This window comes from Mobula birostris, chromosome 10 (genome assembly GCF_030028105.1).
Source record: "Mobula birostris isolate sMobBir1 chromosome 10, sMobBir1.hap1, whole genome shotgun sequence".
Taxonomy (NCBI): Eukaryota; Metazoa; Chordata; class Chondrichthyes; order Myliobatiformes; family Myliobatidae; genus Mobula; species Mobula birostris.
Genome location: NC_092379.1, coordinates 46,388,685 through 46,460,773, shown reverse-complemented (window position 1 = coordinate 46,460,773; position 72,089 = coordinate 46,388,685).

Here is a 72,089-nt window from a genome sequence, read left to right as displayed (position 1 = left end):
AGGTGATAGGTTGAAGAGATAATGTGATGAAGAAGGAGGAATCTAATAGGAGAGGGCAGTGGATTCTGGAAGAAAGGAAAGGGGTGGCGGGACCCTGCAGGAGGTGATTGGCAGTTCAGAGAAGAGAAGGGTTCAGAGAGTGATTCAGAATATGGAATGGAAAACGAGAGAAGGGGAGTGTGAATCAGTTACCAGAAGTTAAAGAATCTCATGGTCATGCCATCATGTTGAAGGCTATCAAGATGGAAAATCAGGTTTTTCTCCTCAAACCTTGGTTTGCCCTCATTGTGGCAGTAGAGGAAGACATGGATAGAAGTGGTAAGATTGCCTCATCCTTCCCTCCCTCTCATTTCCCTTACCACTGCAAGGCTTCACCACTTTATATGCATCTTCTCTTTGATAGAGAGCTGAGAACTATTGTCCGAACATCTTCCCATAAGTTGCCTTCCTCTCCTGCAATCTGATTTCCCACTAGCTTCTCCAACCTCACCCCAAGTTGTTGCTGAATACCTCATCTATCTCTTCGCTCCCTTGCTATTACACTCAGGCCTGGCCTCATGTCTTTACCCTTTGTGAACTTCAGTTCACTCCAAACCCTTTTGCTGCATCTGAACTTGCATCAAGTCACACTCACCAAATTGTTTACTCCTGTGAAAATACCATTTCACTCCTTTATAAATACAGTCACTCACTACTGCACACCTTAACAGACCTTCACCTGATCCCTCAACACCAGCTCCATAGCCAAGAAAGCCCAGCAGTATCTTTACTTTCTGCGAAGGCTGAGAAAAGTCCATCTCCCACCCCGCCATCCTCACCACATTCTGCAGAGGAGATATCGAGAGCATCCTGAGCAGCTGCAGCACTGCCTGGTTTGGGAATTGCATGGGCTCGGATCGCAAGACCCTGCAGCGGATAGTGAGGTCAGCTGAGAAGATCATCGGAGTCTCTCTTCCCGCTACTACAGACATTTACACCACATGCTGCGCCCGCAAAGCTAACAGTATTGTGAAGGACCCCACACACCCCTCACACAAACTCTTCTCCCTCCTGCCATCTGGAAAAAGGTACCGAAGTATTCGGGCTCTCACGACCAGACTGAGCAACAGTTTCTTCCCCCAAGCTATCAGACTCCTCAATACTCCGAGTCTAGACTGACATCTACATAATTTGTTATTATATTGTAATTTGTCCTCTACTGTGCCTATTGTCTTGTTTATTAATTATTGTACTGCCCTGCACTGTTTTGTGCTCTTTATGTAGTCTTGTGCAGTTTTTATGTTTGTTTTACATAGTCTCGTGTAGCCTTATGCTGTCTCACATAGTCTAGAGTAGTTTTGTGTTGTTTCATGTAGCACCGGGGTCCTGGAGGAACTTTGTTTCGTTTTTACTGTGTACTGTACCAGCAGTTTATGGTCGAAATGACAATAAACTTGACTTGCCTTTCAAGCTGGAGTCACAGAAATGAGGCCTGGAAGTTTCACTCAGAAAAACAGACACTAGTTTATTTAAGAAGCACAATAAGGAAAAAAAAATAGCAATTAAGCTATGTGGGTAGAGGCAGATGTGGGTTAATAAATGGGATGCACCTTACTCTGTATGGCCTGGGTCTTCTTTGGGTTCACTGGATTCTCACATTGGTTCATCGCCGCAAAAGTCCACCCTGTAATCACAGAGGGTTTCATGCCTATGCAGCTGCATTGAATGATCTGAGTTCATACATTGAGCACTCAGACTGGCAAGTCACATTCATGTTGATGGAAAAGTAGTTGGGGAAATCAGAAGCTCTTGTAGTGAACAAGTGCAGAAAGATCCTATACAACCCTGGAATAGAAAGGCAATTTTACATAAGGGCAGAGCCTTTATGGGACTTCACCAAATCCTTATGCTAATATAGATAACTAAATGTTGAAATGATTACAAGAAGACATGCACTTCCTCACCCTAAATACAATGGTCCAGCAGTCTGGAGGAGTTGGATGGCCCTTATCTGTAATACTCCTCTGACACACTTGTGAAAGCTCACTGGACCCTCGAACGTGTTCCATTGAAAGCCAAAGTCAGGAGTAAACAGGGTTCCCTGATTCCATGTAGCTGTTCCTCAATGTCTAGTGCCATTAGCGCACCCAGTGCATGGAGATAACATTTCAGACAAGCAAGGAGTTGCCAATGGCTTGATGCTACGCAGAGATTTGTGTCCTTAGTTTGCTCACAGAGAGTTGGACATTAGATTCCCTCCTTTGAGGAGTGACCTATGTCATATAAGTGTGCTCCTATCTGAAAGAGCTTCTGATTTGCCCCATTCTATTCCCTAGTCCCAGAGGTTCTGCATATTCATTTTCTTCAGTCAGAGTGCCAATTCCTTCCTGTATGTTACAATAGAATCAGCATCCTCCACTTTTTCATGCCTGGTATCCCAGATCACAACTGGCCTAATCATTGACTTTTTCCACAGCTACTTGATACGATGCCTTGAACTCAGATTACAGAACACAAAAGGTATAATATTTTCTGCTCAAATTTTGCTGAATAATACTGATATTTCAGTGTATGTTTTGATGCATATGTGAAAAATAAATGAATTTGAATCTGAACAAAATCTGTGGTTTTCAATCTGGGTCCCACAATCCTTATGTATTAATACATGGTGACCCCATGCATCTTTAACAACAGAAGAATTATGCATATCTGTCTAGGACGCAGTCAGCATGAAACAAATACAAAACCTTCCTGTAAGGAGAAACATTGCCATTTAGAGATACATTTATATTCTTAACAGCTACAGTTTGTGCAACCAAGTCGTAGGAGGCCATCAACATAGGTCTTGTTTAAGTTAAATATTCCTCAACATTTTCTCATTTGACCTCTCCAGACCCCATTTCACTCCCTCCAGTCATGCCCCAAATAGACCATGGCTGCAACATGACCCCCAATCCCCCGGCCCCCATCGCATCCAGAGCGATCCATGACGTGTGGATCACACTCTTACAGGCTCTTTGAACTCACGCCTCACCCTGGCGTATCTGTGTGTAACCAGGTGACCGTTGAACATCAGGTTTTATTTTTAAACTGCACCTATGTATTCACCTTGGTAATGCTAAAATAGCTGCCTGTGCCTTTAAGAGAAAATGGTGATGTCATTATTCACGTGACTTCAGCAATTATCATGGCAGCAGAAGGATCTTTTCCTAGGAGTAAAAATAGGATGAATAGAAAACTGGTACCATGGTGGACAGAGGAATGTTGCCAGGCTGTAAAAAACAGAAATAGAACATTCAGGCTAGTTAAAAGAACCCATAATATGCAGCATTTGGTTCAATATAAGAAAGCACAGGCAGTGGTGAGAAGAACTATACGTCAAGCTAAAAGGGCAAGTTGGAGGAGTTTTTGCGACAAGGTAGGAAGAACAACACCTGTGGGAGAAATATGGGGAATGATTAAGAGGATGGGAGGAGATAGAAGGGAATGGGAATATCCAGTAATGATATCTGAGGAGGAAACTGCAGTCTCCAGTAAGGATAAGGCTGAGGTCATGGCCAAGTCATTTGTACTGATACACAGTTCAGAAAATTTGTCTGAAGAAGGGAGAAGAAGAAGGGAAAGAATAATGAGCCAACACCCAGGTGTGTTAAGCAGGAGGGAAGGAACAGATGATATAATTGATGATCCATTTACATTAGCAGAAATGGTGAGAGCAATAAAGAGATCGAGACCAATCTCCCCAGGGAAAGATCTGATATGCTCTGTGATGCTAAAAAATCTAGGAGAAGGAGCGCTCTTGAAGTTGCTGCATTTTTATAACAGAGTGTGGGAGGAGGGAAGATTACCAAGTGCATGGAAAGAAGCAGTAGTAATTCCAATAAGGAAGCCTGGCAAGGATCTGTCGAAACCCACGAGCTACAGACCAATTGCATTAACATCAAGTATATGTAAGATAATGGAAAGGATGATAACAGAAAGGTTATCATATGAGCTTGAGAAAAGGGGAATGCTGACAAGTTATCAGAGTGGTTTTAGAAAGGGAAGGAATTCCATGGACTCAGTGATTATGTTAGAGGCTGAAATACGTTAGAGGCTGAAATAAGGAGGCCCAGGCAAATAGAGAGTCAGTAGTGGCAGACTTCTTTGACATTGAAAAAGCCTATAATATGATGTGGAAGGAAGGATTATTAATTAAACTGCACAAGATCGGGGTTGGTGGGAGAGTTTTTAATTGGATTAAAGATTTTTTGTTTGGTAGAAAAATTCAAGTTTGGATTGGATCAGAATTATCAAAACAGTACATAGTGGAAAATGGCACACCTCAAGGTAGTGTGATTAGCCCGTTACTTTTCATCATTATGATCAATGATGTCTTCACAAAGGTACCAGTGGATATAGGTAGGTCACTGTTTGCGGATGATGGGGCCTTGTGGAAAAGAGGCAGGAACATGGACCATATAATCAGGAAACTACAAGAAGCAATTGATGAAGTGGTGGAGTGGGGTTATGATTGGGGATGTAGATTTTCAGTAGACAAAACTCAAACTGTATTTTTTTACCAGGAAAAGGGTTGAGGTAGGGAAGAAGTTAAGGATGTATGGGGTTGAATTAGAAAGGGTTGCATCATTTAAATTTCTGGGAGTTATATTTGATTCATGATTAACATGGGCAGATCATATCAGGAAAGCTGAGGAGAAATGTAAAAAAGTTGAGGAGAAATGTAAAAAATGTGATGAGATGTTTGACTGGTAGGGAATGGGGAGCAAGTTGTTCAGCTTTGAAGAGACTGTATGTGGCTTTAGTAAGATCTGTATTGGGTTATGGAAATATAGTATATGGATCAGCAGCTAGGTCTCTTATAAGGAAACTGGATGTGATTCAGGTTCAGGCCTTGAGAGTGTGCAGTGGGGCTTTTAAAACGTCACCAATGTCAGCCCTACAGGTAGAAATGGGAATAATGCCTTTGGAACTAAGAAGGATGCAACTGATGGCAAACTACTGGGCTAACTTGCAGGGGCACAATGATTCTCACCCTAATAAAGGAGTGTTGCAGGAGTGCTGGGAAAATGGGAGGTTTCAGAGGGGTACCTCTAGTCGGGTAGGGAATGATATCGCGAAAGAATGTGGAGTATTTGATCTGAGGATAAGTCCTTCAGTAGTTTATCCGGTTGTAGCTCCATGGAAGCTTGTATGGCCTGACATAGACTGGCATTTGTTAGAGGTAAAAAGGAAAGAAAGATATAAAACAGATTTGATAAATGCATTTAACTGTCATGTGATGGAAAAGTATAGTGATTATACTCACATTTATACGGATGGTGCGAAGGAACCTGAAGCAGGAGTGACAGGGTTTGGGGTGGTAATACCAGAAAAAGAAATTGGAATCAGCAGAAGAACATCTAATAAGTTAGGGGTGTTTACAGTGGAGATGCTGGCAGTGTTGGTTGCGTTGCAATGGATGCAGAAAGCCAGACAAGCCAAAGCATTGATATGTTCAGATTCATCCTCAGTTCTAGCAAGTTTAAGGTCTTTTCACACAAACAGTCAGCAAGATGTACTTTATGAAGTCCTTCAGTTAGTTACAAGAATTGCAAATCAGGGAGGTCAGGTAAAATTTCTATGGGTTCCAGCCCATGTTAGGGTGAAGGGGAATGAGAGGGTGGATGAGTTGGCAAAGAGGGCGTTAAAGAAAGAAAATGTGGAAATGCACATTAGTATCAGTAAAGCAGAGGTTAAGTGTGTAATCTGGGAAAAAGTCAACCGAATGTGGCAAGAAAGATGGGACAGGGAGGGGAAAGGGAGGCATTTATATCAAATACAAAAGAGTGTTGCAGTTACTAGGGTAGGTAATGGAAACAGAAGAGAGGAAATTGTGTGGACCAGGTTAAGGCTGGGGCATTGTGCATTAAACAAAACATTGAAAATGATAGGGAAACACCAGACAGGATTGTGTGAGGAATGTCAGGAAGAGGAGTCAGTAGAACATGTAGTTTTGTGTTGCAGGAAGTATGGGATACAGAGAGAGATGATGAGAAATAAATTAAGGGAGTTGGGGATGCAGGAATTCACATTAAAAGGGTTGCTGGGCATGGGTGAGAGAGGTCAAGTCCGGGTATTTTTAGCGTTTTTAAGGGGTACAGGGGTTTTTTATAGAATATGACGAATAAACAGGAATAGGATACTAGTATGGTCAAAGATGGGAGGGTGAAGTGTAGGTTTGTATGTGCGTGTGTGTGTGTGATTGGGTGAAGGGATTTAGAATGTATGTCTAGTGCACATTCTGGAGCAGAGGGTGGTGGTAATGCACCATTAAGCTGGATGTCAACCGCCGTAAAACAAGATACAGACAGACAGACAGATTATTCACGTGTGGAGCAGAAAGAAGAGCTGTAAGGTTCTGGAAAGGACGTTGAATGCCGGTCGTATGGTGAATAATGTTTGATAATATCTATATAAATTTGTTTATACTTGTTTGTAAATCTAGAATATTGGTAATTTAATATGTTTTACATGTGGATACTTTAGATTATTGCGAGTAAGGTATCGGCCCTCGAGGTTGTGAAGAGTTCCTTATCGACGTAGTAGTTTAGTGTTTTTAGTAATTTAAACTCCAAGGCAATATATTGTAAAAGTTTATTTTGTATTTCTTTATTGTTTCATAAACAAATGTGAATGTAACAGAGTAATATGAATGTGTTAATCTCTATTCACGCTGCGTGAGCGAGGTGAACTCGTTTCAGGGTCTAGCCTATATGTGTCTGCAAGTTAAGCATATGTGTGTCAGAAGATGGGATGCATTTATTCATATTTCTGATGTTGTGTATAAGCTATCGGGTTAGTGGGGTGCTAATGTTGCTTGTATTGTTTTTTTTCTCAGAATTGACGCTACCGAATTGGTTTTGTATATATGTTTTTCTATTTATTCATATGTGACAATGCTGTGGACCAACTAAGCTCAGATTGTACCAGCAGGAACTGTTTATTTTATAACACATTTTGTCATTTTTATTTTGATACCCACTTTATGCATGAAAACATCTAAACAGATAAAGGAATTATAGACCCCAAAAAAGTGTTTGTTGTCCAGCGTGTGTGTTTTTCCCTAAGTAATTCCAAGCTAGTATGGAGGGTTTTTGATTTTTTTTTAATGCAGTACAATATACAATACATAATATGGTAGTGGTGAAGGACAGGTCAGCTGGTCCCATGGGATGGAAAGAGAGCATGTTATCGGGCAGAGATAGTGTTAGAGCCTTTAAGTCAGGCTGGGACATCCAGGAATGATGTTGTAGAGACTTTAAAGACTTGAAAGTTCATGATGTTACATCCAGGGGATAGGCAAGCTGAACCTGATTTGAATGCACAAATTAGAGAGTTGCATAGCAGGCATGAGGAAGCAATGGCAACTATAGATAAATTAAGCAAAAGGTCTTATGTATATGTTCCAAGGGAAAAACACTTTGCTCTATTTATGAGGAATGTTGAGAAAGATGAGGGATTCGTTGATGAATTTATTGAAGCCAAACGGGAGCTTCATGCGAGAAATCAGTCTGACCAGGTTCAGTATGCTTTTGCTATGTCACTGCTCAGGGGTGCAGCTCTAGAAAAAGGACGTATGCGCAGCGATGCCGAGGAAGACCAGGCTGATGACTTGTTCACCTATCTCAGGGAAGCTTTTAGTGACAACCATAGTACACCCCGGCTGTTGCATAGCTTTTATAGTCACAAACAGCATGAGGGTGAAGACATACGAGAATTCTCACATGCCCTAGCCCAAGCTCTTAACTTGCTACTGAAGTGTTCCTCTGATGCTGTGGCCAATAAGAGGGTAGCGCTCAGATAAATTTATAGAGGACATCAGAGACCCTTTCTTTCAAAAGGAGCTCCACCAATTCGTGCTTAACAACCCTGAGTCCTCGATGATAGAAGTACGAGAGGAGGCTCATCTGTGGTTTTTAGGAGAGTCCTCAGGAAATGCAAAGACTGTAAAGCCAAAGTGTAGCAGTAGCCAGGCACAGTGCTCAACTCTTGAAACTCACGAATCTAATTCTGTCACTCTAGATGATGTCCTTAAAGTAATTGCAGACCAGGGCAAAGCCATTATTGAGATGACTGAAGCAGTGAAAGATCTTGCAGAAGACCCAAGTTACAGCCTAGGTTCAGAAAGAATGGGCAACCAATATGTTTCAAATGTCAGGTAAGAGGGCACATGGCCAAGAATTTCCCACAGAAGTGAAGTGCAAGAGCTGTAGAGCCTTAATCCTCCAGTCCTCAGGTTGTTGTTAGTCGAATTTGGAGGAATCTCATACACTCAGATAATGTACAGCCATACCATGATCTGGTTGCTGCAATGTGCCATGGGAACATGTCCTGTCGTTGAGCTGAAGGTATCAGGTGTCACTGTCCGTTGTCTATTAGACACAGGTAGTCAAGTGAGCACCATGACTGAGCAGTTTTTTTGAGAACACCTGAATGGAGAGGATGAGGATATGTTCTCCACTGCTGGCTGGCTTAGGTTAACAGCTGCTAACAGCCTTGATTTTCCTTATCTTGGGTATCTAGAGCTAGAGGTTCAAGTGATTGGCATGAAGATACCAAATTGTGGCTTTCTAGTGTTCAGAGATCTTGTTGGCACTGAACAACCTGTCCCATGCATTGTAGGCATGAATATTATAAGCCAATGTAGACAACTTGTTTATGCCGAATTTGACACGACCTTAGAAAGAAAGTTGGATTCTGATTGGAGAGATGCTTTCCAGAAAGTATAGGTGCACTCTACCAAAAAGGAAGCTGTAGTCTGAGTATTGGGAAAAGATACTGAGCACAGACCTGCTGAATCTGTAGTTACCGTTGTGACTAGGGAGGCCAGTAGAGATGCTGAAACTGGCCATAAGATGTTACTTGAGCCACTTAACCCCTCTACCAGATGGTCTTGTAGTTATTCCCATGGTCGTTAACTCTCGTAGTGCCAGTACAGGTTTTAAACCACTCTCGAGACGATGTATGGCTTTCACTTATGATGCATTTTGGTATACTGTCAAAGGTAGAATGCGTAGATCGTGATCACCAATGTGCTGTAAGATTTCAGTGACTCTCAGCTGGCACTGAACAAGTGACAGTTGGTGTAAAGGAGGAGAGTAGTAACTCCGTCAAAGTTAATTCTAGACAGACTCAACATTGGGAGTAGTGAAGAATAACAAGCTCAGCTCAGAGCTTTACTGGTTAAGAACCTACATTTCTTTGTAGTCAAAGATGTAGAGCTTGGGTATACTGACAAGACCAATCATGAAATTCAATCAATGGATGACGAGCCTCTTTCACAGCCATACCATTGCATTCTGCCCGATCAGTACGGTGAAGTGAAAGAGCACATCTCAAAGTTGTTGGAGGGTGTGATTCAGGAGAGCAATAGTGCGTATGCCTCACTTGTAGTGTTGGTATGGGAGGCTGATGGTAGCATACAACTGTGTGTAGATTATCGGAGACTGAACAAGAGTTTTGATGCTCTGTGGGGAGTGCAGTCTTTCTCAGTGATAGACCTCGTGAGTGATTACCACCAAGCAGCAGTAGAGGAGCGTGATAGGGATAAGACTGCTTTTTCGACCCCATTTGGTCTTTATGAATAACTTTGCATGCTGTTTGGGGTCTGCAACGGGCCGACGATTTTTCAAAGACTCATGCAGGCACCCATGAGTGAGTTAGTGTTCCAAATTATTTAGTGTATCTCGATGATATTCTGGTGTATTTGCAGACTTTACAAGAACACTTGGAGAGGCTTGACACTGTGCTTCAGCATCTCAAGGAGACTGGTCTGAAGGTGAAATGGGAAAAATGTCATTTTCTGCAGTCAGGGTTTAAGTTCTTAGGACAGCAGATATCAGCCAAGGCGAAAGGTACAGATCCCGAGAAGGTCTTCCCTGTTGAGCAATGGCCAGCCAATCTGCGGTCAAAGATTTAAGATCATTGCTTGGCTTTTGTAGTTGTTATACATGGTTCATTCAGGGATTTTTAAAGATTGCAGGTCCACTGCATGATGTAGTGAATTTGTGTCTTCGTGCAGGGAGTCCTAGTAAAACAAATCAGCTTTAAAACAGTCTTAGATGGAAGATTGTCAAACAGCCTTTGACTTGCTAAAAGAGAAACTGACCAGTTCGCCTATCTTTGGCTTTGCCAATTTCACACAGCCTTTCGTAGTGGAGACTGATGCAAGCAGTACTGACTAGGAGCTGTTTATACCAACAACAGGAGAGACAAAGAGGGTTATTGCATATGCAAGCCGACGATTACAAAATGCTGAAAAAAATGAAAGGAATTGGAGCAGCATGGAATTACAGCTGCTTGCACTTAAGTGGGCTACAGTAGAGAAGTTTTGTGGTGACTTACTGAGTTCAAAATTCATAATTATTACTGACAATAATCCATTATCCCAGTTGAAAACTGCCAAGTTGGGAGCAATTGAGCAGAGATGGATCTCACAGCTGTCTGTGTTTGACTTTGATGTTCAGTGTTGTCCAGATCGGAGCAATACCCTGGCTGACGCTCTCTGTGGGCAGCTATTTGCCGGGGAGCCTGAACCTATCTCAGAGGATGTTGAGTTTGACAGGTCTGCGGCAATCTGTAGTCCTATCAACCATGACACTGCTCTTGACCCGCCACTGGTTACAGCTGGTCTTAAAAGGTGTGAGGTTAAGTAAATTTGAGCTCTTGAGGCCGACACTAGTGATGTTGGTGGGCTGATGCATGGAAACACCCCAAACTTCCCTGGTTACTCCAATGGGGACTTGCAAACTTGATGTTCCTGTGTTAAGTGTCTTTAGAAACTATGGGACAGGGAAAAAAAAAGAAGCTGAATGGCAAGGAAGGTAGAGTTCTGCCTAAACCAGTTTTATCTCTGTTGAAGCATTGGGGAGTATTGTGTAGTTGAGGATGAGACACATGGGGAGCATTATCAGCTTCTGCTACCTACCAGCTTGAGGAGTAAAGTATGTACATGACTCTTTGGGCCATCAATGCATATCGTGTACTTTGCACTTATTGAGAAGTATATGCTTCTAGGTGGGCATGCAAAAGGATGTGGCACGGTGGATCAAAAATTGTCCGCGTTGTGAGCTAACTAAAATGCCGCACCCTGCGATCTGCCCCCCATGAAATCATTTCTTGCTTCTAGGCCGCTCCAAGTTGTCGCTGTAGGTTTCACTGTGCCTGAGCCGGCACACTGACGGGCATGAGAATGTCTTAGTAGTCACAGATATCTTTACAAAATTCACCCAAGCTTTCCCAACTCAGGTCAAAAGGTGGTACCACAGCAAAGGTGCTCTTGAGGGAATGGTTTATGAAGCATGGTGTCCCTGAGAGTTTGCAGTGTGACCAGGGCCATAACTTCAAAAGTGAGGTCATAGCTGAGCTTTACGAACTGCACAGGGTAAAGAAAAGTCATACTACACCCCATCATCCTACTGGCAAAGCTCAATGTGAGCGTTTCAACAGGATGATGCACGATTTCTCGTGTACATTGTCTCTGCAAAAGAAACACACGTGACCAAAGCATCTATCCGAGTCGGTGTATGCGTATAATGTGACGCCGCACATAACCACCAGATATCTCCCTTGCTACCTACTGTTCAGTGTTGATCCCCACTTGCCAGTGGATGCTCTGCTGGGTCAAGAACAGTCTATAAACAGGAAATATGACTGGTTAGCCAAACACCAGAACCAACTGAGTGATGCTTATGCCACTGCAAAAGAATAAAGGCTGCAGAATGCATTGCCTTACAGGCGGATAAGATTCATTGCCCTAAGATTGATGTGAACGCACTGGAACAGACTATTAGGCTGTAGTAAGATCCCGGATTCTTGGAAATCAACTGTTGACATGCTGGTAGAGGTACTAGACAACACGTGTACGATGGTACTTTTGGAGGGAGGGCCTATCAAGATGGTGAATGGGATATAGATCAGGCCCTGTGAGAATGTTCCCACCCCAGTTCCTCAAAGGAAACTGCAAGCTCCTGTAATTCAGGCTAGCCCTACCCAGGACATGAATCACACTCTGAGGATACAGAGAATGGAATGGTTTCGGGAGAAGATGTGTCAGAACAGAGTGTACATAATCACGACCCTAGCCTTGACCGCAAAACTTCTGGAATGAGACCATATCGCTTGTGACAGCTGATACAGGGTCAGATGTTGGTAGTCTCTCTGTTGTAGCACCCCGCAGGAGTAAAAGAGTAAAAGCTGGACAGGACTCTAAAAGGGCCACTTTTCAACATAAATGCGTAAGGAATAAGAATGTTGTAAAAACAGGCCTGAAGGCTTTGTGTGTCAATTCAAGGAGCATTCGTAACAAGGTGGATGAATTGAATGTGCAGATAGTTATTAATGAATATGATATAGTTGGTATCACAGGGACATGGCTCCAGGGTGACCAAGGATGGGAGCTCAACATTCAGGGATATTCAATGTTCAGGAGGGATAGGCATGAAAGAAAAGGAGGTGGGGTAACGTTGCTGTTTAGACAGGAAATTAACGCAATAGAAAGGAAGGACATTAGCCTGGAGGATGTGGAATCGATATGGGTAGAGCTGCATAACACTAAGGGGCAGAAAACGCTGGTGGGAGTTCTGTACAAGCCACCTAACAGTAGTAGTGAGGTTGGGGATGGCATTAAACAGGAAATTAGAAATGCGTGCAATAAAGGAACAGCAGTTATAAGGGGTGACTTCAATCTACATATAGATTGGGTGAACCAAATTGGTAAGGGTGCTGAGGAAGAGGATTTCTTGGAATGTATGCGGGATGGTTTTCTGAACCAACATGTCGAGGAAGCAACTAGAGAGCAGGCCATTCTAGTCTGGGTATTGAGCAATGAGGAAGAGTTAGTTAGCAATCTTGTCGTGCGAGGCCCCTTGGGTAAGAGTGACCATAATATGATGGAATTCTTCATTAAGATGGAGAGTGACATATTTAATTCAGACACAGAGATTCTGAATTTAAAGAAGGGTAACTTTTAAGGTATGAGATGTGAATTAGCTAAGATAGACTGGCAAATGATACTCAAAGGGTTGACAGTGGATGTTCAATGGCAAGCATTTAAAGATCGCATGTATGAACTACAACAATTGTTCATCACAGTTTGGCAAGAGAATAAACCGCGGAAGGTAGTGCACCCGTGGCTGACAAGGGAAATTAGGGATAGTATCAATTCCAAAGAAGAAACATACAAATTAGACAGAAAAAACTTCACACCTGAGGACTGGGAGAAATTCTGAGTCCAGCAGAGGAGGACAAAGGACTTAATTAGGAAAGGGAAAAAAGATTATGAGAGAATGCTGGTAGGGAACATAAAAACTGACTGTAAAAGCTTTTATAGATATGTGAAAACGATAAAAGGTTGGTTAAGACAATTGTAGGTCCCTTGCAGTCAGAAACAGGTGAATTGATCACGGGGAACAAGGACATGGCAACCAATTGAATAACTATTTTGGTTATGTCTTCACTAAGGAGGACATAAATAATCTTCCGGAAATAGTATGGGACTGAGGGTCTAGTGAGATGGAGGAACTGAGGGAAATACATGTTAGTAGGGAAGAGGTGTTAGTTAAATTGAAGGGATTAAAGGCAGATAAATCCCTAGGGCCAGATGGTCTGCATCCCAAAGTGCTTAAGGAAGTAGCCCAAGAAATAGTGGATGCACCAGTGATAATATTTCAAAACTCTTTAGATTCTGGATTAACTCCTGAGAATTGGAGGGTAGCTAATGTAACCCCGCTTTTTAAAAAAGGAGTGACACAGAAACCAGGGAATTATAGACTGGTTAGCCTGACATCAGTGGTGGGAAAAATGCTAGAGTCAGTTATCAAAGATGTGATAACAGCACGTTTTGAAAGCGGTGAAATCACCGGACAAATTTAGCATGGATTTGTGAAAGGAAAATCATGTTCGACGAATCTCATAGAGTTTTTTGAGGATGCAACTAGTAGAATGGATAGGGGAGAACCAGTAGATGTGGTATATTTGGATTTTCAAAAGGCTTTTGATAAGGTCCCACACAGGAGATTAGTGTGCAAACTTGAAGCACACGGTTTTGGGGGTATGGTATTGATGTGGATAGAGAATTGATTGGCAGACAGGAAGCAAAGAGTGGGAATAAACTGGACATTTTCAGAATGGCAGGCAGTGAGCAGTGGGGTACCGCAAGATTCAGTGCTGGGATCCCCGTTGTTTCCAATATATATTAATGACTGAGACGAGGGAATTAAAAGCAGCACCTCCAAGTTTGCGGATGACACGAAGCTGGGTGGCAGTGTTAGCTGTGAGGAGGATGCAGGGTGAATTGGATAGGTTAAGTGAGTGGGCAAATTCATGGAAGATGCAATTTAATGCGGATAAATATGAGGTTATCCACTTTGGTGGGAAGAACAGGAAAACAGATTATTATCTGAATGGTGACCGATTAGGATAAGGGGAGGTGCAAAGAGACCTGGATGTCATTGTACACCAGTTATTGAAAGTGAGCATGCAGGTACAGCAGGCGGTGAAAAAGGCGAATGGTATGCTGGCATTTATAGCAAGAGGATTCGAGTACCGGAGCAGGGAGGTACTTCTGCAGTTGTACAAAGCCTTGGTGAGACCACACCTGGAATATTGTGTGCAGTTTTGGTCTCCTAATCTGAGGAAAGACATTCTTGCCGTAGAGGGAGTACAAAGAAGGTTCACCAGATTGATTCCTGGGATGGCAGGACTCTCATATGATGAAACATTGGATCGACTAGGCTTATACTCATTGGAATTTAGAAGATTGAGGGGGGGATCTTATTGAAATGTATAAAATTCTAAAGGGATTGGACAGGCTAGATGCAGGAAGATTGTTCCCGATGTTGAGGAAATCCAGAACGAGCGGTCACAGTTTAAGGATAAAGGGGAAGCCTTTTAGGACCGAGTCGAGGAAATACTTCTTCACACAGAGAGTGGTGAATCTTTAGAATTCTCCGCCATAGGAAACAGTTGAGGCCAGTTCATTGGCTATATTTAAGAGGGAGTTAGAAATGGCCCTTGTGGCTAAAGGGATCGGGGGTATGGAGAGAAGGCAGGAACAGGGTGCTGGAGTTGGATGATCAGCCATGATCATACTGAATGGCAGTGCAGGCTCGAAGAGTGGAATGACATTTGCAAGTTTGCAGTCCTCTTGGAAAAATGCACATTCCATTGATTATTGAAGTGCCTTCATGATCTCTTCACGACCTCTTTCAGAACCCTGTTGCTTGTGACCATCTAGTTCATGTGACTTATCTATCTTCAGACCTTTCATTTTTCCAAGCAGTTTCTCCCTAGTAATAGCAACTTTACTCACCTCTGTCCCTGATACTTTTGAACTTTCAGCACACTGTTAGTAACTTACACAGTGAAAACTGTTGCAAAGTACTTAGCCAATTCTTCCGCCATTTCCTTGCCCCATTTCTATCTCTCCAGTGTCATTTTTCAGCAGTCCCATATCTATTCTTGCCTCTCTTTTACACTTTATATATCTGAAGAAATGTTTGGTATCCTTTTTAATATTATTGGATAGTTTAACTTCATATTCCATCCTTTCCTCCTTTATGAAATGTTTAGTTGCCTTCTGTTGGTTTTCAAAAGCATCCCAATCCTCTAACTTTCCACTAATTTTTGTTCTATTATCCGCCCTCTCTTTGGCTTTTATGTTGGCTTTGACCTCTTGTCAGCCATAGTTGTGCCATCCTGCCTTTCGAATAAAGTATAAAGTATAGAATACCTCCTCTCCCTTGGATGTATCTATCCTGCATCTTCCAAATTGCTCCCAGAAACTCCAGCCATTGCTGCTGTGCCACCGTCCCTGCTACTGTTTCCTTCCAATTAATTTTGCCCAGCCCATCTCTCATGATTCTGTAATTCCCTTTACTGCACTGTAATAATGATACTAGTTTTCCTTCTCATTTGCAGGGTGAATTCTATCATATTATGATCACTGGCCCCTAAGGTTCCTTTACCTTAAGCACTCTAATCAATTCCAGTTCATTACACAACACCCAAGCCAGAATAGCTAATCCCCTAGTGTGCTCTACCATGAGCTGTTCTAAAAAGCCATCTCATAGGCATTCTGTAAATTCCCCTCTTGGGATCCAGCACCAACCTAATTTTCCCAATCTTCCTGTATATTGAAATCCCCATGACTATTAAAATGCTGTCCATTTAACATGAATTTTGTCTCTCCTGTTGTAATTTGTAGACTGCATCCTGGCTGCTGTTTGAGGCCTGTATGTAACTCCCATTAGGATCTTTTTACCCTTGCAGTTTGTTACCTCTACCCACAACAATTCAACACCTTCTAATCCTATATCAGCTTTTTCTAATGATTTGATTTCATTTTTTTCCCCAAAACAGCCACCCATCCCCTCTGCTTTCCTCCCTGTTCTTTTGATACAATATGTATCCTTGGACATTATGCTCCCAATTATAATCTTCGTTCAGCCACGTTTCGTGATGCCAATATGTAACTGTGCTGCAAGTTCATCTACTTATTTCATATACTACGTGCTTTAAAATATAACATTCAGTCCTGTATTCATCATTTTTTGTCCTGCTTTTATATTACAACTCCATTTACCCTATCATCAGCCTCTCCTTGCTACACACTGCCTCTGTTTGTAAGCCAACTACCCCAACCCTATCCCCATCCCTCCAATTCCTAACCCCCTGCCAAATTAGTTTAAACCCTCCTGAACAATTCTAGCAAGCCTGGCTGCCAGGATGTTGGTCCCCTTGGGTTCAGGTGTAAGCCATCCCCTTTTTATTAGTTGCACCTCAGCCAGTAGAGATCCTAGTGGTCTAGGATTTTGAACCCCTGCCCCTTAATCCAGCTAAGCATTAATTTGCCAAATCATCCAATTCCTACCCGCACTAGCAGCAAGGCAGCAGTCCAAAACTGACAACACAGGAGGCCCTGCTATTCAGCTTTCTACCGAGATACATAAAATCTCTCTTCAGGACCTCCTCTTCTTTCCTTACCCATGTCATTGTGGCCAATGTATAGCAATACTTCTGGCTGCTCACAGTTCTACTTTAGAATGCTGTGGATCTGATCCGAGACATCCCTGGACCTGGACTTGGGAGGCAATGTTCCATTCCGTGTGTTGCCATTGCGTCCACAGAAACTCATCTCGATTCCTCTAACTATGGAATCTCCAATCACTACGGCAGTCCTCTTCAGCTCGCTTTTCTCTTCTGAGCCACAGCATCAGACTCAGTCTTAGTGACTGGTGGGTCATTCCCCTCAACTATATTCAAAGGGGTGTACTTATTGAGGGGAATGGCCACAGGAGTACTCTGCACTGGCTGCCCATTTCCCTTCCTTCTCCTGACAGTCACCCACCTACCTGCCTCCTGCACACTGTGGTTCCCATATCAGCTGAAGGTCAAAAAGAAGCAGCTCAGGTTCCTTAACACATTCTCTGAGGGACTGTAGCTCGGTGCACCTGCTGCAGATGTGGTCATTTGAGAGGTTGTACGTCTCCCAGAATTCCCACATATCATACACAGAACAAAATATGGCTGCTGGAACCATTTTCACTGCACTAACTGTGCCCTAACAGGAAAGACCATAAGACCATCGAGTCCCTCTGGCAATCCATCATGGCTGATCCCAGATCCCATTCAACACCGTACTCCTGCCTACTTGCCGTATCCTTTGCCCTGACCAATCAGGAAACGATCAACTTCTGCCTTAAAAATATGCATGGACTTGGCCTCCACCACAGTCTGTGGCAGAGCATTCCACAGATATACTATTCTCTGGATGAAAAGTAATCCCTCCTTAAACCTCTGAAGCGTCGCCCCTCGATTTTGAAGCTGTGCCCTCTGATGCTGGATAGCCCTACCGTCGGAAACATCCTCTCAACATCCATCCTATCTAGATCTTTCAACATTCGGTAGGTTTCAATGAAATCCCCACATATTCTTCTAAATTCCACTATGTACAGTCCTAAAGCTCCCAAATGCTCTTGATATGTTAACCACTTCATTACCTGGAATCGTTTTCGTGAACCTCATATGGACTTTCTCCAATGTATGCAGCCTGTTACAGCCGTTCCGACTAGTTTTCTTACCTTTTTCTTCTTACTTTTTTAACTTGCGTTATTTGTTGTTTTTTTTTCACGGTAACACATTGAAGCTGCTCCCTCTCTAACATGCTGGTGGAGAGAGTTTTATTTGGGTTTTTAGCGCTGGAAATGGTTACATTCGGACACGTCTCATTGGCGGGGCAGCAGTATCGTCGCATTGTTTATTCCAGGGACCAGCTGATTGCGCTTATGCCAGCCGGTTTAGCAAACAGAGTGGCGGACACCCCTGCTGAAATCTGGAGGAAAACGCACAGAGGGTGCATAGGGGGATCACAAAGGTGAGGAAAGAGGACCGGGTCGCGACAACAGAGACTTATGGAGGAGAGGAGTTCGGTGGGTAATAAAATGGACAAGAAGTCGGCGCTAGCCAGGTGTCAGAGAACATTTCGGGTGTGCAGCGTTATGTGTTTTACTGAAACAAAGACATACCCGACCAAAACTTTTCCATGGCTGGCTTCCACTGTTTGGGTTGACCGGACTTGTACTGACAGCGGTAAGCATGAAGGAGTTGGGGGCTTGCTGTTCTGGTTAACATCGCATGGTGCAATCCTGGTCATATTACGATCGAGGAATGCGTTTGTAGACCGGATATTGAACTTTTTGCTGTTGGACTCCGGCCATATTCCACTGAGATACAACACTGGGCGTCATGGGAGGTTGTTCCTGCCTGTGGCTATCGAACGTTGCAGCTCCTCCCGTGGAGGGTCAGACTCCCTGAGCCAATAGGCTGGTCCTGGACTTATTTCCATCTGGCATAGTTTGAATATTGTTTGATTGTTTGTAGTTTTTGTATTGCTATATTTATGCTCTATTCTTGGTTGGTGCAGCTGTAACGAAACCCAGTTTCCCTCGGGATCAATAAAGTATATCTATCTATCTATCTATCTATCTATCCATCTACAACACATCCTTTCTGAGGTATGGGGCTCAAAACAGTTGACCATACTCTAACTGCTGCCTGACTAGTGTCTTATAAAGTCTCAAACTTATCTCCTTGCTTTTATATTCTATTCCCCTTGAAATAAATGCCAACATTGCATTTGCAACCTTTACCAAAAACTCAACCTGTGAAGAAGCTCGGAGACTTGCACAAGGACTCCTCAGTCCCTCTGCACCTCTGGTGTTTGAACCATTTAGATAGTAGTCCGCACTATTGTCCTTTGTCCAAAATACATCTTCATATATATATCCCAAACAAGAGAAAATCTGCAGATGCTGGAAATCCGAGCAACGCAAACAAGATGCTGGATGAACTCAGCAGACCAGGCAGCATCTAGGAAAAAAGTACAGTAGACGTACAAGACTGCAGAAAAGAAAACTGAGGAGTAGATTCAAAATATGGGGGAAGGGAGAGAGAAACACATGGTGATAGGTAAAACCTGAAGGGAGAGGAATAAAGTAAACTGCTGGGAAGTAAATTGATTAAAAAAAAGACAGAAGGCTATGGAAGAAAGAAAAGTGTGGGGGGCAGGGAGGACCACCAGAAGGAGGTGCTGGACAGGCAAGGAGATGAGGTGAGAGAGGGAAAGGGGGATGGAAATTGATGGAGAGGGCATTACTGTAAGTTCACAATGTTCATGCCATCAGTATGGAGGCTACCCAAATGGAATAAAAGGTGTTGTTCCTCCAATCTACGTCTGGCCTCATCACGACACTGAAGGAGGCCATGGATAGACATACCTGAATGGCAGTGCAAAGTGTAATAAAAATGGGTGGCTACTGGGAGATCTCATTTTTTTCTGGCGGATGGAGCACAAGTGCTCAGCAAAGTGGCCTTCCAATCTACATCGGGTCTCACCAATATACAGAGAGCCACACCGAGAGCACTGGACACAACAGACTCACAGCTGAAGTGTTGCCTCACCTGCCCCTACACCGCCTTCCTCACTACCATCCAGGGACCTAAACAGTCCTTCCAGGTGAGGTGACACTTCACCTGTGAGTCTGTTGGGGTCAAGTACTATGTCAGGAGCACCTGGTGTGGCCTCTTGTATATTACCGAGACCTGACATAGATTTGGAGACCGCTTTGCGGAGCACCTATGCTCCATCTACCAGAAAAAAGATGGGATCTCCTAGTCGCCACCCATATCAATTCCACTTCCCATTACCATTCCAATATGTCTATGGCCCCCTACACTGTCGTGACGAGGCCACACTCAGAATGGAGGAACAACAGCTTGTATTTTATTTGGGTAGCCTCCAGCCTGATGGCATGAACATCGTTTTCTCGAACATCTGGTCATGCCTCCCTTTCCTTCACCATTTCCCATCCTTTTTGCTTCTCTCACCTTATCTCCTTGCTCGCCCATCGCCTCCCTCTAGGGCTCCTCCTTTCTTTCTTCCATAGCCTTCTGTCGCTTTCACCAATTTACTTCCAAGCTCTTTACTTCTTCTCCCCTTCAGCTTTCACCTATCACCTTGTGTTTCCCTCTCCCTGCACTCCATTTTTTAAATCTACTTCATCTTTTCTCTTCAGTCCTGCCGAAGGATTTCAGCCCGAAATGTCGACTGTACTCTTTTCCTAGATGCTACCTGGCCTGCTGAGTTCCTCCAGCATTTTGTGTGTGTTGATAATTAACACTGTATTCCATCTGCCACTTTTTGCCCATTCTTCCAATTCATCTAAGTCCTACTACAATTGTGTTGCTTCCTCGGCACTACCTACCCCTCCACCTGTCTTCATATCATCCACAAACTTTGCCACAAAGCCAACTATTCCATTATCTAAATCATTGACAAACAATATGACAAGTAACGGTCCTGATACAGACCCCTGAAGAGCACCACTAATCATTGCAATCAACCAGAAAAGGCCCCATTTATTCCCACTTACTGCCTCTTGCCTGACAGACATTCTGTTATCTATGCCAGTATCTTCCCAGTAATGGCATAGGATTTTATCTTGGTTAGTAGCCTCCTGTTTGGCAACTTATTAAATGCCTTCTGAAAATCCAGGTAAACAATATCACTGCCTGTTCGTTCATCCTGCTTGTTACTTCCTCGAAGACCTCTAAGAGATTTTTCAGCAAGATTTCCCTTTACAGAAACCATGCTGACTTTGAATTATTGTATTATTAGTCTCCAAGTACCTCGAAACCTCAGCCTTAATAATAGATTCCAATACTTTCACAACCACTGAGGTTAAGCTAACTGGCCTTTGGTTTCCTTTCTTTTGCCTTCCTCCCTTCTTAAAGGGTGGAGTGATATTTGCAATCTTCCAGTCCTCTGTGACTATGCCAGAATCAAGTGATTCTTGGAAGATCATGACCACTGCATCTGTTATCTCTTCTGCAACCTCTCTCAGGACATTATGGTGCAGTCCATCTGGCCCAGGTGACTTATCCACCTTAAGACCTTTGAGTTTGCTTTGTAATACCAATGGTACTCCCTCTTGTTTCCTGACACTCACGGAACTCTGGCACACTGCTAGTGTCTTCCATAGTGAAGACAAATGCAAAATACCCGTTAGGTTCATCTGCCATTTCTTTGTCCCCCATTACTACCTCGCCAGCATCATTTCCAGTGGTCCAATATCAACTCTCACCTCCCTTTTACTCTTTATATAACTGAAAATACTTCTGGTATCCTGCTTTATACTATTAGTTAGACATACCCCCATATTTAATCTTCTTCCTTCTTGTAGCTTTTTTAGTTGCCTTTTGTCACATTTTAAAAGCTTCCCAATCATCCAACTTCTCACTCACCTTTGCTGCCTTATATTCCCTTTCATTGGCTTTTATGCAGTCCTTAACTTCCTTTGTCAGTCATGGTTGCCTACCCCTGCCAGTTGAAAACTTCTTCCTCTGTGGGACATATCTATCCTGTGCCTTGTGAACAGGTCCAAGAAACTTCAGTCATCTCTGCTCTGCCATCATCCCCACCAGTATTCTCCTCCAATCCACCTGGGCAAGCTCCACTCTCATACTTTGTAATTCCCTTCATACAATTGTGATATTGATACATGTGAGTTGTGCTTCTCCCCCTCAAACTGCAGTATGAATTCAATCATATTATAGTCACTATCACCTAAGGGTTCCTTTACATTAAGCTCCCCAATAAGTCTGGGTTATTACACAACACCCAAACTGAGATGGCTTTTTCCTGAGTAGGCTCAAGCACAAGCTGATCTAAAAAGCTGTCTTGTAGACATTTAACAAATTCCCTGTCTTGCAATACAACAGCAATCTGTAATTGTGCCACAAGTTCATCCACCTTATTCTGAATGCTGCGCACATTTAAATACAGCACTGTCAGTCCTGCATTCTTCTCCTTTTTGAATTTTGCCAATGTGGTACAATTTAACCCTGCTGTCTCTGCATTTGTACCCAGTCATTGGCTTATCCTTCCTTACATTCATGTTATACCCATCATCTACTTGTAAACCTGATGGTTCATGCTTGGTTCATACTGGGTCCCATCCCCCTGCCATATTAGCTTAAACAACTTCCAGCAGCTCTAGTAAGTCTGCTCACAAGAATATTGGTCCCCCTCAGATTCAAGTGCAACCCGTTCCTTTTGTACATACGACTTGCCCCAGAAGAGGTCCCAATTATCCAGAAATCTGAATCCCTGCCCCTGCTCCAGTTTTCAGCCACTCACTTATCCGTTACCTCATTCTATTTCCATCCTCACTGTCAAGTAGCCCAGACAGCAATCCCGAGATTAGTGCCTTTGAGGAAAGAGGAATGATGAATAATGATGAAGGAAATCAAACTTGCCTCTCCCAAACCTGATGAGCCAAAGCCATTCCAACACTGGCCCGCTCACACAATGGCTGCTCCTCCCTTAATTTATTCGCCCTTTCTAATGAATCTTGTCCACTTACTGGGCACAATCCAACAGCTAAATCTGCCGCTTTTTAAAATCTTCAGCCGTGTACCTAAGTGAAATTGCCTCTTCTTCTTGTATGCCCACTCACTGATTGGGTACAGTCCAACTCTGAAAACAGCTGTGAAGTGCTGCCTTTTAAAATCTTCAGCCACGTACCTAATTGAAATTGCCGCTTCTTCTTCCCATGCTTCCACTCATTGACTGGACACAGTCAGTAAGTTAGACCTGATTTCTCTTTCCAAAGGCTGCTTGATTGGGCTGATTTCTTCCATCGTTTTCAGTTTTTGTTTCAGAATTTAACAATAGTAATTTCATTTGATTTCCTTGGGAAACATGAGACCTATATGCTCTAAGTTGAAATTCAAATTCTGTCACCTCATCCAGTCAATCAGTGTGTATGGAAAAGAGCAGCAGAGGTAATGTTTGTGGTCAAATCTCCCTTCATCAGACCGTGACCTGAAATATTAACTCTTGCTTTCTTTCAACAGGTGCTGACGATACAAACTGTAACCAAGGGAGGGGTTGTTGGGTAACCTATTATAATCATTGTAACTACAGGAAAAAAAAGATAATAAATTGATGGTTATTATGTAAACAGACACAGTGAACGAACTGGTTACAACTTTTTAATGTTCTGGAAGGTTTAAGAAAATTGAAAACCAAAAAATGTAACACCTTTTTAGGAAAGGACACAGAGGTACAGTCCATTTAGCTGAATGTATGTTATTTCAAAAATGTAGAAAACACTTATTAAAAATATACTTGCGCAAATAGTATCAGTTAAGTAGAGGCAATAAAGTTTTATGAAAGGAAGTACTAACTCTGACTCCATCTCCATAGATGCTGCCATACTAGCCTGATCTTTACTCTTTAGAAGAGAAACCACATTTGACAGATTTTGTAGAGATCTTTGGGAATGTGAAGTGAGGGGTGGATTGAAGTGAAAGGGAGATCTAATGTATTTCGATCTGCAGACATTCAAAAAAAAGGTGCCATATAAAATTTATGGGATAATATTTTTGGTACAGATATATGATTGGCTTAAAAGCTTACCACAAAATCAGTTAAATGCCTCATTTTCAGAGTGCAAACAAAGGAATGTCATACTGGCAAGGTTTCAACTCTATGATCTATGTTAACAGCTTAGATTAAGGGCGCAGATACAATATATTGTGTCAAACATACTGACCATACAAAGAGAGGAAGGAAAGAGAAAAGGAAAATTAAAGAGAAAAGTAAAGGGCTACAGCAATACCTCATGGTGAAAGTGGGTTAATTTCTCCAGAAAAGTGTGTTAAGTATTGCTGCATATCAATTATGAATATAAAATCAATGTCAGTCCTTCACCAAGTTTAATTGACATTTCAGTTGCCACTCTCCAATTCTGCTTGGTTGCTGTCAAAACTGTAAAGGTATCAATTATGCTGTGGAAGAAAAATGCAGAACAACACTCAGTGAAGAATTGACTTGAAGGGTGACTTACATCTAGGTACCAAAGGAAGGCAGTTTTTAAAATGTACACAATATATGGGATTCACTTACACTGTGTAAATAAAAAAAACAAACTTAATGCAGCCTCTTACCAAATCCAAAAACAGTTTACACTGTGATTTGCAAATCAGAAACAAACTAACTGTTCGACTAGTGACCACATAAACTATGAGATCCAAAACCGGAAACACCCACACTGAGCCATGTAATTCACAAAACATTCACAATATTCCATTTGATGAGCACTTGCATCCTGAATCCTCCAGGGGGTCCCATTTACAAATTCCTTGTGTTCTTCCCCATGTAGGTGAACGGACTGAAACCCAGGGTGTAACACACGCATCATTTAAATGGAGAATACCTGGAAACAGACTGTAGATCTTTCCATCAAATATATATTGTAAAATTATGCCAGAAGCTAATGAATTCCTGTGAAATTTGAATAGTTTTAAATCAAGTTTATTTCAACAGGATTTCGTCTAAAAGGTTGAAATCAGGAAGTCTTAGTAAATCTTAGTGAAATACTGTATATGCGACAGGAGTATCTTTCCGGAAACTAAACCTGTTATTTTATTTTATTTATTTAGTGATACAGTGTGAAGTTGGCCCTTCTGGCCTTTCAAGCCATGCCATCCCAGTGGCCCCTGACAAACCTGATTAACCCTAAGCTAATGATGGGGCAATTTACAACGACCAATTAACTTATCCAGTATGTCTTTAGACTGTAGCAGGAAACTGAAGGACCTGGAGAAAACTCATGGGGAGGACGCACAGAGGCTCCTAACAGGAAGGTACTGGAATTGAACTCTGAACTGCTTGAGCTGTTATAACATCGTGCTAACTGCTGCACTACTGTGGCACCAGATATGCATATCAACAACTGATTTAAAAGAAGATTTTTCATATGTCATTGTAAAAGTGTCCTCTTTACAGTGACTAGAAGCTCTGAATTATAGAGGAGAGTGAGTGAAGGTCACTTCCTCCTGTAGGATTCTCCCCTAAATTGTCCATCCTGAGTTTTTGGCAGAAGATGGGCAATTGAAAAATCTTGAACAGTTAGTTTGAAACAAAGTGAATTTATTTTGTATCGATCCAAATGGTTAAACCTTCAACAGTTTTGGGATTCTTAACCAATTGATTCAAAACACCAATAACAATACAATCCCCTTGCCTCATATGTGAACACACCCATGGTTTAGAAGCTAAGAAGTGAGTGAATCGTTTTATTGCATTTAAAGGGGATGAGCAACCCTTCTCCAGTATGAACCTGCAACAAACTGAATAACATTTTGCATCAGTCTTAACTGTGGAAGACACCAGCTCTATGCCAGAAATTCAGCCATGTTTGGGGTAGAAGTAAGTGTAGGCACTATTATGAAGTGAAGGATGCTTTCCTCTCCTATCTGATGCTGTAGACCCTTTCCTGAGCTCTCCATATATTGCTTCATTGGATAAGCCATCCAGGATGTCCACTCTAATGTGCCAATGCGACGTTTTCCATACTCAGTAGTGCAAGTCCCCAATCACATTTACATTTCTGTCCCATCTGAAAAATCCTAGTCCTGGAATGTTAAGCTGCTCACACAAAATGCTGGGTGAACTCAGCAGGTCAGGCAGCATTCACAGAGGGGAATGATCAGTCGATGTTTTGAACTGAGACCTTTCGTTAGGACATAAGTTTTCAGTCCTGCCTTTCTCTCAATCATGTCTCTCTAAAGGCTACAACATTACAGTTCCGTGTATTAATCTAGGCCTAAATTATATCTGTTATCCATAATATTCCTTGCATTTAAATAAATGCATTTCAGCCCATCGTCTCCAGAATGTTCATTTACCTGGTCCTGCCTGTGCTACCTTCCAGCCTTACTTGATATAACATCTACCTGCTCCCCTCACCCTCCGAATTCTTCTACTTGCTGTATTGCCAAGTGTTGCCATGCTTCTGGAGCCAACATCGCATACCCATAACTTATTAACGCTAACCCGTCTTTGAAATGTGAGAGGAAACCCGAGCATCTGGAGGAAACCCATGCAGTCAGAGGTGGGATGTACAAATTCCTCACAAAGAGTGGTTGGAATTGATCGATCAGCCCAATCTTGCCACCAGCACTGTCAAGTGTTACACCGCGCCACTCTGTCCTGTCCCGCCTCTTTCCCAGCTCTCCACCCCATCTCGTCCCACAACCAAAACAATGCCTCATATACCAGGATGCTGTTCATCAATATCAGCTCAGCGTTTTATTGGACTATCCCTCAAAGGCTAGTGGGTAAGTTGTTTTAGTTGGGACTCCACATACCTCTCTGTAACTGCATCATGGACTCGTTGACAGAAAGACTCCAGTTAGTCCAACTGGGTAGCAACATCTCAAGTTCCATCATGCTGACCACTGAGCCGTCCAGGACTCAATGCTCAGCACGTTGGTGTTCACGCAGCTGACTCACAGCTGCAATGTCAGATTCAGCTCAAAATCCACCATCAAATTTGTGGATATGGACGATTTAACCTGGACACACAACAGCTCCTCACTAGTCAAGAAGACACAGCAGTGTCTATACTATAAGCCTATACAATATCTAGTATAGGTCTACTGACTCTCACAGCTACCTGGACTATTCCTCTTCCCACCCTGTCTCTTGCAAAAATGCCATCCCCTTCTCGCAATTCCTCCGTCTCCGCCGCATCTGCTCTCAGGATGAGGCTTTTCATTCCAGGACGAAGGAGATTTCCTTTTTTTTTAAAGAAAGGGGCTTCCTTTCCTCCACCATCAACTCTGCTCTCAAACGCGTCTCTCCCATTTCACGCACATCTGTTCTCACTCCATCCTCCCGCCACCCCACTAGGGATAGGGTTCCCCTTGTCCTCACCTACAACCCCACCAGCCTCTGGGTCCAACATATAATTCTCTGTAACTTCCGGCACCTCCAACGGGATCCCACCACTAAGCACGTTTTTCCCTTCCCAACCCTTCTGTTTTCCGCAGGGATCACTCCCTACACGACTGCCTTGTCCATTCGTCCCCCACCCCCCGCCATCCCTTCCCACCGATCTCCCTCCCAGCACTTATCCTTGTAAGCGGAACAAGTGCTGCATATGCCCTTATGTCCTCTCTCACGACCATTCAGGGCCCCAGACAGTCCTTCCAGGTGAGGCGACACGTCACCTGTGAGTAAGCTGGGGTGATATACTGCGTCCGGTGCTCCCGATGCAGCCTTCTATATATTGGCGAGACCCGACACAGACTGAGAGACCGTTTCCCTGAACACCTACGCTCTGTCCGCCAGAGAAAGCAGGATCTCCCAATGGCCACACATTTTAATTCCATGTTCCATTCCCATTCTGATATGTCTATCCATGACCTCCTCTACTGTCAAGATAAAGCAACACTCAGGTTGGAGGAACAACACCTTATATTCCGTCTGGGTAGCCTCCAACCTGATGGCATGAACATTGACTTCTCAAACTTCCGCTAATGCCCCACCTCCCCTTTGTACCGCATCCCTTATTTATTTATTTATTTATTTTTCTTTTCCTTTTTTTATCTTTTTTCTCCCTCTGTTCCTCTCACTGTAACACCTTGTCCAGTCTCCGGGCTACCCTTCCCCCTTTATTATCTCCCAAGGCCTCCCGGCTCATGATGTTCTCCCTTCTGCAGCCTCGTATACCTTTTGCTAATCAACTGTCCATCTCTTGGCTCCATCCCTTCCCCTCCTGTCTTCTCCTATCACTTCGGATCTTCCCCTCCCCCTCCCACTTTCAAATCTCTTACTTTCTCTTCTTTCAGTTAGTCCTGACGAAGGGTCGTGACCCGAAACGTCGACTGTACCTCTTCCTATAGATGCTGCCTGGCCTGCTGCATTCCACCAGCATTTTTATGTGTGTTGCTTGAATTTACAGCATCTTCAGATTTGTTCGTGTTTGAGTGTCTACACTTTCTGGGGAGAGTGAGACATGCAAGGCTCCCCACCCCCATTCTAATAAATTTCCACAGCAGCAACGTTGAGATAGTACTGGCTGACTGCATCATTATGTGGTAGCAAACTGCAAGGCATCGATCGCAAGAGTCTACAGAGGGTAGTTAAAAACCACTGAGAATATCTTCAGGGGCTCCCTCTCCCCATTTTTGACATATAATGGAAGCGTTCCATACAAGGGATCCGAAGCATTGTTGACAATCTGTACCAACCATCACAATCTCTTTGCAACATACACAAAGTGCTGAAGGAACTCAGCAGGCCAGGCAGCATCTATGGAAAAGAATAGAGTTGGTATTTTGGGCCGAGACCCTTCAGCAGGACTAGAGAGCCGTGATCATAATAAATGGCGGTGCAGGCTCGAAGGGCTGAATGGCCTACTCCTGCACCTATTTTCTATGTTTCTATGTTAAGAGTCAGAGTTGCAAGCTGGCAGGAGGGAGGTGATGGGCAGACAAGATGAGGTGAAAAGGTAAAAGGGAATGGTGAAGGGGGGGGCATTACTGGAAGTTTGAAATTGATGTTCATGCCATCAGGTTGGAGGCTACCAAGACAGAACATAAGGTGTCCCTCCTCCAACCCCAGTGTGGCCTCATCGTGACGGTAGAGCAGGTCAGAATGGGAAGTGGAATTAAAATGGGTGGCCACTGAGATCCTGCTTTTTCTGGCAGATGCAGTGCAGGTGCTCAGTGAAACAGTCTCCCAATCTACATCGTGTCTCACCCATATTACACTGGGAGCACCGGATACAGTGAATGACCACAACAGTGTCACAGGTGAAATGCCGCATCACCTGGAAGGACTGTTTGGGGCCCAGAATGGTAGTAAGGGAGGAGGTGTGGGGGCAGCTGTTGCACTTGTTTTGCTTGCAAGGATAAGTGCTAGGAGGAAGACCAGTGGGGAGGGATGAATGGACAAGGGAATCGCATAGGGAATGATCCCTATGGAAAGCAGAAAGTGTGGGGGAGGGAAAGATGTGCTTGGTGGTGTGATCCCATTGGAGATGGCGGAAGTTACAGAGTATTATGTGCTAGTGCAGAAGCTAGTAGGGTAGTAGGTGAGGACAAGAGGAACCCTATCCTTGGTGGGGTGGCAGGAGGATTGGCTGAGTGCAGATGTGCAGAAAATGGAAGAGATGCGGTTAAGGGCAGCCTTGATGGTGGAGGAAGGGAAGCCCCTTTATTGTCCCATTAGCATCAGGAAGGATGTACTGAAGCATCAGGACTAAGAGTTCTAGACTGTGTAAATTTTTTCCCTGAGGCTGTGAGACTAATGTCAGACCCTGTCACCACTGAGGTCTTGTCACTGGGACAGCGAGCTGTTTACTGTATAACTGTGTTACACTACGTGCATTTTAAATTGTTATTACTTATATATGGCAATATTTTGGTTTGTGTGTTGTGTGTGATATATGTACTGTGGGTGTACACGGTCCAGTGGAACATTGTTTGAATATATGTACAGTCAGGTACAATAAACTTGATTTTGACCACTGCACTACAGTGCCCACTCAGCTATCCTGCTTGCTCCTTCTAGCTGTTACGGAGATCATCCTAGTTTCACCATGAAGGAACAACCTTACCAAATTGGGTTCTATGGAAAACGATACAGTCAGCCACAAATGAATCTTGATACCATAACATGGTCCAATTGAAAGGTTTCAGCATGAAAGAGACTAATTTGGTCCATTGCATCTGTACTAGTTTTCTGTGTGAGTAATCCTGCTAGTACCACTTTCAAGAATTTGCAAAGATTTTACCTTAAGAATGCCAAACCCAGATGATGTGGCCTCTACATTTTGCCTCTGACACCTCCCCTCACTGAAGGAATGCTCCCAAGATATGGGATTTATGCCACAAAGGAGTAGACAAAGTGCCTAATTTTTGCAGTTTTTTGGGACAATAGAGAAAAGTTGGTGGTCTCCATCTTCCAGATATTTAATATAACACCTATGCTCTTGCACACTGTGATGACAGAATTAAAGATGGTTTTGACCATCTGGAGGAACTCACTTGGTCAATCAGCATCTGCGGAGGCAAGTCTATGTCTTGGACTGAGATTCTGCATCAGACCGAGTATGTAGGGAGGAGATAGCCAGTATAAAAAGGTGAGAGGGAGGGCAGAGGCATTGTCTGGCAGATAAGTTAAAGGTCAAAGCCCTTGGGCTGATGCATTTGGAAGTCAGAGGCCTGAAGTCTGCAAGTCCATGCCTGCAAGCTTGGGACAAAAACTGGTGGTTGGAGGCCTAATCTCTGCAATTCTGAAGGTCCCTGGCCAGTGACTTCAGAGATAACTTTTCCTGGGTTGGGTGGGAAAGGGGTTTGTTTTCTGCTGTTTTGTTTTATTACTGTTGTTGCTCGTGTTCTTCTGATGACAATTTAGGCTAGCTTTGTTGATGCCAGAATGTGTGGTGACACTTGTGGGCTGCCCCAGCAAGTTAACGTAAAAGATGCATTTCATTGGATGTTTCAATGTCCTGCATATACAGTAAATAAACAAATTAGAGTCTGAATATGAGGGACCAGGTGATCTGGGGCTGGATGACAGATAGAACCAGGTGCTTGGTCCTGCTTCAAGTGTTGCCTCTCTGGTGTCAGGGTTAAGGATATCTCTGAGGGCATTCTGAAAAGGCAAGGTGGACGACCAGAGTTGTAGTTCACATTAGTACTAACAATAATGGGAGAAACAGAGGTGAGGTACTCAAAGTGAATATTTGGAGTAAGGCAAAAGGTTGTAAAGTAGGTCCTTGAGGGTAGGAAGATGGGGAGTTGGGAGACAGGAAGCATGGCTGATACAGAAAGACAAATAAGGGTGAGAAGATAACGAGTAGATGGAATCAGTTGATGCAGAGGAGGGTACAGTTGGAACTAATCACTGGAAGGTGATGTGAAGGCACAAAGAGACTGTAGATGGTGGAATCTGTTAAGAACACAATCCCACTGCTGCCCATATGGAGTTTGTACAGCATGTTGTCTCCATGACTACATGGGTTTCGTCAGGTTACTGCAGTGTCCTCCACATTCCAAGGACATATGGTTAGGTTCAGAGTTAGTGAGTTGTGGGCATGCTACATTGGCATTGGAAGCGTAGCAACACTTGCAGGCTGCCTCAGCAAAATCCGCGGATTGTGTTGTTCATTGATGCCAAACAACACATTTTGATGCATGTTTCAATGTCTCCATGTACAGTCCACGTGACAAAGCTATTTTTTTATGTAAGGAAGATGATACATGTAACTGTGGCGACCCACATGACAGCACACACGAACTGGCTCACGAAACAGCGCGCGCCGGCAGAGAGGCAGGCCCCAAAAAGGGTGCCAGGCGATCTTCACCAGCAGGGTGAAAATCCCGCGCGCGAAAAGGGGCTGCGAAAATACATTCCCCACAGCAATCCCGCCCGGGGAGGGCGGGAACGGGAAGGCTTTAAAGGAGGCCATGAAGTTTGAATAAATCTCTTTTATCGCAACTCCAACTCACCGACAACGTGTCATTATTCTAGCGCTGTGTGTAGCACACCGCTACATAACCATATAAGGGAGGGAAGATGGATAAGTGAAACAAGTCAGTGGAGGGGCAAGAGACTCAACGGCTATTGTGTGTGGGTGATGGGCAGGTGGAATAAGTTAGGGGAAAGGAAAATTGGGTGGATCAGGAGCACAGAGAGTGCAGCTCATCCTGTAAGTGGAAAAGTCAATGTTCACACCACTGGATTTTAGATGACCCTAGTGAAATAAAAAAAAAAGCATCTTTCTTCCAATGTTTACCAGGACGTTGCATGATGTGGAATGTTCCAATTCTAAAAGACAAGACCTGTGGATTTGCTTTCCTTAGAGCAGAAGAGACCGATTGGACCTAATTGTGATTTGCAAAATAATGAGGGGTATAGATAGGGTCGATAATATAAGACACCCCAGAGGAACCCAGAATTAAAAGGCATAGGGTTAGGAGAAGTGGTAAGAGGTTTAGAGGAGAATCTGAGCAAGAATGTTTTCATGCAGTGTGGTTGGAATCTGGAACATTGTCTGAATGAGGCAATACACATACGACATTTAAGGAGTATCTAGTTAAGCATTAAAATTGCTCAAGGATTCAATGTTAAGGACCAATTGCTGGTAAACGGGGGCAGGAAAAAGAGTTACAGTATATGATGCTTAGTAGAGACATAAAGGGCTTAAGGTCCTGCTTCTGTGCTGTACTACCTACGATTCCAAGAATATTTTCTTTGCTTTTATAAAATCAATTTTCTGCATTTGTTTTATTTCTAAATTATGACAACTTCCTTAGACGTGCCCTAAACTTGGAAGTATGCTGGTCAAGAACAACCTGAAATTGGAGACATTCCAGTTTACTTACTTGCTTTTGCTGCAACTTCACGCAGGCTCCACAAAACTGTACAGCTTTTATAGGCATCAGCTCTGTACCAGTTGGAAGAAAGTAGAGGGATGAGCAGCCAACAGCTAATCTGACTGACTGGGGAAGGCGCTTGTGTCTGAATTTTAGATGGAACTAAACTGGATTGCCAGGCTCTACTCCTGTTTGTGATACAGGTTTCAACCTGGAGTATCGACACTTCCTCCATCCCTTCTCCCCCACTTCCCCTGATGCTACTTGATCTGCTGAGTTCCTCCAGCAAATCATTTATTGTTCTCCTTCACTGTGCCATTTAATAAGATCATAGCTGACCTGATCGTGGTGTCAGACTTAACTTCTGGAATTTTCTGCAGAGCCATTATCTCTTCCATAACCCTACAATCTGAGTACTTCACTCAAATAGAGAAACCGACAGTAACATGCCTTTTGTTATTTTCTTTTTTAATCTTTTTATTAGTTTCATGAAAACGGGCAGACTATTATTTAAATGGGAAAAGAATTCAAAGTTCTGAGATGCAACGGGACTTGGGAGTCCTCGTACAGGATTCCCTTAAAGTTAACCTCCAGGTTGAGTCGGTGGTGAAGAAGGCGAATGTAATGTTGGCATTCATTTCTAGAGGAATAGAGTATAGGAGCAGGGATGTGATGTTGAGGCTCTATAAGGCGCTAGTGAGACCTCACTTGGAGTACTGTGGGCAGTTTTGGTCTCCTTATTTAAGAAAGGATGTGCTGACGTTGGAGAGGGTACAGAGAAGATTCACTAGAATGATTCCGGGAATGAGAGGGTTAACATATGAGAAACGTTTGTCCGCTCTTGGACTGTATTCCTTGGAGTTTAGAAGAATGAGGGGAGAACTCACAGAAACATTTCGAATGTTAAAAGGCATGGACAGAGTGGATGTGACAAAGTTGTTTCCCATGATGAGGGAGTCTAGTACGAGAGGGCATGACTTCAGGATTGAAGGGCGCCCTTTCAGAACAGAAATGCAAACAAATTTTTTTAGTCAGAGGGTGGTGAATCTATGGAATTTGTTGCCACGGGCAGCAGTGGAGGCCAAGTCATTGGGTGTATTTAAGGCAGAGATTGATAGGTATCTGAGTAGCCAGGGCATCAAAGGTTATAGTGAGAAGGCGGGGCAGTGGGACTAAATAGGATAAAATGGATCAGCTCATGATAAAATGGTGGAGCAGACTCGATGGGCCGAATGGCCTACTTCTGCTCCTTTGTCTTATGGTCTTATGGTCTTATGGAAAATATAAACGTAATGTTGTAGTAGACAAAATTATTGGGAATACATTGTTATAATTAACATGAGTGATTATAAAGCCAGATAGCACTTAAATGATAAAACTCCCAATCATGTAGGATACTAATGAATAATATAAAACAAAGAAAAATATCAAAAAAAAATCATGAAAAAGGAAAAAAAAATAATACCGCCCCCCCAAAAAAAACTAATCAAAGCAGAATTAACCAATTAAACTAAAAAAGAAAGACCTGGGCTGTTTATAAACATCGTAAAATAAGAGAGAAAAGAAAACCTTAGTGTCCACGGCTCCTTTCCTCTCATGTTCCTCTTATGTCAGGCATGTAATATGCCTTTTGGTGCATTCAGTACGAGTTTGATGAGCAAACACCCAGTTACACTAATCTACATTAATCACATTAATCCTACACTATTCACTTGTAGCAATTTACAAAGGCCAAGTAATAGATTTTTAATTAATTTATTTTTTTTAGTTATAAGGACTCTTTCAGCCCACACCACCCAATTACACCCATGTCACTAACTACTGCTAAACCAAACGTCTTTGGAATGTGAGCACTCAGAGAAACCCACGTGGTTATGGGAAAAACACACAGCATGCCTTTGGGATGTGAGAAGAAACAGACCCTACCACAGGATAAAGGTCAAGTTCCTTTTAAATAAACATCCAAGCTCAGGAATGAACAGTTTACTGGAGCTGAGAAGGAACAGCTCTACCAGCTGAGCTGCTGCAGAAGAATTTTCTGGCGTAGGGAAACCCAAATCTCTTAATTCTTAAAATTTATTCGTTTCTCCTTAACACGATATTCAATGCATCAAAAGGTATCCATTTATCCCGATATTATGAACCTATTCTGGATTTCCCAATGGATATAGCCTCTTCACATCTATTATTGTTAATTACACACCAGCCCCCTCATGCCTACACTCCCACGAAGACTCGACTGTAATGTTCCAATGATATCACCTCTCAGTCTTTTAATCTTTACAGTCGTGGCCCAATCAACTGAGGGTGCTGCAGTAGCATAGGGGTTAGAGCGATAGTGTTACAGCACGGGGCATTCCGGAAGTCAGTGTTCACTTCTGGTTTCTCTCTGCAGGAAGGCTGTGTACCTCCTCTCTGAGGAATGTGTGAGCTTTCTCCGTGTCCTCCGGTTCCCTCCCACAGTCTAAAGCCATACTTGGTAGGTTAATTGAGCATTATAGATTGTCCTGTGATTAGCTTAGGGTTAATTGGGTTGCTGGGGCAGCGTGGCTCAAAGGGCTGAATGTGTTTACTGTGATGTATCATGAAATAAAACTCTTCCCCATAGCACTCTCCCCCCACCCAATGATTAGCTGTTTAAATCTGTGGTACGAAGGGCAAATTCAATATTAGCATTCATTTCTAGAGGACCAGAATATAAAGGCCAGGATGTAAGACTGAGGCTTTATAAGGCATTGGTCAGACCACTCCAGTATCATGAGCAGTTCTAGATCCCCTCTCTAAGAAAGGATGTGCTGACATTGGACAAGGTCCAGTGAAGTTTCATGGGAATGTTCCCAGAAATGAAAGGGTTAACTTCTGAGGAGCATCTGATAACTCTGTGCCTGTACTCGCTGCAGCTCAGAACAATGAGGGGCGATCTTATTAAAATGTGTTGAATATTGAAAGGCCTAGATAGAGAGGATGTGTAGTAGATGCTTCCCATAATGGGGCAGTCTATGACCAAAGGACACGGCATCAAAATACATGGAAGTCTGTTTAGAACAGAGATGAGGAAGAACTTCTCTCGCCAGCAGGTCGTGAATTTGTGGAATTCATTACCATGGATGGTTGTGGAGGCCAAATCATTAGGTAAATTTAAAGTGGAGGTTGATGGGTTCGTGATTAGTATGGGGGTCAAAGATTATGGGGAGAAGGCAGAAGAATGGGGTCATGAGTGCTATTAAATCAGCCATGATAGAATGGTGGAGAAGACACAACGGGCTGAATGGCCTAATTCTCCTCTTATGGCTAAGGTGAGAGAGGAAAGATAAATAAAGGGTATTGGGGGCAAGGTTTTCCACAGAGAATGCTTAAATATTGTTTGGATTGATAAGACTGAAAGCTATGGGCCAGACACTGACAAATGGCAGAGACAGGTATCTTGCTTAATATGAACAGTTTGAGCCAAAGGAGCAATTTTGCTGTTGTAACTTTAGGTATCCAGGAAGAAATGCAGTGAATCTTCTCTGTACAACAGAAGCAAGACACCCTTACTGTTGAATGAAATCCCACTTGCCGAAAGCAAACAGATCATTTGCTGTTACTGTGTTTGAAGACATCCAGGTCTCTCTGAACATCAAATGATTAATATTCCACTTTCCCAATAATTTAGACAAAAATATATCACTTCACTTTTTCCCACATAATGTTCGATCCTACTATTTAGCTCAACAACTTAAACTATTTCAGACCCCTTGTGTCAGCACACATCCTACTCCACCACAACTTTCTCTATTACCACTCCTCTGATTTATCTCAAGCTGAATGATATACACACCTCTCCAATGCAGACTTAAACCAACAAAATACTGTGGTACAAACAAACATTGTCATGTGTTGGCAAAATTTACTTCATTCAGGACATATTTTGAACCCTAAATTTAATGTGTGTGACTTCAGGTTGAAAATAGAAAAACTACTACTGATCTTAGAAATGCTCAGTAGGTCAGGCAGCTTTGCAAATAGTTTCAAAACATTTTTCTTTCTATAGACGCTGCCTCATCTGCTGTGTTTAACATAATTCTGTGTTTTTCCCCTCAGAATGGGGTTGTTCAGAATGTGGTTGATCAGTGTAGGGAGAACTATTCAGTTTAACCCATAGCAGTGAGCAGGGGTTGAGATTACTGCCATCAATTTGAAGAAATTACCTGGGGTTCTAGCGTGCGCATCATTATAAAAGACCCTGGCCAAAGAGGAGAATATTGACTTCAGCATTAGCAGGTCAGTAAATTGAACAGCTGGAACCTGACACCCAGAAATTTCAAGTAGCATTCAGGAGAGAGGAAGGTAAAAAATGTGTAGTAATCCATTAAAGTGCTTGAGACTATAAAACCTTAACACAAAGGAGCCGAATTAGGCCATTTGGCCCATTGTGTCTGTTCTTCCATTCCATCATGGCTGATTTATTATCATCCTGAACCCCATTTTCTTCCTTGTCCCCATAACCTATGATATCCTTACTTCTAGGTTGCTTGCGCCCATCAAGCGTGACCCAGGCACTTCAGTGTGTGATTCATTTTGCTCAGGCCAATGTTTCCTTTATCAGCTGCGTAAGACTTAAGACATGGGATTAGAGTTAGGCCATTTGGCACATCGAGTCTGCTCCACTATTTCATCATGGCTAATCCAATTTTCCTCTCGGCCCCAACCTCCTGCCTTCTCCCTGTGTCCCTTCATGCAAGTAATGTGGTGCATACCTTACAGGATGTGGCTAAACACTTGGAGGTTTTGGTGGAAACGTTTGCTGTTAACTCACAGACAAAACTGAGGCAACAGTTAAAGGGTGTCAAAATTGATCCCTTTGTTACACAACAGCTGCTAAGGTCGGGGTCTTAGGGTTAGCATAACGTGGAAGTGTAATTGCCTTCACTGATCAGAACCTCTTTAACACACCAACCTCTTCCATTGGTCTCTTGATCAGTTGCTTGAAGCTTGGCATTGGAGAATCATCAGTTCTATTTAAAAGACATAAAAGTATTCACTCCACTGAGTCTGCTCCCCTATTCCATTATGACCAGGTTAAGTGAAAATCCAGCTAACGTTTTGTCCAGTATAAGAAAATTGATTAGTTCAACCATAAGCAGGCCCGATGTCTACTACCATATTGTTGTTAAGATTCATTGAGCTGCGTAAACATGGAGCCCTCTTGTCCAATGCGCCTTTCAGAGGGTCATTTACTGGCATGAAAATTCTATCTGTATTGTCTCTAGTCTCAACAACTACTTAGGTCGGTATCCCATACCCTTGTATGATGCAATGATTCATTTATGGCCCTCAACTTTTTGTTTTCTCTGCTGGGTTTAGCAGAGCTAAAGAGTTGGAATTCGTCCAATCAGTTAGTTGCAAAATTTCCTACATTCTCCTGAGAAATTTTCTCAGATCTCTAAAATACTCTGTTTACTGTTAATTATTTTGGTCCTGACAGTTTTGCAATCATATGGATATTATCCATAATCTGATGGGTTCTAGATTTGAATTAATATTGGAATTTTAAATCATAACCTCCAAGTGGACCACAAGCTTATCGCTGGGTTTGGAGGCCTCAGTGACCCAGGGAACTATAATGGCTGAAGTCAGGGCTTTATGCTTTGGCTCCTTGTAGGGTCACCAAAGCCAAACAGGTCAAAGGGTACAGGTCCAACTTCTAGTGGCCCACTGGTCCTCCAGGTTTCGGGGTTCAGCTCAATGTGAACAACCATGACTGGTAAAACCAAGTTGTATGATGTATACATACTTTTAACTGTGAAGTTCTGGATGCTTTTATCATAATCGAATCTGGGTCATAATAATTTAACTAAGGGCAAAACATTTTACCCTGCATGCACAATCCTACAATTGAAACCAATCTGCTGTTTTACAAAATTGCAGGATGACTGTCACCTTCCTCTCCAGTCTGATATGAGCCATTACCAGTTACTGGCAAAAAATTCATGTCTATCATAAACTGAAACTCACAGATGATGACAGCAATCTCTTCCTTGCTCATGTAAATAAACTTCATAGTGACTTCTCTCTATCCATGATACTTAGTACCTTAATGGCTAACAGAAGTCGAACCACACAAACCTGACAGACTGTAAGTCTTTCAGGGTCATCCTTTCCAGGTAGGGTAACACTTCACCTGCATGACTGTTGGGATTATCTACTGTATCTGGTGCTCTCAGTGCAGGATTCTCTACGTTGGTGACATCGACAAAGATTGCACGATGGTTGCAACAAACGACTTTGCTCCATCTGCAACAGCCAGGATTTCCTGGTAGCCAACCATTTTAACTCCACTCCCCATTCTCATTCGGACCTGTTGGTCCATGACCTCCTCTACTGCCATGATGAGGCCACTCTAAAGTTGGAAGAATGACGTCTCTTTGGGTAGCCTGCAACCTGATGACGTGAACATTGATTTCTCTAATGTACAGTAATTTCTGACCCCTTGCCTTTTTGGATCCCCTCTTTCCCCTTTTCTTCTCCTCGCCTGCCTATCACCTTTTCACCTCTCTCTGCTCCCCCTCCTCCTTCCCCTTTCCCCAATGGTCCACTCTCATCTCTTATCAGATTCCTGCTTCAGCCCTTTACCTATCCATCTATCATCTCCCAGTTCACACTTCATCCACCACCAAGCTTCCCCCACCACGCTTCACCTGTAGCTGCCAGCATGTATCTATCCTCCCTCACGTTCTTATTCTGGCTTTTTCCTTCCTTTCCAGTCCTCAAGAGGGGTCTCAGCACAAAATGTTAACTGTTTATTCCTTTACATAGATTTTGTCTGATTTGCTGAGCGGATGAAGTCGGTGATGGTGTGGGAGACAATAGCCCGGTGCTCCTTAGTGGGGTCATGATCTAGGGGTAAATAAGAGGAAGTATCCGCGAGTTGTCGCTGTGCCTTGGCAAGGTAGAGGTCAGTACACCAGACTACAGCAGCACCCCACTTATCGGTGGGTTTAATAGTAAGTTTAGGATTAGTGCGGAGGGAGTGGAGAGCAGGGCATTCGGAAGGAGTAAGGTTGGAATGGCAACAAGGTGCGGTCAAGTTAAGACGGTTGATTAGTGAAGGTTGACCTGTACAAGCTATTCAATCTGGGAATCATTTCTGTGAACTTTTTTTAAAACCATCTATGGTTTCAACACATCCTTTCTATGATAAGAGGGCCAAAACTGCTCTCAATACTTCAAGTCAGTACTCAAAAGTGCTTTATAAATTCTCAACATTACACCCATGATTTTATATTTTAGGCCTCTTGAAATGAATGCTAACATTGCATTTGTCTTCGTCACCACTGACTTAACCTGCAAATTAACCTTCAGAGAATCCTGCACAACTACTCCTTAGCTTAAGTTAAAAGAACCCATCAGGGCAAGTGATCATAATATGATCGAATTCACCCTGAAATTTGAGAAGGAGAAGCTAAATCAGATATATCAGTGTTACAGTGGAGTAATGGGAATTACAGAGGCACCAGGGAGGAGCTGGCCAGAAACAACTGGAAAAGAACACTGTCAGGGATGATGGCAGAGCAGCAATGGCTGGAATTTCTGGAAGCAATTCAGGAGGCACAGGGTACATACATCCAAAATGGGAAGTATTCTAATGGAAAGGTGACTGTGGCTAACAAGAGAAGTTAAAGTCAATATAAAAGACAAAGAGTGGGTACCTAATAGTGCAAAAATTAATAGGAAGTTAGAGTATTGGGAGGCTTTTAAAAACCAACAGAAGATAACTAAAAACATCATTAAGTAGGTAAAGATGGAACACAGAAGTAAGCTAGCCAAAAATATTAAAGAGGATACCAAAAGTTTCTTCAGATACATAAAGTGTAAAAGTGAGGCAAGACTGGACACTGAACGGTGCTGGAGAAGTAGTAATGTGGGACAGGGAAATGCAGAGAAAATGAATAAGTATTTTGCAGCAGTTTTACTGTCAAAGGTGCTAACAGTATGGTGGAAGGTCCACGTGTCAGAAAGCATGAAGTGTGTGGTCACCATAACTAAAAAGAAGGTTCTTGGGAAACTGAAAGGCCTGAAGGTAGTTGAATCACCTGGACCAATTGCTGTACACCCCAAGGTTCTGAAAGAGACAGCTGAAGAGATTGTGGTGACATTAGGAAATGATCTTTCAAGAATCACTAGTTCCTGAGGACTATAAAATTTCAAATGTCACTCCACTCTTCAAGAATGGAGAGAGGCAGAAGAAAGGAAATTATAAGCCAGCTAATCTGACCTCAGTGATTTGGAAGATGTTGCGGCTGATTGCAAAGGATGTAGTTTTTGAGTACTTGGAGGTACATGATAAGATAGGCAGTAGTCACTGGTTTCTTCAAGCGAAAATATTACCTGACAAATCTATTGGAATTCTTTGAAGAAGTAACAAGGATAGACAAAGGAAAATTGGTTGATGCTATGTATTTGGATTTTCAGAAGGCCTTTGCAAGGTGCCATTCATGAGATTGCATAACAAGCTATGAGACCATGGTATTGCAGGGCAGATTCTAGCCTGGATAAAGCAGTGGCTGATTGGCAGGAGACAAGGACTGGTAATTAACGGAGCCTTGTCTGGTTGACTGTCAGTGGCTCGTGGTGTTGCACAGGGGTCCGTGTTGGGACCCATTCTTTTTTAACTATATGTGAATGATTTGGATGGTGGAATTGATGGTTTTCATGCAAAGATTGCAGATGATATGAAGATAGGTGCAGTGGCAGGTAGTTTTGAGGAATTAGAGAGGCTGCAGAAGGACTTAGACAAATTAGGAGAATGGACATAGAGGTGACAGATGGAATACAGGGTCTGGAAGGGTACGGTTATGCACTTTGGTAGAAGATATGAAAGAGTCTACAATTTTCTAAATGGAGAGAGAATACAGAAAACTGAGGGGCAAAGGGACATGGGAGTCCTTGTGTAGGATTCCCTAAAGGTTAGTTTGCAGGTTGAGTCTATGGTGAGGAAGGCAGACGCAATGTTAGCATTAATTTCAAGGGGACTAGAATATGAAAGTAATAATGTAATATTGAGACTTCATAAAGCACTAGTTAGGCTTCACTTGGATTATTGTGAGCAGTTTAGGGCCTCTTAACTTGGAAAGGATGTACTGAAACTGGAGAATGTTCAAAGGGAGCTCACGAAAATGATTCCAGGTTTGAATGCTTTGTCATATGAAGGATGCTTGATGGCTCTGGGCCTGTCTTCATTGGAATTCAGAAGAATGAGGGGTGAGCTTATTGAAACCTATCAAATGTTGAAAGGCCTTAATAGAGTGGATGTGGTGAGGATGTTTACTACGTTGGGAGATTCTAGGAGCAGAGGACAGCCCCAGAATAGAGGGACTTCTCTTTAGGGTGGAGATGAGGGGGAATTTAAATGTAAGGTGAAAACAATAATTAAAACATTGATTTGGTTAATGGAGCAGCAAAGTTGGAATAAGGAAAAAAAAATAGGATGGTATTTATATAAAATTCAGAGGACTATGGGAGCTTAACTAAGAGATGTACACAATTGCATATTGGAGATACCAGCTTGAATAACTCCTTGTTTAGAATTAGTTGACATGATGTGGACATTTGTAGAGAGTGCATCCATGAAGAAATGATGCAGTAGGTGTTATTTGAATGCAGATCTCATGAGGTATAAAGGAAATACCTAATGGCTAAATTGAGATCTTTGCAACAGGCACATGGATAGTCTGTTAGGGTATCACTGACTTTCTGATGTGAGATGGGAGTTAAATGGGTATACACACTGTCTCTTTGCTTCCCACTACATGTCAATAGGTGGCAATAATGCGCCTTTGCTTGGTCTGCTAGCTGCCAATAAACTTTGGAAGAAGGAGAAAGAAAAAAACATCTATTCTGCCTGCACATAGTTGATGTGCCTTCATTCTCTGCATATTCATCTGCCTATCTGAGTGCCTCTTAAACACCTCCATCGCATCTGTCTCTACCACCAACTCTGGCAGCGTAATTCAGGAACACACTGCTCTCTGTAAGACTGGATGTGCCTCATGCATCTTATAGAGAACATTACTGCAGAAAACAGGACAGGTCCTTTTGGGCAACAATGCTGTCTTTACCTTTTAACCTACTCTAAGATCAATCTAACCTTTCGCTCCTGTATAGCCCTCTAATTTTTCTATCATCAATATCTCCCTTCCAGTTTCCTCTCCTCACCTTTATGCATATCCATGAAAAGATATCTACTGTCTACCCTTCCGATGAGTCATAAGACATACTGTACAACAAGGAAACAGACTCTTCAGCCCAACTCCTCCATGTGACTGTGTTGATCAATGAGCTAGTCTCAGCTGCCCACATTTGACCCATAGCCCTTGTAAACTTGTACCCATGTACTTATCGAGATGCTTTTATATGTTGCTAATGTGCCACCTCAACATTTTTTGACAGCTCATTCCAAATCCAAACCAGTTATGTCTCTTTGAAATCTCTCACCTCTGCTTCACTCTTCTTCTTCAGCACAGCTTCCTGGGAAAGGTCAATGTGCTTTCACCATATCTATGTCTCTCATAATCTTATATATATTTTTGTCAGGTCATCCCATCAATCTCCTACATTGCAGAGAATAGAGTCCGGGTCAACACATCTTCTCCCCACAGCCCAGCACCCGCAACTCTCCTCTCCCCAAGTCCAAGCACCATCCAGTGAAATCTTTTCTGCACTCTTTCTAGTTTGATGACACATTTTGTACAACAGGAAAACTAAAATACTTCAAATGCGACATAACGATGTCTAAGACAACTGCCTTATTTTTGCTACCCATTGTAACATAGCTAGCTGCTCAGATCTTTCTGTAATTTTTCATAACCTGCCTTATTTACACCTTCTGTTTTAGCATCATTCACAAACATACTAGCAATGCATCATACATTAACATCCAAATCATTTATATAATTATAAATATCAATGGTCCCAGCACTGACCCCTGTGGGACACCACTGGAAATTAGGCACAAGTGTCCAGTCTGAGAGACAACCCTCAATGATTGTCCTTTTCCCCTACCACTGAGCAATAATGAATCCGATCCATGGTCTTGTCCAGGAACCCATGCAATCCGACTTTCTGGAACAGCCTGTCATATGGGACCTTGTCGAAGGCCTTTCTAAAGACCATCTACTCAATATCCACTGCCTTACTCTCAGCTATGCACTTAATAATATCAAATCAATGCTAAAGATTTGTAAGATACTATGTTCTATGCATTGAGCTGTACTGAATCTCCTAATACAGACCCTAGTGCTCCAAATGTTGATAGATCCTGTTCATCAGAACTCGCTTCAGTAATTTCCCTGCCATCAAAGTCAGGATCACTGGCCTGTAGTTTCCTGGCTCAATCATGCTATAATTTTAAACAATGGTATCACATTATCCATTCTTCAATCCTCTGGAACCTCACTCATGGCCAAAGATGAAACAAAAATCTCTGCAAGGGCCTTCATAATTTATTTCCTAGCTTTCCACAAGTCTTGAGAATCCACCTGACCAGCTCTTGGGGATTTATCCACCATAAAGCACTTTATTGTCTCCAATAGCTCCTCTCCCTGCTGATCCAAAACAACACCACTAATTTCCACATTTCCTTCACTTCCATCATTTTCTCCATGCTAAGCGATGAAGAGAAACATCCATTATATGTGCGTGTGATGTTGATGAAGGGCCTCAGCCCATAAGATCAATTGTTTTTTTCCATTAATTACTGTATTAAAAGCAACAAAAAAGTAACTTTTATTATCTGGGCGTACTCTCACAGTCGAGTGACTCCTGCATCCCAAATGCAGATTTATCTCTAAGCATATATGCTCTTAATCTCTGTTTGCCAGAGGTGGTCTAATGATTTTGAAATTGGTTCCCCAGAATTCAGAAACTTATTCTCCAGATTGTTCTTATCCATGTCTGTGACTTCCTTGAAATCAAACAATATATATTTACTATCCACAAAGTACTCACCCAGTCCCTCTTCTTCATTCCATATGATTATTCATCCCCAGCAGGATTACCTACTGGCAGAATCAGATGTACTGGAAGCATTAACAAAAAATAAAATTACCCAGAGTAAGCAGTTCACATTAAGGCAATTCTCACTGTCCTTGCGTAAGCTGAAATTCCTGATTACTTCTATGGTATTATTTATCTGCCTCTGAGATTTGCCTACACATCTATTTGGAGGTGAAATGAGCATATTCACATCAAAGGGATATATTTCTTTTATAATTTCAAAGGTCTGCCCATGTAGTTTTTTTTTTTGAATAGACTTCTATGTTATCGTCCCTCATTGCTGCAGTGATGATCTCTGGTCAATAATGCAACGCTATTTTACCACCCCCGCCCCCGCCAACACATCTGAAACTTCTGTACCCTACTACTACAAAATGCCAACTTTTTTCATATTATCTGACTTAAATTTGCCTTACCAGTCAGGCATCTTGTATTGCAATGGAGCCCAGTGAACTTTCTAAATGCCTTATTATGCATACGTCTGCTCTGGTTTTCCTCCATATTTGACTAAACTTCACTGCCAACATTCCACTGCCCTCCACCCCCACAGTATTTCTACTGCGTCCATCAAACTGCAGACTTGATTTAGACAGTGGAAGGGAGGAATGGGATGAATTTCAGCAATTATGTCAGACATAGAGATGTGATCTGCCTTTTGGACTCGCAGCCACAACTGTGGTATCAATGCTGAGATGCTTGCCTGAAGAAGGACACAGACATTGGTTCCCTTATTCTGCCCATGGACTTGTTTGATCCTGCAGAGACAGCACCACTGATCAGTCATCCATGTGGTCTGTGCAAAATTTGAGTTCCTGATTTTTTTCTTTTTTCAAATACTCTTTCGAGGTCTCAAACTTTCAAACATATAGAATATTTTGCCCAGCTGTAGCACTCAGCTATAGGAAGAACGTCATTAAGCTTGAAAGATTGCAGAAAAGATTGACAAGGTCGTTACCAAGAACAAAGGGATTGCATTTTGTAAATAAAATGGCTGAATAGGCTGGAACTTTTCCATCTAGAGCTTTGGAGAGGCTTTTCACAGGTACATTAATTCACTGGAGGATAGGCGAGATACATAGTCAGTGATTTTCCCAAATGTAGGGGAGTGTGAATATGGCAGACATTGATGGAGAAGGATTTAAAAGGGACATGAGAGGCGAACTTTTCACAGAGTGTAGTGGGTAGATGTATCAAGCTAATTGAGAAACTGCAGTGGTGGCTAAAATTCCAATGGTTAAATGTCTTTTGGACAGGTACATGGAAAGGAAACTTTTGAAGGGATATGGCTCAAAGGCAGCTAATTGGGACTAACTCAGAAAGACATCTTGGTCAACATGGACAAATTGGTCTGAAGGGCCTGTTTCCATGCTATATATAGCTCTATGACTCCTCAGGAAGGCAACAACTATAATGATACACTGAAGATCATGATTTTTATTTTGTATATCTGCAATTAATCAAAGCTATCTAACTTGAGGTATTGGAAGTATTCCCAGTTTAAAATGTTTCAGCATTGGCTTTTAATATTGGAATTTAAAGTGTACAGCTGTGTACATACATCTATTGATGCTTCTGGACACATCTTCAGTGATGTTCCTGGAATCATCGGGGGTTTCGGGTCTTTCAACATCATACAACCTCCTCCAGGTGACCCAGCCGGGGCTGATCAGACCCCAGCTTGTGGCCAGATGGCTAGCTACTTATGATTCCATGACTCCCCTCTTCTGAGCCACAGCCATCTTGAGGCCCTCTCTGCCACATCGGTGGTACTGCGGATGGCTCTCCTCTTCCTCTCTCCCTTGATGCCCAAAATGCTGAAGGCTCTAACTAAGGAACAGGCTACGATTCCCCTACAACCAACCTTCACTGGGAGACACCTCACTCTCCATCCAGCCTGCTGACAGTTGCCGACCAGTCCTGTGTACTTGGAGAGCTCCTTTCAAAGGCCTCTTCCAAGCTATCTTCCCATGGGACTGTCAGCTCCAGCAGCACCACTTGCTTAGTCGACTCAGGCACTAGGACAATATCTGGTCGCAGGGTGGTGGCTGCGATATGGTTGGGGAACTTCAGCTGCCCTTCGAGGTCCACCAACAGCTGCCAGTCCCTTGCAGAGGGAACTTATTAGCAAAGCAAGAATTTGTCACTTTGAGATTCATTTTCTTTCAGGCATTGACAGGAAAATAAAGACATACAATAGAATTTATGAAACACTGTATGTGACGAAGACTGACAACCATCCAATATGCAAAGAGGACAACCATGCAAATAATAAATGCAAAAAAGATAAACGTGAAAAGAGAACATGAGTTGTAGAGTACAGACTCATTTTCAGGTAAGTTGTGGAGTTCATCCGGCACTGAGGTGAGTGAAGTTATCTGCACTGGTTCAGCCGCCTGATGCTTGTAGAATATAACTGTTCCTGAAGTGGGACTGGAGACTCCGTACCTCCTGCCAGTGGTAATTATGAGAAGTGAGCATGGCCTAGCTGATGAGGATCCTTGATGGTGGATGCTGTATGTTGTGAAACATCCCAGTTTCCTTGGCTGTGTAAGACTAGGGAAGGCTACACTGGCCCTGCCAAACCCGTAAGATTGAGGTGTGCTTTATCCTACCCCAAACCTCGGTTTGTGTGGATGCTGTGTCATTTGCTATCCTGTTACAAATTAATGCCACGAAATAGCAGACTGTACATTGCATACGATTAAAGGAATTATATTTATGAATCCTGACTGAAGGGTTAGTAAAGAATAACAAAAAAAAAAGGCTCATTCTAATTAAACAGTCAAATGTGCACAGGTTGGAACTCATCTTGAACTTCTCTGTCACTCACGCACTGGGCCCTTGGTCCACGTGAAAGGACACACCACCTTCCGAATGTCGCTCGCAGTCCATCTCGAACAAGCGGGTCTCCCACTGATCATATGCTACGACCGGTTCTCCCCAGCGTTTTCTCTCTTCATCTCCTCTCAAACAAAATAAAACCTCAAGCCCAAACTTACTTTCTCACCAAGAAAACCTCCCACTAGTTGGATGGCACACATTCCACATCATCCCTTATCTTGAAAAATAACCCAAATAGGTTGAAGGCAGAACAGCAGCTCTTGCAGAACTGCTAGATGGAATACCTACAGCATAACAGTAAAAATGTGAACCAAGGCATTAGACTTGTGACAGTGCTCCTTGTAAATGGTGTGGAGGGCTTTGTCTCTGATCAATAGGGGTGTATCCATGACTTTCTGTACACCTTTCCATTCAAAGGCACTGATGTTTCAATATCAGGCCATGATGTAACCAGTTAGGGTACTCTTCACTGCGCATCTATAGAAGTTTATTAAAGTTTTAGATGACATAGATTTGACACAAACTTCAAAGAAATTAGAGGCAATGTCATGCTTTCTTTGTGGTCCTCCACACTGCCAAGTCTTTCCATTTAACAATTACAATTACAGCACGGAAACAGGCCATCTCGGCCCTTCTAGTCCGTGCCGAACTTCCACTCTCACTTAGTCCCACCGACGTGCACTCAGTCCATAAACCTCACTTCCCTTCCTGTCCATATATCTATCCAATTTAACTTTAAATGGCAACATCGAACCTGCCTCAACCACTTCTGCTGGAAGCTCGTTCCACACAGCCACCACTCTCTGAGTAAAGAAGTCCCCCCTTATGTTACCCCTAAACTTTTGCCCTTTAACTCTCAACTCATGTCCTCTTGTTTGAATCTCCCCCACTCTCAACAGAAAAAGCCTATCCACGTCAACTGTATCAATCCCCCTCATAATTTTAAACACCTGTATCAAGACCCCCCTCAACCTTCTACGCTCCAAAGAATAAAGATCTTAGGAGATGAAACACAGGCAACATTTTAGTAAACATCCTCTGTACTCTCTCAGTTTTATTGACATCTTTCCTATAATTCGGTGTCCAGAACTGTACACAATACTCCAAATTTAGCGTTACCAATGCCTTATACAATTTCAACATTCATCCCAACTCGTATACTCAATGCTCTGATTATTAAAAGCCAGCATACTAAAAGTTTTCTTCACCACCCTATCCACGTAAAATTCCTGCTTCAGGGAATTATGCACCATTATTCCTAGATCCCTCTGTTCTCCAGCATTCTTCAATGCCCTACCATTTACCATGTATGTCCTATTTTAATTAGTCCTACCAAAATGTAGCACCTCACATTTTTCAGCATTGAACTCCATTTGTCATCTTTCAGCTCACTCTTCTAACTGGCCTAAATCTCTCTGCAAGCTTTGAAAACCTACTTCATTATCCACAACGCCACCTATCTTAGTATCATCTGCATACTTACTAATCCAATTCACCACCCCATCATCCAGATCATTAATATATATGACAAACACCATTGGACCCAGTACAGATCCCTGAGACACACCGCTACACACCGTCCTCCAATCTGACACACAGTTATCCACCACTACCGTCTGGTGTCTCCCATCCAGCCACTGCTGAATCCATTTTACTACTTCAATATTAATGCCTAACGATTGAATCTTCCTTACTAACCTTCCGTGTGGAACCTTGTCAAAGGCCTTACTGAAGTCCATATAGACGACATTCACTGCTTTACCCTCGTCGATTTTCCTAGTAACCTCATCAAAAAAATCAATAAGATTTGTCAAACATGACCTTCCACGCACAAATCCATGTTGACTGTTCCTAATCAGACCCTGTCTATCAAGATAATTAAATATACCATCTCTAGGAATACTTTCTATCAATTTGCCCACCACTGACATCAAACTGCCATTAATGCCAGTCTGAGGACAGATCCTCTGATATGGTAGTGCCGATAAATTTAATGTTACTGACCCTTGCTACTTCAGATCACCTAATGAGCACTGGCTCACGGGTCTCTGGCTTTTTCCTCCTGTAATTGATAATTAGCTCTTTGTTTTTTTTAGTGTTGCGAACCACTGAAGTAAGACTCACTGGCCTATAATTTCCTGGGCTATCCCTACCCCCTTTCTTGAATAAGGAAACAACATCCGCAACCCTCCAATCCTTTGGAACCTCTCCTGTCCTCACTGATGATGCAGAGGTCATTGCCAAAGGCTCATCAATCTCCTTCCTCGCTTACCACAGTAGCCTGGGGTACATTCCATCTGGCTTCGGTGACTTATTCAACTTGATGCTTTCCAAAAACTCCAGCACATCCCCTTTCTTAATATCTACATTCTCAAGCTTTTCAGTCCACTGCAGGTTATCCCTACAATCGCCAAGATCCTTTTCTGTAGTGAATACTGAAGCAATGTATTCATTAAGTACCTCCACTATTTCTTCCAGTTCCGTACACACTTTTCCACTGTCCCACTTGATTGGTCCTATTCTCTCATGTCTTATCCTCTTACTCTTCACGTGCTTGTCGAATGCCTTGGGGTTTTCCTTAATCCTGTTCGCCAAGGCCTTCTCCAGGTCCTTTTCTGGGTCTCCTAATTTCGTTCTTAAGCTCCTTCCTCCTAGCCTTATAATCTTCTAGATTCATAAAATTGTCTAGTTTCTTGAACCTTTTGGAAGCTCTTTTTATCTACTTGATTAGATTTACAAAAGCCTTTGTACACCATGAATCTTATACCCTACCATTCTTTCCATGTCTCATTGGAACGTACCTACTCAGAACCCCACACAAATATCCCCTGAACATTTTCCACTTTCTTCCATATGTTTCCCTGAGAACATGCGTTTCCAATTTATGCTTCCAATTTACAGCCTGTTAGCCTTGTATTTCCCTTTACTCCAATTTAAACAGTTTCCTAACTTCTCTGTTCCTATCCCTCTCCAATGCTATGGCAAAGGAGATAAAATTGTAATCACTATCTCCAAAATGCTCTCCCACTCAGAGAACTGACACCTGACCAGGTCCATTTCCCAACACCAGATCAAGTACAGCCTCTCCTCTTGTAGGCTTATCTACATATTGTGTCAAGAAACCTTCCTGAACACACCTAACAAACCCTACCCCATCTAAATCCCTCACTCTAGGGAGATGCCAATTAATATTTGGGAAATGAAAATCTCCCACCACAACAACGCTGTTATTGTTACGCCTTTCCAGAATCTGCCTCCCTATCTGCTCCTCGATGTCCCTGTTACTATTGGGTGGTGCAGATATATAAAAAACACCCAGTAGAGTTATTGACCCCTCCGTATTCCTAACTTCCACCCACAGAGACTCCGTAGACAACCCCTTCATGACTTCTTCCTTTTATGCAGCTGTGACATGATCGCTGATCAACAGTGCCACGCCCCCACCTCTTTTGCCTCACTCCCTTTCCTTTCTGAAACCTCTAAAGCCTGGCACTTGAAGTATCCATTCCTGCCCCTGCACCATCCAACTCTGTAATGGCCACAACATCATAGCTCTAAGTGCTGATCCATGCTCTAAGCTCATCCGCTTTATTCATGATACTCCTCGCATTAAAATAGAACCTGAATCAAGACTCTTTCATTTAAAGAGAATGATCAAGAGCAAATTAACTGCAAGAACATTGGGTTCCGAAATTAGAAATCCCACTGCAGCTGAAGGAAGTATAGAAGCTCCACAAGGAACAAGGTGGGGGTTCAACAAATAATCTAAATTGAAAGAAAAGGGGCCAATTGGACAACAAGCAGGACAACGGGCTAATAACCTCAAGTTATACTGAATAATGAGAGGCCTAGACAGAGTTCATGTGGAGAGGATGTTTCCAGTATTAGGGGAATCTCCGACCAGAGGGCACTGATCAGAAGTAAGGGCATCTCTCGAGAGCAAGGATGAGGAGGAATTTCTTTTGCCAATGAGTGGTGAATCTGTGGAATTCATTGCTGCATGTAATTGTGGAGGTTCAATTATTATTTATGGTTGAAGTGAGGGTGAATAGGTCCTTGATTATTCCAGATGTCAAAGGTAATAGAGAGAAGGCAGAGGAATGAGGTCGACAGGGATAATAAATCCACGATGCTGGAATGGCAGAGGAGTCTCATTCAAGCAAGTGGCCTAATTCTGCATCTATGTCTTATGGTCTCATGGTATGGATTCCTCAACACTGTCAAGACATTGATAGTCCAAAAACAGAAGGATCCATGCCATTGAGAGCCAAAACACACTGAATAGCATGGAATGAACGGCAGTCATTACACACGGGAAGGTGAATTTTGAATAGTTCATCAGCAGAATTCTATCTTTGACATAAGCGTCCCTGGTTCCACTGCATCGCAAACTATCTTTTCTAAACCAACTGTAACTTAAGGCTATCATCCTCACAATATGGTGTAACCTTTCATTTGTGTGAGGTTGCGGTATGATGGCAATGTGAATTCAAGCAAACTGAGCTCATCATAACCAACAATAGACTGAACTGGTCCGCAAGGCTGTATTATCATCACAACACTCTCCTTGATCCTTCTTGCATTAATACTCCAGCTGGCTTCCAGCAGTTGTCCAAATGCATTAGAACTAATTACACAAGAAACAGAAAACTGTTCGGTCATATTGCCTCCACAAAGATGAGGAAGGAGTTGGGAAAACTAACTGCATTGGTGTTCTGTGGGCTTTGGTAGCCAACACCAGAACAAAAATCACTGTATCCATGCTGCACCATCCAGATGAAACTTGAATATACACATGTTAAGAGGACAAGCTCCAAGCTGTCACCAACGTCTTCAATGATGCATGTATGAGAACAAATAGGCCTTATACTTACAATCCATAAAACAGACACGTTCTGCTAATGTACATCCACTGCTTAACAACAGGCCCCTGACAATAAACTTCCATGAAAAATCATTGTAAAATGTGATCTTCAGATTTCTTTGGAGGGGTATTGAAGAGAAAGACAGGCATTAACAATCATCACTTTCAGAATTAACAGTCATTGGCCATTGAAACAAATGGGAGGGAAAAAGCAAGACCTGAATCTTCACTGAAGCTCATGGCCTACAGGAGAGCAGCGGACCCTGTTTTTCCATATTTTTTATACTTTATTGTCGCCAAACAATTGATACTAGAATGTACAATCATCACAGTGATATTTGATTCTGCGCTTCCTGCTCCCTGAACTACAAATCGATAGTAAATACTAAAAATTTAAGGTATAAATCATAAATAGAAAATAGAACATGGAAAGTAAGGTAGTGCAAAAAAAAAAATTGAGAGGTTGGTCCGGATATTTGGAGGGTATGGCCCAGATCCGGGTCAAGCTCTGTTCAGCGGTCTTATCACAGTTGGAAAGAAGCTGTTCCCAAGTCTGGCTGTACGAGTCTTCAAGCTCCTGAGCCATCTCCCGGAGGGAAGAGGGATGAAAAGTGTGTTGGCTGGGTGGGTCATGTCCTTGATTATCCTGCTAGCACAGCTCCAACAACGTGTGGTGCTAACTGAGTCCAAGGATGGACGATGGGTTTGTGTGATGTGCTGCTCTGTGTTCTCGATCTTCTGCTGCTTCTTTCGTCTTGGACAGGACAAATTCCATACCAGGTTGTGATGCACCCTGGAAGAATGCTTTCCACGGTTCATCTATAAAAATTAGTGAGGGTTTTAGGAACAGGCCAAATTTCTTTAGCTTTCTCAGGAAGTAAAGGCGCTGGTGGGCCTTCTTGGCAGTGGACTCTGCTTGGTTGGACCAAGTCAGGTCATTTGTGATATTGGCCCCAAGGAACTTAAATCTTTTGACCTGTTCCACTTGCGCACCACCAATGTAAAATGGGTCGTGCTGTCCACTCCTCCTTCTGAAGTCAACAACCAATTCCTTCATCTTGCTGACGTTGAGGGATAGGTTATTGTCTTCGCACCATGCCACCAGGTTTCTAATTTCCTCTGTGTACTCAAACTCATCATTACCAGAGATACGGCCTACAATTGTTGTGTCATCGGCAAACTTATATATTGAGTTTGATGGAAACTTGGCTACACAATCGTGGGTGTACAGTGAGTACAGCGGGGGCTGAATACACAGCCTTCTGGGGCATCGGTGCTCAGAGTGATTGTAGGGGAGAGCTTGTCCCCTATTTTCACAGCCTGTGTCCTGTTTGTGAGGAAGTTGAAGTTCCAGCTGCAGGTCTGAGTGCTAAGGCCCAGGTTCCAGAGATTAGGAATCAGTTTATTTGGAATGATGGTATTAAAGACAGAGCTGTAGTCAATGAAAATGAGCCTAACGTATGCCTCTTCATTCTCCAGGTGTTCTAAGGAGGAACGTAGGGCCAGAAAGATGGCATCTGACGTTGACCTGTAGCTCCGGTTGGCGAATTGCAAAGCGTCGAGGTTGACCGGTAGACTGTAGTTGATGTGTGCCATGACCAATCGCTCAAAGCACTTCATAGCAATTGATGTCAGAGCCACAGGTCGATAGTCATTCAGGCATGCCACCTGCTCTTCCTCGGCACTAAGATTATCGTTGCCTTCCTAAAAGATGAGGGGATCTTAGACTGAATCAAGGAGCAGTTGAAGATGTCAGTGAACACTCCAGCTAGCTCGCTTGCACAGGCCCGAAGAACCCGTCCCAGGACGCCATCTGGGCCCGTCGCCTTCCTTGGATTTATCTTCAGGAAGGCCCTTCTGACATCCTCCTCAGTGACGATGAATCTCGATGCCACCAGGTCTGGTTCATCCAGAGGGAGCTGATTGAACCTTGCGCAGAATAATTTAAGTTTGTCAGGAAGAGAAGCATCACGGTTATTGATATTCCTAGCTTTTTCTTTGCGCCCAGTGATCTCATTTAGACCCTGTCATAGTCTACCGGCATCCTTCTGGTTATCCCCGGAGCAAAAAGCTGCAGCTCTAGCCTTCAAAAGGAACTTGTCCTCATAATTCATCTAAGGTTTCCTGTTATGGAATACCCAGATCATCTTGCGAGACACACAGTCCTCTGTACATTTCCAAATAAATTCCATGACATCTGAAGCATACTCATTGAGGTTAGCTGCCGAGTCCTTGAATACTAACCAGTCCACCGATTCAGAGCAGTCACGGAGGACCTCATCTGTTTCCTCCACCCACCGCGACACTACTTTAGACACCATAACCTCCCGCTTCAGTTTCTGTTTGTAAGCTGGGAGGAGGAGTATGGCCTGAGGTCGTGGGGTGGAACGGTAGGCATCCTTGACTGCTGTGTAGCAGTGGTCAAGTATATTCAGGCCTCTAGTGGGGGAGGAGAGATTTTGGTATAACTTTGGCAGTGCTTTTCTGAGGTTGGCCTGGTTAAATTCCCTGGCTGTAATGAGTAAAGCCTCCGGATACCTGGTCTCAAGTTCACTGTTGTTGGCATACAGTATGTTCAGAGCACACTCCACGTCTGCCTTTGGGGGTGGGGGTGGTGGTGGTGGAATACAGACAGCTGTCAGTATGACCGAGGTGACTTCCTGTGGCAGATAGTAGGGACGACTCTTCACCAACAGGTGTTCCAGGTCCGGGCTGCAGGAGCTTGTCAGTGCCAATGTGTCCAAGCACCACGCAGTGTTGATGAGTAGACAGACTCCACCTCCCCTCGTCTCGCCCGAAGACGCCTTGCGGTCTATCTGATGGATCGAAAATCTCTCCAGTCGGATGGCACAGTCGGGGGTGGCAGGGGAGAGCCAGGTCTCGGTGAAACAGAATACACAGCAGTTCTGCATCTCCCTGCAGTAGATGTGTCTCCCTTTAAGATCATCCACCTTGTTCTCTATGGCTTGCACATTAGCTAGTAGGATGGTGGGCATAGGGACCCTAAAGCCCCTCAGATTCAATCTGTCCAGCAGCCCAGCTCTTTTCCCACGCTTCCTCGGTAAATAGTGCATCTTTCCAGGTTTCCATTGATGCAGTGTGTTGGCAGCTCTTTGAGGTTGCTGGACGCGTCCTGCGGCTATCGATCGGCGGGCGCTCCAGATCGGGCCGAGTGACAGGGAGCTCCGCTGCCACTTCCAGCTGTTGGGGGCCCGGGCTGTTGATTGGGTCAGGCCCCGAAGCCGACATATAATCCTGGAGGGCTGGGCTCCTGGCTGAAACAAGTCCATGTGTTGAGTCATGGTTGCGGAGGCCTCCGCTCCAGCCAAGCCTCGGACTCGATTTCCGAGGTCGGTGGCGGAGGCCTCACTTCCAGCAGCTGTGGATGGCCACCGACGGGGCTTTTCGGTGGTTGCTCCGGGGAAGCGTCTGGGGAACCTTGAGGTCCCTGACGTCACTTCTGTGTGGTCGTCTGCTCCGGAGAGGTGCTGGTCGGAATGGGCCGTGTCTCCTAGTAGACACAGTAGCAGGCCGCAGGTCTCCGGGAACGTGGTGGGCCTCGGACCAGGCCTTGCTGGTCAAGCCCAGGTGCGGTCTGGAGTTTAAGAAGCAATCCTGGTGTGGTAATCTCCAGCTGGGTCAGTAGTTTCGCCAGGGTGCTGTTCATCTTGTTAGATGTAGCAGAGTAGAAGTTTAGAATGGTTTCTCGGGTATAGGATAGTGTAGAGGGCAGTTTGCTCGGAAGAGGACGCGGAGAGTCGCCAGTTACCGGCGCCATCTTGATATTGCTATGAGACTGTGAGACTGAATCTACTGAGAGCTGGCACCTCAATGCACTTAAGGCATCGCCAACACTGCCTCAAGAATATCACCTAACTTCACCTGCAGAGTAACGGAATCAATGATGGCATCCTCTTCCAGGCTAAATCCAGCAGCAAGCCTCTAATTTGAATAATCCGGCTTCAATGAATGGACCCTAATGATCACCAAGCTGCTTGTGTACGTACACACACACACACACACACACACACACACACACACACACACACACACACACACACAGACACACACACACACACACACACACATACTCTATTGCTACAAGAGATTAGCAGGAAAACAGGAGATAGTTCAAGTATATGTGACGAGAGTGCTGATCAAGAATGGTTTGGACCCAAATGCTGGAGTATCTGAAGCAAGGTTCGAGACACAGTATCAAACACGATTGAGAACTGAGTGCAAAGCAATATCACTAGTAGGGCTTATGTTTGAGCACTGAAGCTCAGTAGAGATGCTATTTAATTACTCAATTACTGGCACCCAAAACATGATCAGCAATTAGCGGGATGGTCCTGAACCCTTAAAGGGCTGCGGCAGCTATCCATATTCGGGAGAGTTAGAGCGACTGAAGCCTGCAAGCTGGCATGGTTGCGTACGGCTCATGACAGGATATTCTCAAAGAGTGCAGTGGGAAGAGCTGGGACTGTGAGGGGGCTGCTGTGCTGAGGGATAAGAGGAAAGAATAGAAACCAGAGCGATAAGAGGTTTGATAGTCATGGGGAGAGTCAAATATTAATTTCTCAACAACTGGGGAAAGGGGATGGGGAGGTTTGCAATATGTCAGGAGAAAATTATTTGCAGCATAAAATCCAAGTTAGAACTTCTAAGCTGGAGGGAGACAATTTTCACTGCTGTAATGAACTATTTTAAGTAAACAATCTGTTAAAATCAACAATCTGCACCAGTTATTGTGATTCTGTTATTGGGACAGATAATGTTGGTTTTGTTATGATGGGGTATTAGCACCAATGAAGCTCCTTTCAGTAGATGGAAAATGGGTGCAATTCCACTACTAGGTACAGAGCCTGGAACATTAACCAGGGTTGTGACATGTTTTGTTGATCCAAGTGGAGAAATCTGCTTTGATTAGGAGCTGATTCTTTTAAGTAAATTCTGCCTTTCTCTGTTTATCAGGCAAGAAAATTTAAAATTCTACAGAACAGAAAGATTTCAGTCAAACTCAAAAAAAGAAAAAAACTGAATCTCAACTTTAATCTGTTCAGTAACTGAAGCTCATTGACAGGGGATGGAAATAGAAGTGACAGGTAACCAACACAGATCCAGAAAATGTGATTTAATACGGCTGTGCACCTCGGTACCTTTCTTTGGTTCTAGGACCATTCAGCCACCTTGACACAGTCACTGCTCTGTTGGTGAACAAACCATGAAGAAAAATCTTGCCTGTGATTGTTTGCAAGAGAGTCTGGAGGTGCTGGAAATCCTGAGAAAAACACACACAAAGTGGAGGAATTCAGCATGTGAGGCAGCATGTATAAAGGGGAATAAACAGTGGATATTTCGGGCTGAGGTCCTTCATCAGGTACTGGATGTTTACTCACCTGCTGCAAACAACACCCTTGGCTTAAAGTTCATTGTTAACATACACCACATGGTGCTCTGCCACAAGAGCACGAAAAGCACTTAGAACATAGACCAGTACAACACAGGCCCTTCAGCACATCATGCCAATTTCAACTAATCGACTCTGTGTGTGCATGGACTTTATCTTTGTAATTTTTGTCTGTTCATGCTCCTGTTTAAATCTTGTTCAGATATTAATAATTGTAGCTGCTTCCACTATTTCCCCGGCAGTGCATTCCAGGCAACTATCATCAATGGAAAGTGATCTAAAAAGATAAAGATCTTTTCAGACTAGCTTTATTTGTCACATGTACGTTTGTACATCAAAATATTGAAACATGCAGTGTAGTGTGTTGTTTGCATCAATAACATACTCCAAGCATGTGCTGGAGATGAAAGTGTCACCGTGCTTCTGGTGTCAAAATCACAATACAAAAACCTATTAACCCCAACCCATCGGTCTTTTAAATGTGAGAAGAAAACGAACCACCAGAGAAAACCCACAGGGTATATGGAGAATGTACAGATTCCTTACATGCAGTGATGGAATTAAATCCCAGTTGATGGTACTGTAATAAAATTAAAATCTCTTTTAAACTTTGCACATCTGAACTTAAAGCTACGCTCTCTTGTAGTTGACATTTCAAACATGGGAAAACACTCTGATTACCTGCCCCATCTATGTCTTTAATAATTTTATATTTCCATCAAATCATCCCTCTACCTCTGATGCTCCAGAGAAAATATCCCAAGTTGTCCAAGTTCTCTCTAATCCAGACAATATCTTGGTGAATCTTTTCTGTGTTCTCTTCAAAGCCTCCACATTCTTTTTATAATGTGGCAACCCGACTGTTTGCAATATTCTAAATGTGACCGAGCAAAAGTTTTATCTAGCTTCAACATGACTTCCCTACTTTAATAATCAGCACCCAAAACGCAAATATGCCATTTGACATTTTTTATTAACCATCTATTCTGCATCTGTTGCCAATTTCATGGAGCTAGAGACTTGCAGACCCATATTCCTCAGAACATCAGTTCTCCTGAGGGTCCTGCCATTTGCTATATATTTACCTCTCACTTGTGAAATGACAACAACTCACATTTTTCTAGGTAAACACTTGCCATTTTTCTGCCCACATTTGTAGTTGGTCTATAACCTTCTGAATACTTTGACAACCTCTTCACTATATGAAACTGCACCACCCTTTAAGCTATCTGCAAACTTACCTCTCAGATCTCCAGTCGGAAAAACACCCTCTCCACTACTACCTTTGTCTTTTCCAGTTAAGGCAATTGTGTGACCTCAATAGGAGGCTCACAGCAAACAAATATACAATTAGAACTGCTCTCCCCAGCAGAACCCAGAACATGAGGCTGTCATGACGGCAAAGACCACATACTAGTCGTTCCATATATGGCTATACCAATTGGGGAAAGGATACACTTGAAGGCAAACGTTATCAATATCAAGCATTAAGTTTTCTCTTTAACCTCATGGGAAGGTGCATAATCCAGTACTTCCTGCTGCCAATCTGCATTTTGAAATAAGAGGATGGAATAAGAATAAGAATAATGGAGGGTTATGGGCTGAGTGCAGGTCGGCGGGACTAGGTGAGAGTAAAAGTTCGGCATGGACTAGAAGGGCTGAGATGGCCTGATTCTGTGTTGTAATTGTTAAATGTGGTTGTTATAATAAGGGAAATCAGATGAATAAAGATTGAATAATGGAGTCAGAATTCTGCTAAGCGACTTCTACAATCTGCTACTTCAATCTGAAGGCTTTCAGACACTTCTTCATACTTCCTTCTGTATAATGACCCCACTATCAAACATCCGGCTATGATCACCCATTCAAAGACCTCATTTCCTCAGGAAATCTTGCTTTCTTAGCTTCCACACTTGGAGTGTCTTCTACTTCCAACCCAAAGTCCTCAAGGAGAATTGATGCAACAGATTCATTGTTTCATTATATTCTTGCCACAGCTAACATATTTTTCCCATCTTTACTCTATCCTTTCACCTCTGATCTGGTTCTTGCCCAATGATATCAGATGCGCACTGGCACTTTGAGCTTTCTTCTAATTGTAGGCTTATCTTTAACATAGAATTCCTGTACATTTCCAACCCATACATGGGTTTTCCTGAGGCCTGTCTGTTTACTACTACAGCAGAGGCCCACCCGGTTCTTTTCTACCTGTGCAATCACTCACTTGAACAAGTTTGTTCTCACATTGAACAATTTCCCGTGCATTAGCAGAGGATCAATCGATTCGCCGAGGGAGAGAGCTTCACACAGGGTGGGGAGAAGAGTTTAAAAAAGAGCGTTTTGTGGTGCTCAGTGCATTAGCGGTGGACCAGTCACTTTGTGATTCATTAGCAGGAGCAAACAGAAGTAAAGCAGTGGACCAGTTTAGGAGCAGAAACTTGAGGCTTTGGCTCAAGAGGATTTGGCAAGGAAGCACAGGGAAGTGTAGGTAAGGCTCTTGTAGTGGTTGAATAAAAATCAGCTAATTAAATAAAGTAGGGATGATGCAGGATCAGGTGATGTGCTGTAGCTGCGTGTGCTGTAGCTGTTGACCCCAGAGTTGTTCCCGGAGATTACATCTGCAGCAAGTGTTGGCTGCTCGAGGAACTGGTGCTCAAAGTTGTTGACCTGGAATTTCAGCTTCAAACATTGCGGCACATCTGGGACGGGGAGAGTTGGCTGGATTCTGTGTTTTAGGGGGAAGTCACACCCATTAGATTAGCAGCCACAAATTCTGTCTCTGGTCAGGAACAAGAGGGTGTGACTGCGAGTGAGGTGGGTAGTGGGATCCAAGAAACAGTGCTGGAGGAGCCTCAGCCCTTGAGCTTGTCCAACAGGCCTGAGATTCTTCCCCCTGTGTGGATGAGAGTGGGGGCTGTAGGAAGGATGAGCAACCTAACTGTGGCACCTGCGGAAAATCATAGCATCGAGTGTCCATTAAATAACACCGCTTTCGGTCACCATAGCAACTTACGAGCTGCTCGGTGCTGTCTCCAACTCTAACTCAGTAGAAATCCAAAGTTACTTCCAGTGCCTTAAAGTCCAACAGTTCGTCTTTGTCTCTCTTTCTCTTTTACAAAGAACATGTCGGTGTTAAACAACTCTCTCTCTCTCTCTCTCTCTCTCTCTTTTCAAAAGTACAGTTCATAGGGGTAATTCAAGATCCCGTCACACTCCCATCCCTCAGAGAAAAAAAAATGACGAGGACGATATTTTTGTCTAAATGTAAATTACAAAGTTTAAAACAATACAAGTAAAATCATCAAATGACAGTGAAAAATGTGTACAATTTCCAACTTAATATCTGGATAACTAATCAGCTGTAATATTGTAAGTACCTTTCACATGTTTCCTTTTTAAATCACATTCTTGCAATATCAGACTCCAATTTAACACGTTCTATTCTTATCCTTCATTTTAGTCAAAAATTTTCTGGTATACATTAAAGTTTTTTTGAGAAATAAGCTACTGGATGTTTAATGTCATTCACTTCTTCCTGGAACAGTTCTGCCTCAGCAGTTTCATCACTAGCATCTGTTGCTATAGAAAATGGCTTTGAAAAATCAGGTGATTTCAACACAGGATAGTTTTCAGATCTTCAAATGCCTCCCGACAAAGTTCATTCCATACAATTCTTTCACTCTTCCCTAGGATTTTTATTAGGAGGAGAGTGATGTCAGCAAAGTTCTTACCAAGCTTACAATAATACCCAACCATTCCTAAAAACTTTCTCAAAGTTTCTTTGCCAGTCAGACAGGAACTTCAGCAATAGCTTGAACCTTGGCCTGTTGGCCTTGGCCCACCACAAAACCCAAATATGTAACTGTGGCACGGCCAAACTCACTTTTAGTGAGGTTCACAGTAAGATTGGCCTTAGAAAGTCTGTCAAACAGTTTTTGTACCACTGCAATATGCTCTTCCCACGTGTTATTCCAGACCATTAAGTCATTGATATAAACCCCTGTGCTTTCTAACCCTCCAATCACAGAACTGATCATTCTTTGAAATGTCCCTGGTGCATTCTTCACCCTGAAGTGTAAAACATTGTATTCATATAGTCTAGACGGTGTCACAAATGCTGATATCTCTTCAGCCCTCTCCGTTAAAGGAACAACCCAGTATCCTTTTACCAAGTCAATCTTTATAAGGTACTTAGCCTTCCCCACTCTACGAATACAGTCATCAATTCTCTTACCTTGTTCTTTCCTGTTTCCAATTTCTTCTTCAACCATTTTCCTTTTCTCAAAGTTCTCCCTATGAAGATACGGTTTCATAGGCTGGGCTGAATTTATAATGACGTGATACACTGCACCTGCGGACCATTTCAAAATGCCAATTAGTCATTTTACTTGTTTTTGCGGTTTTGTGTCCAACTGATGGGCCTTATCAGTAATATTTTCCAAAACAATGGAATCCTGACATTTTAGTGAGACTAGATTTACTGGGTAAACATGTTTTTCCACTCTATTATCAGATTCCGTTAATCCATTTTGTTGCATAACAATTCTCCCAGCTGCAATGCTAGCAATCAAGTATCTTATTTTGACTGGACCATCTTGTAAACTTTCCTTTGCAAGGACACAAAGCTTACTAAATCTCTTCCAGAGATTGAAAACATAATTAAGCACACTGACGCATATTTCTAAATCAGACCATATTTCTCTGAGTAGGGTCAAAGTTCCTTTTAGCCTGTAACTGAATACATGTTCAAACAATCTAACCTTCAATGCCATCAGAATCAAATCCCCAACAATAAATAAGAAGAGGGGAACCCTTTCATCCCAATTTTTCTCTTTCCTCACACATTGTGCATTAATTATGGTCTTAAGAGTTGAGTTGAGCCATTCCAAGGCTCCCTTGGACTCTGTGTGATATGTAGGTGACACCATCTGCTTAGCTTCCACTTCTCTAACTATCCCCGAAATGCTCTCGAAGTAAAGTTACGGCCCTAGTCAAACTGAATTTCTTTGAGCAGATCTACCAGTGTGAAAAACTTACTGAATGTTGTTACCACAGTCTTGGCCTCGATGTTTTCAAAAGAAACTGCTTCAGGGGACCTAGACACAGCAAACACAATTGTTAACACATACTGATAACCATCTGCAGTCTTTTACAATGGGCCTACACCCTATGACCCTAGGGAAAAGTTCACTAAAAGCAGATTTCAGTTTAAGTAGTGTTACCTGAACAACCTGATAAGATTTCCCCTCAACTTGACAGGTATGGAAAATCCTGTAAAAATTCACAGCATCCTTCCTTAAACCAGGCCAGTAAAATTCCTTCATAATGCTGTTCACTGTCTTTCTCACTCCATGATGTCCACCTACAGACATACTGGGAGCCATGTTTAAAATCTCAGTCATATAAACTTTCAGAACCACCACGTGACTTGCAGGCACATTGACTGGTCTCCACCTCCTCACCAACACCCCATCTCTAATGTAGTATCCTACTGACTCAGTCTGAACCTCCTTTCCTGTGAGAGCTATCTCTTTTAAAACCACCATTTCAGACTCACGTTTCTGTTCCTCTATATATTCCTTCCTCAATAAGGACAAACCTTTCACATACACCTTATTCTTCACAGCCTCGCTACCCTCTAAATCCTGCTGAAATCTGGAAGGTAGAAATGACTGTGACATATCATTAGAATTTAAACCTCTGGTTTTGCTATCATAGGATTCAACAGGCTGTTTATTCATCAGCCGAACAGCTATATCAACCTTACCATGGAGAGGTGTCAACATGCCTCCATTGCTTACGAAACTCAGCACAATCATCAGGCTTATGAGAATCATGTATACATTATGGAAGAGACTAAACAATCCGTTCATCAAACTCCTCCGACCTTCTCTCTGACTTATCTTCATAACATTACACTGATTAACAGCATGGCCTTGCAGGTGCTTACTTCCAAATGCCCAAACGAAATTCCACAGAGTAGCACATCCATTCTCAACAGGCCTTTGTCCCGCAAGCAGAGTCAAAGGTCGCACAACCAATTCAACCTTTTCCAGCACTTTATCCAAAAGTCCAGGAACAGCACTTTTCCCATTATTTTCAGCAATGCTGATCTCACTAATTTCCAGCTCTTCACCAACTTTCAAAATACTGCCTAATACAAGTGACTGAGAATCCTCACATACCACTGGTACCAAGGTTCACCCCTTATTCACAGAAGCAAGATCATCTGACACAAAGAAACTGCATTCCTTTACAACCTAGTCAGACACTTCAGACTTTAGCTGAGCTTTAACATAAGGTTCAGAATCCTCTGAATTCACAAGTACTTCCACAACCTGAACACATTCAATCGGAACAGCTGCCTCTTCTGGGCTGTCATCACTTGTCTCAGTTTTAAATTCAAGTCACCCTGAAGCTCCCAGCTATTCTCTGGTGAATGCTTACCTGGAATAAACACAACTTCATGGGTTAAAACTTCTTCGTCTGCTTCCTTATCAAATCCCTGCAGGGTTGCAGCATCCTCTGCATCTGGGTATGCCTTTACATCAACAAGTTCACAACTTTTAAATTCATCACACAAAACAAACCATTCTGAGCTGCAAAAATCATCAGGGTCCGACACTAAACCTCTTTGCTACAATCTCTATCTTTTCCAGCTCGAAACGCTTCTGCTTATCTGCCACGTGATCTTCACATGACCATTTCTCCCTCTCGAAATGTCTCTGTCTTTCTGCCTCTTCTCTCTGTTTTGCTGCCTTTCTAGCCTCTCTCTTAGGCTGTTTTAATTTTAATTCATGCTCCATTCTTAGTTTTTCCGAACGAAGCTGAAGCTCATCCTCAATAGGATTACCTTACATGAACAACTCCAATGCCTCCTCATCAAACATTCCCTTATCTATATAATGCTGGGCTAGTATCGTCTGCATCTGAGCTTTCCCCATTTTAGTGGTCACCTTTAGTATTAACTTTTCAGCAATTCCCAACAGCACAACCCTCGTAGCATCATCCAACACTTCTGGGGTTGGTTCCAACATAAACTCCTCAACACTAACGTCCATTTCTGCTGTATTTCTGCACAAGCAGATCGAAAGAGATTTTCCCAATCAAATCAAACAAGCCTCCCAACCAATTTGTTAATATCGCGGACGCAGGCCCCAATTTTGTCATGAACCCCGTGATGGAAATAAAGAACCAGCAGAAATATAAAACACTTTAGTGTCCAGTATTGCTATAAGCTAGTAATATTTATTAGTAACTACGCAATAAAGTAATATAAATGTAGATAAATCAAACAGATTAGCAACAATTTTATATATGAAAAAGTAAGTATATCAGTAAGTGTGGAATATATGTATGAAAAACATAGCTTCTTTAAGTCTAGGGGTAAAAAGATACAGTCTTATGATGATGAGTAAAGTTCAGTTCAGTTCAGTTTGTGGTATTGAGTTGAGTAGTAATGGAGAGAGAGAGGGAGAGATTTGAGTCTTCAGGTGAGCTGATGCCGTCGATCTTCTCGTTGTCCTTCGAACTCCTTTCAAAGTCACTGACTGTGACTGTAACAAAGGGGAACAGTTTTCTGTGGTGGAGCTATCCTCCAGGCGAAGGTGGACACATGGACAACTCCCCACCAGTCAACCCTTTTCCTCCTTTCCACTGCAAGAGCGACGGATCCATCCGCCTGATTGATCCTCCAAAACCCATTTTTCCTGCGGGCACAACAATGCTCATTCAGTGTCCAGGACATGTGTCTCAGGTCTATCATCTGACCTCCTATTTTATCCTCCCGTGCTGAACATCAACTCTCTTTCAAATAACTCCTCCTTCCTCTGTCTGCGAAGAAATGCACAAGCAGGCGAACTGTGCTTGAGAAATGTCAACAACCTGCTGAAAATCATCGAGTGTCCATTAAATAACACCGCCTTCGGTCACCATGGCAGCTTACGAGCTGCTCGGTGCTGTCTCTAACTCCAACTCAGTAGAAATCCAAAGTTACTTCCAGTGCTTTAAAGTGACAGTCCAACAGTTAGCCTTCGTCTCTCTCTCTCTCTCTCTCTCTCTTACAAACAACATGTCGGTGTTAAATGACTCTCTCTCTCTCTCTCTCTCTTTTCAGAAGCACAGTTCATAGGGGTAATTCAGGATCCCATCACAATGGATAGTAGGGATATGGATGGCTCTGGTCCTGGTGCCGGTCCACAGGAGTAGGAAGTTTAAATGGTTTTGCCATGGACTAAATGGGTTGTATCTGTGCTGGACTTTTTTATGACTCTAAGATCTTTGGAATAATAATATTGAATTGCTAAGATAAATCCAGAAACATCATTTTTTGTTTTCTACGTGTGTCAGGCCCAGAAGCATGACTGATGCTGTGGTATCTATCACAGATCGGTTCTATCAGTAAGCGTATTGGTGAGTGTTCAACGTGGCAAAACTTGTTTTTGATATGTGTCATTTCCAGCCCCTCAAAGTACTTCAGAATGATTTGTGTCAATGTCATCGGCCGGTAGTCATTTATTTCTGAAGGTGTAGGGTTCTTTGGTACAGGGGTGATGGTGGCTGATTTTAACTTCTGGCACAGTAGCCTGGATGACTGAAGTATGGAAGATGTTTATGAAGTCGTCAGTGACTAGGTGTGCACACTCCCGGAGTACTCGTTCAAGGATATTGGTTGGTCCTGTTGCTATAGGGGGATTGACTCTCTGCAAAGTCCTTCGCACGTCCTCTAGTTCACATTCTGTAAATTTGTGCCCATCAATTTAGTACTACTCTATCAGTTGCTACACAGCTGATCAACTAATTTCCAAACCAAATGAAAATAATTGATTCAGTTCCATGAGTTTCAAATTTTAATAGCTTTTTTTCATAATTATGTGTAAATAAAACTCACATATCTTTGGCCACAAATCATGCCTTGAAGGAAGGATTATTTCTTTACCAGATAACAAACCACTGTGTTCGTCCCTGATCAGCTAAATTTACCGAGCTGAGAATCATTGAAAGAGACAGCAAGAAGTGTTTCGTTCCGTGAAATCATGAACTGCTCTAGGGGTGAGCCATGGTGGCAGGGCCTCTGGCACTGAGTCTGACCCTGTGGTGGAGAAGGGTGGGACAGAGAAGAGGAGAGCTGTCGTCATTGGGGACTCTATAGTCAGGGGAGCAGGCAGGAGATTTTGTGGACGTGAAAAGGACACCCACATGGTTTGTTGCCTCCTGGGTGCCAGGGTCCGGCATGTCTCTGACCGGGTGCATGATATCCTGGTATGAGAGGGAGAGCAACCAGAAGTCGTGATACAGGTTGGCACCAACGACGTAGGCAGGAAGAGGGATGAGGTCCTGAAGTGTGAGTTTGGGAACTAGGCAGAAGGCTGAAGAACAGGACTTCAAGGGCCGCGTTCTCAGGATTGCTGCCAGTGCTACGTGATAGTGACGTTAAAATTGGAGGAGATGGCAGTTGAATGTGCGGCTGAGGAGTTGGTGCAAGGGGCAGGGTTTTAGATTTTGGGATCATTGGGATCTCTTCTGGGGAAAGTGGGACCTGTACAGATTGGATGGGTTGCACATGAACTCGAGGGGGAGCAATATCCTTGCAGGTAGGTTTGTGAGCATGGTTCGGGAGGGTTTAAACTAATTTGCAAGGGGGATGCGACCCGGAGCAATAGAGCAGTGGAAGACATGAATGGAATAAAGCCAGATCTAACATATAAAGAGGCTTTGAGGAAAGAAAAGCAGAATAAATGGTGTAAAGGTAGTAAGGTAGAAGGGCGAAAGTGCGTGCACTTCAATGCATTACAGAGAGCGGCCATTACAGAGACTTGTCCGGCACCAGGGCAGGAATGGATTGCCAATATTCCTGGATTTCAGTGCTTTAAAAGGGATAAAGGGGAAGTGGGGGGTGAGGGGAGGAGGTGTGGCATTAATGGTCAGGGATACTATTACAGCTACAAAAAGGGTGGGTAATATAGCAGGATCGTCCTTTGAGTCAGTATGGGTGGAAGTCAGGAAAGGGAAGGGAGCTGTTACTCTTTTGGGAGAATTCTATAGGCCCTCTGGTGGCAGCACAGATACCGAGGAGCAGATTGGGAGCCAGATTTTGGGAGGTGCAAAAATAACAGGGTTGTTAACATGACTTTAACTTCCCTAATATTGATTGGCACCTGACAAGTTCCAGTGGCTTAGACAGAGCATAGTTTGTTAAGTGTGTCCAGACGTTGACAGGCTGGCTGGGGGAATGCTATACTAGATTTAGTATTAGGTAACGAAGCAGGTCAGGTCACAGATCTCTCAGTCGTGAGCATCTGGGAGACAGTGACCACCGCTCCCTTGCTTCTAGCATTATCATGGAAAAGGATAGAATCAGAGAGGACAGGAATTTTTTTTTTAATTGGGGAAGGGCAAATTATGAGGCAAATTATGAACTTGCGGGTATGAATTGGGATGATGTTTTTGCAGGGAAATGTACTATGGACATGTGGTCGATGTTTATGGATCTTTTGCAGGATGTTAGGCATAAATTTGTCCCAGTGAGGAAGATAAAGAATGGTTGGGTGAAGTAGGTGACAAGTGAGGTGGAAAATCCAGTCAGGTGACAAGTGAGGTGGAAAATCCAGTCAGGTGACAAGTGAGGTGGAAAATCCAGTCAGGTGGAGGAAGGCAGCATACCTGAGGTTTAGGAAGCAAGGATCATATGGGTCTATTAAGGAATATAGGGTTGCAAGAAAAGAGCTTAAGAAGGTCTGAGGAGCGCAAGAAGGGGGCATGAGAAGGCCTTGGCAAGTAGCGTAAAGGAAAACCCCTAGGCATTCTTCAATTAAGTGAAGAACAAAAGGATGACAGGAGTGAATGTATAACCGATTAGAGATAAAGGTGGGAAGATGTGCCTGGTGGCTGTGGAAGTGAGCGAGGTCCTCAATGAATACTTCTCTTCGGTATTGACCAATGAGAGGGAAATTAATGACGGTGAGGACAATATGAGTGAGGTTGATGTTCTGGAGCATGTTGATATTAGGGAGAGGAGGTGTTGGAGTTGTTAAAGTACATTAGGACAGATAAGTCCCCGGGGCCTGACAGAATGTTCCCCAGGCTGCTCCATGGTGCGACAGAAAAGATTGCTGAGCCTCTGGCTAGGATGCCTGTGTCCTCGTTGTCCACAGGAATGGTACCGGAGGATTGGAGGGAGATGAATGTTATACCCTTGTTCAAAAATGTATTAGGGATAGCCCGGGTAATTATAGAGCAGTAAGCCTTACCACTGTGGTGGGAAAGCTGCTGGAAAAGATTCTTAGATGTAGGATCTGTGGGCATTTAGAAAATCATGGTCTGCTCAGGGACAGTCAGCATGGTTTTGTGAAGGGCAGATCATGTCTAACAAGCCTGATGGAGTTCTTTGAGGAGGAGACCAGGTATATAGATGTGGGTAGTTCAGTGGATGTCATCTAAATTGATTTTAGTAAGGCATTTGACAAGGTTCCACACGGTAGGTTTATTCAGAAAGTATGAAGGAATGGGATCCAGGGAAGTTTAGCCAGCTGGATTCATAATTGGCTTGTCTGCAGAAAGCAGAGGGTCGTGGTGGAGGGGGTACATTCGGATTGGAGGGTTGTGACTCATGGTGTCCCACAAGGATCGGTTCTGGGACCTCTGCTTCGTGATTTTTATTAACGACTGGATGTGGGTGTAGAAGGGTGGGTTGACAAGTTTGCAGATGAGACAAAGGTTGGCGGTGTTGTGGATAGTGTAGATGAATGTCAAAGATTGCATAGAGACAAGTATAGGCTGCAGAAGTGGGCAGAGAATTGGCAGTTGGAGTTCAACCCGGGAATTGTGAGGTGGCACACTTTGGAAGGACAAACTCCAAGGCAGAGTAGAAAGTCAATGGCAGGATACTTGGTAGTGTTGGGGAACAGAGTGTTCTGGGGGTACCTGTCCACAGACCTCTGAAAGTTGTCTCACAGGTAGATGGGGTAGCTAAGAAAGATTATGGTGTGTTAGCTTTCATAAGTCGAGGGAGAGAACTTAAGAGTCGCGAGGTAATGATGCAGCTCAATAAAACTCTGGTTAGGCTACACTTGGAGTACTGTGTCCATTTCTGGTCGCCTCATGATAGGAACAATGTGGAAGTATTGGAAAGGGTACAGAGGAGATTTACCAGGATGCTGCCTGTGGGAGTATGCATTATGATGAGAGATTTAGGGAGCTAGAGCTTTACTCTTTGGAAAGAAGGAGGATGAGAGGAGACATGATAGAGGTATAGAAGATATTCAGAGGAATGGATCTTCGCCAGAGCACCACTGCTCAATAGAAGAGGACATAGTTTTAAGGTAAGGGATGGGAAGTTCAAGGGGGATATTAGAGGAAGGTTTTTCATTCAGGGAGTGGTTCGTGCATGGAATGCACTGCCTGAGTTAGTGGTAGAGACAGATAAACTCGTGAAATTTAAGAGCTAGACAGGTATATGGAGGAATTTAAGGTGGGGGTTATATGGGAGGCAGGGTTTAAGGGTCGGCACAACATTGTGTGCCGAAGGGCCCGTACTGTGCTGTACTATTCTATGTTCTAAAGAGCACCTTTGGAAATCCCAGTGTGCTTCCTCAAGACATCAATTCAAATGAAATGCTTCACACGAGTCTTGATTTTCAAATTAGATTCAGGCTTGGATTACGATGCTTTTAATTTTCACAGGCAATTTCCAGTCAGAAAACATTAATATGTGATGTAGAGTAGCTTATCATGCACTCAACTCAGGGAAGATCGATGGCATATGAATTTGTTGAACAGTGGGAGGGATTTGGTGTGACCCAGAAAGCCCCAAGCTGGCCTATGCATGTCCATGCAAGGTTCTGAGTTGGTACAGCTGTGAGCTATCAGTTCTATTAGCTGTTTTCTGGAAACCCCCTTCATGGAATATGAGTGGTTATTGTCATTTAATGTCGTTCATATAGTGGCTGTCCAACCATCTTTCCTAAACCAACAGCTTTACATTGCTATGACTATAGTCCAATAGTCACCTCCATGCCTTTCACTTCATTCTCCCTCCCTCACTAAATTATCTTTCTCCTCATCTGTCTTCACCAGCTGGTACTCTTTCCCTCTCCCCACCTTCTTATTCTAGCTTGTTCTTCCTTCCTTTCCAGTATTGTTGAAGGGTCTCAGCCTCAAACATCGACTGTATATTGCCTCCATAGATACAGTATTGCCTAATTTGCAGAGTTCCTCCAGAATTTTACATGGGATTTCCAGCAGCTGCAGAAACTCTTGTATGTACACTCCAGCTGCCTCTTTGCTTACTTACCAAACCTGTCCATACATTATTGCAGATCTTTGTGTCTTTCTAGTAATCATCTATTTAGTGCAACAGACTTTAACATCGAAGCTTTATACAAACAATCATAAATGCATCAGAATAATAGATTCCCTTATGTCTGTGTGTGTTGTGTCCTTTTATCCCACCGGTTATGTTGTCAAAGAACTTTGAACAATGACAAGCCATGAAACTACAGGTCACTCCGGTTTATATCACCGGTAGGGAATACACTTGAGGGAATTCTGAGCGACAGGAACTGGAGAAGTTTGTGTGGCTTTATTTGTGGGAAGTCATGCATGATGAATATTCTAGAGTTTTTGAAGAGGTAAACAAAATGGTAGTTGAGGGTAGAGCTGGACCTTCGATTATATCCCACATGTTAGGCTGGTCTGGAAGGCCAGGAATCCAGACAAAGGCAGTTAGATGAATTCAAAACTGGCTGGGAGGTAGGAAGCAGATTGGTAGCTGAAGGTTGTTTTTCAGAAATTAAGCTGGTCTAAAGGGATGTCTTTGTATTCTGAGTCTCTGCCCACTGGTCCTAGCTTCCCTCACGATAGGAAACACTACATGCACTCCAACTACTGTGGCATTAATTCCATCATCCAAATCATTGACATATAACCTGAAAAGAAGCGGACCGAACACCTACCCCTGTGGAACACTGCTAGCCACTGGCAGAAAACCAGAAAAAGGCCTCCTTTATTTTGCCTTCTGTCAGTCATCCAATCTATCAATGCTAGTATTTTTCCTGTAGGACCGTGTCCTATAATTTTGTTTAGCAGCTTCATCTACAGCTTCTTGTCAAAGACCTACAGAAAATACAAGTAAACAACATCCACCGACTCTTTTTAGTCTATCTTGCCTGATATTTCCAAAAA